This window comes from Protopterus annectens, chromosome 3.part1 (assembly GCF_019279795.1).
Source record: "Protopterus annectens isolate FY-2018-M chromosome 3.part1, PAN1.0, whole genome shotgun sequence".
Classification (NCBI taxonomy): Eukaryota; Metazoa; Chordata; order Ceratodontiformes; family Protopteridae; genus Protopterus; species Protopterus annectens.
Window position 1 is genome coordinate 1,762,986,874 of NC_056732.1, and position 72,089 is coordinate 1,763,058,962.

Below are 72,089 nucleotides of genomic sequence, written 5' to 3' on the forward strand. Positions count from 1 at the left end.
AAATGTGTTACAGAGTAAGTAATAAGATAGAAGAGAGTTCCTAATATGTATGTTACATAATAATGCATGGAAATGTGTTACAGAGTAAGTAATAAGATAGAAGAGAGTTCCTAATATGTATGTTACATAATAATGCATGGAAAATGTGTTACAGAGTAAGTAATAAGATAGAAGAGAGTTCCTAATATGTATGTTACATAATAATGCATGGAAAATGTGTTACAGAGTAAGTAATAAGATAGAAGAGAGTTCCTAATATGTATGTTACATAATAATGCATGGAAAATGTGTTACACAGTAAGTAATAAGATAGAAGAGAGTTCCTAATATGTATGTTACATAATAATACATGGAAATGTGTTACACAGTAAGTAATAAGATAGAAGAGAGTTCCTAATATGTCAGTTACATAATAATGCATGGAAATGTGTAACTAGTTAGTAATAAGATAGAAGAGAGTTCCTAATATGTATGTTACATAATAATGCATGGAAAATGTGTTACAGAGTAAGTAATAAGATAGAAGAGAGTTCCTAATATGTATGTTACATAATAATGCATGGAAAATGTGTTACAGAGTAAGTAATAAGATAGAAGAGAGTTCCTAATATGTATGTTACATAATAATGCATGGAAAATGTGTTACAGAGTAAGTAATAAGATAGAAGAGAGTTCCTAATATGTATGTTACATAATAATGCATGGAAAATGTGTTACAGAGTAAGTAATAAGATAGAAGAGAGTTCCTAATATGTATGTTACATAATAATGCATGGAAAATGTGTTACAGAGTAAGTAATAAGATAGAAGAGAGTTCCTAATATGTATGTTACATAATAATGCATGGAAATGTGTTACAGAGTAAGTAATAAGATAGAAGAGAGTTCCTAATATGTATGTTACATAATAATGCATGGAAAATGTGTTACAGAGTAAGTAATAAGATAGAAGAGAGTTCCTAATATGTATGTTACATAATAATGCATGGAAATGTGTTACAGAGTAAGTAATAAGATAGAAGAGAGTTCCTAATATGTATGTTACATAATAATGCATGGAAAATGTGTTACAGAGTAAGTAATAAGATAGAAGAGAGTTCCTAATATGTATGTTACATAATAATGCATGGAAATGTGTTACAGAGTAAGTAATAAGATAGAAGAGAGTTCCTAATATGTATGTTACATAATAATGCATGGAAATGTGTTACAGAGTAAGTAATAAGATAGAAGAGAGTTCCTAATATGTATGTTACATAATAATGCATGGAAAATGTGTTACAGAGTAAGTAATAAGATAGAAGAGAGTTCCTAATATGTATGTTACATAATAATGCATGGAAAATGTGTTACAGAGTAAGTAATAAGATAGAAGAGAGTTCCTAATATGTATGTTACATAATAATGCATGGAAAATGTGTTACAGAGTAAGTAATAAGATAGAAGAGAGTTCCTAATATGTATGTTACATAATAATGCATGGAAAATGTGTTACAGAGTAAGTAATAAGATAGAAGAGAGTTCCTAATATGTATGTTACATAATAATGCATGGAAATGTGTTACAGAGTAAGTAATAAGATAGAAGAGAGTTCCTAATATGTATGTTACATAATAATGCATGGAAATGTGTTACAGAGTAAGTAATAAGATAGAAGAGAGTTCCTAATATGTATGTTACATAATAATGCATGGAAAATGTGTTACAGAGTAAGTAATAAGATAGAAGAGAGTTCCTAATATGTATGTTACATAATAATGCATGGAAATGTGTTACAGAGTAAGTAATAAGATAGAAGAGAGTTCCTAATATGTATGTTACATAATAATGCATGGAAAATGTGTTACAGAGTAAGTAATAAGATAGAAGAGAGTTCCTAATATGTATGTTACATAATAATGCATGGAAAATGTGTTACAGAGTAAGTAATAAGATAGAAGAGAGTTCCTAATATGTATGTTACATAATAATGCATGGAAATGTGTTACAGAGTAAGTAATAAGATAGAAGAGAGTTCCTAATATGTATGTTACATAATAATGCATGGAAAATGTGTTACAGAGTAAGTAATAAGATAGAAGAGAGTTCCTAATATGTATGTTACATAATAATGCATGGAAATGTGTTACAGAGTAAGTAATAAGATAGAAGAGAGTTCCTAATATGTATGTTACATAATAATGCATGGAAATGTGTTACAGAGTAAGTAATAAGATAGAAGAGAGTTCCTAATATGTATGTTACATAATAATGCATGGAAACATGTTACAGAGTAAGTAATAAGATAGAAGAGAGTTCCTAATATGTATGTTACATAATAATGCATGGAAAATGTGTTACAGAGTAAGTAATAAGATAGAAGAGAGTTCCTAATATGTATGTTACATAATAATGCATGGAAAATGTGTTACAGAGTAAGTAATAAGATAGAAGAGAGTTCCTAATATGTATGTTACATAATAATGCATGGAAAATGTGTTACAGAGTAAGTAATAAGATAGAAGAGAGTTCCTAATATGTATGTTACATAATAATGCATGGAAATGTGTTACAGAGTAAGTAATAAGATAGAAGAGAGTTCCTAATATGTATGTTACATAATAATGCATGGAAACATGTTACAGAGTAAGTAATAAGATAGAAGAGAGTTCCTAATATGTATGTTACATAATAATGCATGGAAAATGTGTTACAGAGTAAGTAATAAGATAGAAGAGAGTTCCTAATATGTATGTTACATAATAATGCATGGAAAATGTGTTACAGAGTAAGTAATAAGATAGAAGAGAGTTCCTAATATGTATGTTACATAATAATGCATGGAAAATGTGTTACAGAGTAAGTAATAAGATAGAAGAGAGTTCCTAATATGTATGTTACATAATAATGCATGGAAAATGTGTTACAGAGTAAGTAATAAGATAGAAGAGAGTTCCTAATATGTATGTTACATAATAATGCATGGAAATGTGTTACAGAGTAAGTAATAAGATAGAAGAGAGTTCCTAATATGTATGTTACATAATAATGCATGGAAAATGTGTTACAGAGTAAGTAATAAGATAGAAGAGAGTTCCTAATATGTATGTTACATAATAATGCATGGAAAATGTGTTACAGAGTAAGTAATAAGATAGAAGAGAGTTCCTAATATGTATGTTACATAATAATGCATGGAAATGTGTTACAGAGTAAGTAATAAGATAGAAGAGAGTTCCTAATATGTATGTTACATAATAATGCATGGAAAATGTGTTACAGAGTAAGTAATAAGATAGAAGAGAGTTCCTAATATGTATGTTACATAATAATGCATGGAAAATGTGTTACAGAGTAAGTAATAAGATAGAAGAGAGTTCCTAATATGTATGTTACATAATAATGCATGGAAAATGTGTTACAGAGTAAGTAATAAGATAGAAGAGAGTTCCTAATATGTATGTTACATAATAATGCATGGAAAATGTGTTACAGAGTAAGTAATAAGATAGAAGAGAGTTCCTAATATGTATGTTACATAATAATGCATGGAAAATGTGTTACAGAGTAAGTAATAAGATAGAAGAGAGTTCCTAATATGTATGTTACATAATAATGCATGGAAAATGTGTTACAGAGTAAGTAATAAGATAGAAGAGAGTTCCTAATATGTATGTTACATAATAATGCATGGAAAATGTGTTACAGAGTAAGTAATAAGATAGAAGAGAGTTCCTAATATGTATGTTACATAATAATGCATGGAAAATGTGTTACAGAGTAAGTAATAAGATAGAAGAGAGTTCCTAATATGTATGTTACATAATAATGCATGGAAATGTGTTACAGAGTAAGTAATAAGATAGAAGAGAGTTCCTAATATGTATGTTACATAATAATGCATGGGAAATGTGTTACAGAGTAAGTAATAAGATAGAAGAGAGTTCCTAATATGTATGTTACATAATAATGCATGGAAATGTGTTACAGAGTAAGTAATAAGATAGAAGAGAGTTCCTAATATGTATGTTACATAATAATGCATGGAAAATGTGTTACAGAGTAAGTAATAAGATAGAAGAGAGTTCCTAATATGTATGTTACATAATAATGCATGGAAATGTGTTACAGAGTAAGTAATAAGATAGAAGAGAGTTCCTAATATGTATGTTACATAATAATGCATGGAAATGTGTTACAGAGTAAGTAATAAGATAGAAGAGAGTTCCTAATATGTATGTTACATAATAATGCATGGAAAATGTGTTACAGAGTAAGTAATAAGATAGAAGAGAGTTCCTAATATGTATGTTACATAATAATGCATGGAAAATGTGTTACACAGTAAGTAATAAGATAGAAGAGAGTTCCTAATATGTATGTTACATAATAATGCATGGAAATGTGTTACAGAGTAAGTAATAAGATAGAAGAGAGTTCCTAATATGTATGTTACATAATAATGCATGGAAATGTGTTACAGAGTAAGTAATAAGATAGAAGAGAGTTCCTAATATGTATGTTACATAATAATGCATGGAAATGTGTTACAGAGTAAGTAATAAGATAGAAGAGAGTTCCTAATATGTATGTTACATAATAATGCATGGAAATGTGTTACAGAGTAAGTAATAAGATAGAAGAGAGTTCCTAATATGTATGTTACATAATAATGCATGGAAAATGTGTTACAGAGTAAGTAATAAGATAGAAGAGAGTTCCTAATATGTATGTTACATAATAATGCATGGAAAATGTGTTACAGAGTAAGTAATAAGATAGAAGAGAGTTCCTAATATGTATGTTACATAATAATGCATGGAAAATGTGTTACAGAGTAAGTAATAAGATAGAAGAGAGTTCCTAATATGTATGTTACATAATAATGCATGGAAATGTGTTACAGAGTAAGTAATAAGATAGAAGAGAGTTCCTAATATGTATGTTACATAATAATGCATGGAAATGTGTTACAGAGTAAGTAATAAGATAGAAGAGAGTTCCTAATATGTATGTTACATAATAATGCATGGAAAATGTGTTACAGAGTAAGTAATAAGATAGAAGAGAGTTCCTAATATGTATGTTACATAATAATGCATGGAAATGTGTTACAGAGTAAGTAATAAGATAGAAGAGAGTTCCTAATATGTATGTTACATAATAATGCATGGAAATGTGTTACAGAGTAAGTAATAAGATAGAAGAGAGTTCCTAATATGTATGTTACATAATAATGCATGGAAAATGTGTTACAGAGTAAGTAATAAGATAGAAGAGAGTTCCTAATATGTATGTTACATAATAATGCATGGAAATGTGTTACAGAGTAAGTAATAAGATAGAAGAGAGTTCCTAATATGTATGTTACATAATAATGCATGGAAATGTGTTACAGAGTAAGTAATAAGATAGAAGAGAGTTCCTAATATGTATGTTACATAATAATGCATGGAAATGTGTTACAGAGTAAGTAATAAGATAGAAGAGAGTTCCTAATATGTATGTTACATAATAATGCATGGAAAATGTGTTACAGAGTAAGTAATAAGATAGAAGAGAGTTCCTAATATGTATGTTACATAATAATGCATGGAAATGTGTTACAGAGTAAGTAATAAGATAGAAGAGAGTTCCTAATATGTATGTTACATAATAATGCATGGAAATGTGTTACAGAGTAAGTAATAAGATAGAAGAGAGTTCCTAATATGTATGTTACATAATAATGCATGGAAAATGTGTTACAGAGTAAGTAATAAGATAGAAGAGAGTTCCTAATATGTATGTTACATAATAATGCATGGAAATGTGTTACAGAGTAAGTAATAAGATAGAAGAGAGTTCCTAATATGTATGTTACATAATAATGCATGGAAATGTGTTACAGAGTAAGTAATAAGATAGAAGAGAGTTCCTAATATGTATGTTACATAATAATGCATGGAAAATGTGTTACAGAGTAAGTAATAAGATAGAAGAGAGTTCCTAATATGTATGTTACATAATAATGCATGGAAATGTGTTACAGAGTAAGTAATAAGATAGAAGAGAGTTCCTAATATGTATGTTACATAATAATGCATGGAAAATGTGTTACAGAGTAAGTAATAAGATAGAAGAGAGTTCCTAATATGTATGTTACATAATAATGCATGGAAAATGTGTTACAGAGTAAGTAATAAGATAGAAGAGAGTTCCTAATATGTATGTTACATAATAATGCATGGAAATGTGTTACAGAGTAAGTAATAAGAGAGTTCCTAATATGTATGTTACATAATAATGCATGGAAATGTGTTACACAGTAAGTAATAAGATAGAAGAGAGTTCCTAATATGTATGTTACATAATAATGCATGGAAATGTGTTACAGAGTAAGTAATAAGATAGAAGAGAGTTCCTAATATGTATGTTACATAATAATGCATGGAAATGTGTTACAGAGTAAGTAATAAGATAGAAGAGAGTTCCTAATATGTATGTTACATAATAATGCATGGAAAATGTGTTACAGAGTAAGTAATAAGATAGAAGAGAGTTCCTAATATGTATGTTACATAATAATGCATGGAAAATGTGTTACAGAGTAAGTAATAAGATAGAAGAGAGTTCCTAATATGTATGTTACATAATAATGCATGGAAAATGTGTTACAGAGTAAGTAATAAGATAGAAGAGAGTTCCTAATATGTATGTTACATAATAATGCATGGAAATGTGTTACAGAGTAAGTAATAAGATAGAAGAGAGTTCCTAATATGTATGTTACATAATAATGCATGGAAATGTGTTACAGAGTAAGTAATAAGATAGAAGAGAGTTCCTAATATGTATGTTACATAATAATGCATGGAAAATGTGTTACAGAGTAAGTAATAAGATAGAAGAGAGTTCCTAATATGTATGTTACATAATAATGCATGGAAATGTGTTACAGAGTAAGTAATAAGATAGAAGAGAGTTCCTAATATGTATGTTACATAATAATGCATGGAAAATGTGTTACAGAGTAAGTAATAAGATAGAAGAGAGTTCCTAATATGTATGTTACATAATAATGCATGGAAATGTGTTACAGAGTAAGTAATAAGATAGAAGAGAGTTCCTAATATGTATGTTACATAATAATGCATGGAAATGTGTTACAGAGTAAGTAATAAGATAGAAGAGAGTTCCTAATATGTATGTTACATAATAATGCATGGAAACATGTTACAGAGTAAGTAATAAGATAGAAGAGAGTTCCTAATATGTATGTTACATAATAATGCATGGAAAATGTGTTACAGAGTAAGTAATAAGATAGAAGAGAGTTCCTAATATGTATGTTACATAATAATGCATGGAAATGTGTTACAGAGTAAGTAATAAGATAGAAGAGAGTTCCTAATATGTATGTTACATAATAATGCATGGAAAATGTGTTACAGAGTAAGTAATAAGATAGAAGAGAGTTCCTAATATGTATGTTACATAATAATGCATGGAAATGTGTTACAGAGTAAGTAATAAGATAGAAGAGAGTTCCTAATATGTATGTTACATAATAATGCATGGAAAATGTGTTACAGAGTAAGTAATAAGATAGAAGAGAGTTCCTAATATGTATGTTACATAATAATGCATGGAAATGTGTTACAGAGTAAGTAATAAGATAGAAGAGAGTTCCTAATATGTATGTTACATAATAATGCATGGAAATGTGTTACAGAGTAAGTAATAAGATAGAAGAGAGTTCCTAATATGTATGTTACATAATAATGCATGGAAATGTGTTACAGAGTAAGTAATAAGATAGAAGAGAGTTCCTAATATGTATGTTACATAATAATGCATGGAAAATGTGTTACAGAGTAAGTAATAAGATAGAAGAGAGTTCCTAATATGTATGTTACATAATAATGCATGGAAAATGTGTTACAGAGTAAGTAATAAGATAGAAGAGAGTTCCTAATATGTATGTTACATAATAATGCATGGAAAATGTGTTACAGAGTAAGTAATAAGATAGAAGAGAGTTCCTAATATGTATGTTACATAATAATGCATGGAAAATGTGTTACAGAGTAAGTAATAAGATAGAAGAGAGTTCCTAATATGTATGTTACATAATAATGCATGGAAAATGTGTTACAGAGTAAGTAATAAGATAGAAGAGAGTTCCTAATATGTATGTTACATAATAATGCATGGAAATGTGTTACAGAGTAAGTAATAAGATAGAAGAGAGTTCCTAATATGTATGTTACATAATAATGCATGGAAAATGTGTTACAGAGTAAGTAATAAGATAGAAGAGAGTTCCTAATATGTATGTTACATAATAATGCATGGAAATGTGTTACAGAGTAAGTAATAAGATAGAAGAGAGTTCCTAATATGTATGTTACATAATAATGCATGGAAATGTGTTACAGAGTAAGTAATAAGATAGAAGAGAGTTCCTAATATGTATGTTACATAATAATGCATGGAAAATGTGTTACAGAGTAAGTAATAAGATAGAAGAGAGTTCCTAATATGTATGTTACATAATAATGCATGGAAATGTGTTACAGAGTAAGTAATAAGATAGAAGAGAGTTCCTAATATGTATGTTACATAATAATGCATGGAAATGTTACAGAGTAAGTAATAAGATAGAAGAGAGTTCCTAATATGTATGTTACATAATAATGCATGGAAATGTGTTACAGAGTAAGTAATAAGATAGAAGAGAGTTCCTAATATGTATGTTACATAATAATGCATGGAAATGTGTTACAGAGTAAGTAATAAGATAGAAGAGAGTTCCTAATATGTATGTTACATAATAATGCATGGAAAATGTGTTACAGAGTAAGTAATAAGATAGAAGAGAGTTCCTAATATGTATGTTACATAATAATGCATGGAAAATGTGTTACAGAGTAAGTAATAAGATAGAAGAGAGTTCCTAATATGTATGTTACATAATAATGCATGGAAAATGTGTTACAGAGTAAGTAATAAGATAGAAGAGAGTTCCTAATATGTATGTTACATAATAATGCATGGAAATGTGTTACAGAGTAAGTAATAAGATAGAAGAGAGTTCCTAATATGTATGTTACATAATAATGCATGGAAATGTGTTACAGAGTAAGTAATAAGATAGAAGAGAGTTCCTAATATGTATGTTACATAATAATGCATGGAAATGTTACAGAGTAAGTAATAAGATAGAAGAGAGTTCCTAATATGTATGTTACATAATAATGCATGGAAAATGTGTTACAGAGTAAGTAATAAGATAGAAGAGAGTTCCTAATATGTATGTTACATAATAATGCATGGAAAATGTGTTACAGAGTAAGTAATAAGATAGAAGAGAGTTCCTAATATGTATGTTACATAATAATGCATGGAAAATGTGTTACAGAGTAAGTAATAAGATAGAAGAGAGTTCCTAATATGTATGTTACATAATAATGCATGGAAAATGTGTTACAGAGTAAGTAATAAGATAGAAGAGAGTTCCTAATATGTATGTTACATAATAATGCATGGAAAATGTGTTACAGAGTAAGTAATAAGATAGAAGAGAGTTCCTAATATGTATGTTACATAATAATGCATGGAAATGTGTTACAGAGTAAGTAATAAGATAGAAGAGAGTTCCTAATATGTATGTTACATAATAATGCATGGAAATGTGTTACAGAGTAAGTAATAAGATAGAAGAGAGTTCCTAATATGTATGTTACATAATAATGCATGGAAAATGTGTTACAGAGTAAGTAATAAGATAGAAGAGAGTTCCTAATATGTATGTTACATAATAATGCATGGAAATGTGTTACAGAGTAAGTAATAAGATAGAAGAGAGTTCCTAATATGTATGTTACATAATAATGCATGGAAATGTGTTACAGAGTAAGTAATAAGATAGAAGAGAGTTCCTAATATGTATGTTACATAATAATGCATGGAAAATTAATAAGATGGAAGAGAGTTCCTAATATGTATGTCACATAATAATGCATGGAAAATTAATAAGATGGAAGAGAGTTCCTAATATGTATGTTACATAATAATGCATGGAAATGTGTTACAGAGTAAGTAATAAGATAGAAGAGAGTTCCTAATATGTATGTTACATAATAATGCATGGAAATGTGTTACAGAGTAAGTAATAAGATAGAAGAGAGTTCCTAATATGTATGTTACATAATAATGCATGGAAAATGTGTTACAGAGTAAGTAATAAGATAGAAGAGAGTTCCTAATATGTATGTTACATAATAATGCATGGAAAATGTGTTACAGAGTAAGTAATAAGATAGAAGAGAGTTCCTAATATGTATGTTACATAATAATGCATGGAAATGTGTTACAGAGTAAGTAATAAGATAGAAGAGAGTTCCTAATATGTATGTTACATAATAATGCATGGAAAATGTGTTACAGAGTAAGTAATAAGATAGAAGAGAGTTCCTAATATGTATGTTACATAATAATGCATGGAAAATGTGTTACAGAGTAAGTAATAAGATAGAAGAGAGTTCCTAATATGTATGTTACATAATAATGCATGGAAAATGTGTTACAGAGTAAGTAATAAGATAGAAGAGAGTTCCTAATATGTATGTTACATAATAATGCATGGAAATGTGTTACAGAGTAAGTAATAAGATAGAAGAGAGTTCCTAATATGTATGTTACATAATAATGCATGGAAATGTGTTACAGAGTAAGTAATAAGATAGAAGAGAGTTCCTAATATGTATGTTACATAATAATGCATGGAAATGTGTTACAGAGTAAGTAATAAGATAGAAGAGAGTTCCTAATATGTATGTTACATAATAATGCATGGAAATGTGTTACAGAGTAAGTAATAAGATAGAAGAGAGTTCCTAATATGTATGTTACATAATAATGCATGGAAAATGTGTTACAGAGTAAGTAATAAGATAGAAGAGAGTTCCTAATATGTATGTTACATAATAATGCATGGAAATGTGTTACAGAGTAAGTAATAAGATAGAAGAGAGTTCCTAATATGTATGTTACATAATAATGCATGGAAATGTGTTACAGAGTAAGTAATAAGATAGAAGAGAGTTCCTAATATGTATGTTACATAATAATGCATGGAAAATGTGTTACAGAGTAAGTAATAAGATAGAAGAGAGTTCCTAATATGTATGTTACATAATAATGCATGGAAATGTGTTACAGAGTAAGTAATAAGATAGAAGAGAGTTCCTAATATGTATGTTACATAATAATGCATGGAAAATGTGTTACAGAGTAAGTAATAAGATAGAAGAGAGTTCCTAACATGTATGTTACATAATAATGTATGGAAATGTGTTACAGAGTTATTAATAAGTCATGAAAACTATAGAAATTTTCTGGCAAGAGAATTAGGTAGTAAGTTTCAGTCAATTTCTGGGATTGATAAAGGTTAGTGTTAGAACAGAGAGAAGGAACATTAGAAGGTTAAGGTATTATAGAAAGGTTATGCTAGAAATTAGGTAATGCAGGAAGGGACGTAGGATTGATCAAGAAAAAGTCTATTAAGACTGGGAAGAAGGGAATGGAAAAGAGTGCTAAGATGGTGTGGAGCATGGGCAGATCCAGTTATTGGTCAGATGTTCTTTCAGCCTAGATTTGGAGGAATAGTAGTGAGGTACAAGTCTGATTGATTCTGAAACGCTTGTCTGTGATTTGGCAACATGGTGAGAGTATAGACTAACACTGTTAGATCTTTGTAAATAAATAGTAGATACTTGTGAGAAAAGCATAGGTCATGAGATGGAATATATGGTTGAAATAGTGATAATGTAGTTTGTGAAAATGAGTAGATCTACAGTATGTTTTGTGTTAGTGTTAGTTGATTAAGGTTGAGAAGGTGGGGTAGTTCAAGCCAATTTAGGGACTTTAGAGCATAGCAATGGTGAGGGTTTTGGACAGCCTGTGTCAAATTCAGCTATTTTATTATATCATTAACTAAGTTTTGCTTTGAGAGAAGAGTGAAGATTAGTTAGAATAGGTGAAGCATATAGTGTAGAAGGGAGGGTAAGAGATAGGTGGTGTCAAGGGATACTCTTGTGGATTTGTAGATGAATTTATTAGCCCTATAAATCATGCCCAATTTTTAATTAGTTTTTCTTATGTTGTGGCTGATATGCACATCAGAGATAAGATTGTTGTCGATAGTTACACACAGTTTTGTGTGTGAAACCACACCAGATGTAGTATTGCTCAGAGAAGTAGGGGCAAAGTTAGAAGTATCTGGAGAAAATTGTTTTGGTAAAAATAGTAAAAGGTTAGTTTTTTGGTTTAAGTAATAGATGGTTGTTGGTGAGCCAAGACTCAATTCTTCTTGAGTTAAGCTCTGTAGATGAGAAAGATTCCTCGTGGAGCAGATTAATGTAGAGTTTTCATCATATTGAATTAGGGTAGCTTGTTTGGTGGTATTATTAAACTGGTTAATAAAAATGTTGAAGAAGTGTGGACCTAGTATTGAGCCTTTAGGTACCCAGTGCTGACTGGTAAGTAAGGAGAGAAGTTAGAGTTCCATTTGACAGATTGATATCTGTTAGAGAGATAGCTAGGGAACCATTGTAAGGATGTTTCAGTTAAGCCCAGAAAAGATAGTTGGGATAAGAGAAACACTATCAAAGACTTTGGAAAGATCTATGAACAGAGAAGAGTCAACGTTTCCTGAGTCACAAGTTTTGTTGACAGTGTCAGTAAAGGATAGCAGAGCAGTGATAGTACTATGTGCTGGTCTGAATCCATATTAGGTGGGAGAGAGAAAATTACTGCCAAGTAGGTACTGAAGACGTTGTTTATGGATACATTTTTCTAGAAGTTTTGATGGTGAAAGAATAGCAATTGGCCTAAAGATAGAAATTTCTGTGGAAGTGCCACCTTTGTGCAGGAAAAGAATGAAGGATTTTTCCACAGAGAGAGGATATAATCTTCCCTGATAGATCTATTATAGATTGTGGAGACTGGGTAGGCAATAGAGTCAGTAGACATTTTTAGGAATTCATTTGGGAAGATTGTCTGCACAGGGGTAAAATATCTTGAGCTTGCACAAGAGAGAGTTGATGAAGGAAGTGGGAACTGGTTGAAGGGAAAATATGGAGTGACAGGTAATAGGATGCTGAGAGAAAGTAGAGGGTGATGGAGGAGAATGTGTTAGTGATGGAAGCTATGCTATCGACGAAGTAAGAGTTATATTGAGTTTCTATGTCAGTAGAGGTACTATCACAGGAGGGTTGGAGGAAGACTGACTTCCTGGGTGTAAGATTTTTTTTGATAGTGTGCCAGAAGGTTTTTGGACTGGGTTTCTGCTGATCTTGTGTCTTTGCATAGAACTGCTTTTTTATCTAAATTAACCAATTTTTTATAAGGTTATGCAGTGCTTTGAATTGCTGCAAATTATTATGAGTCTTATGTTTTAGATAAGTTGTCCAAACCGTGTCTCATTTTTGCCTGAGTGATCTGGTATAGACAGAAAGCCAGAGAGTATAATTGGTTTGACTTTTTTCCTTCTGGTCAGAGTTAATTGCCTAAAGTGTTTCGGAATGTAGAATTAAATTGTTCAACTGCATCATCTAGTGGTAAGTATTTAAAGAAGCACCAATTAATAGAGTTTAATATATTTGTAGCGGCCTGCTGATCAAAGTTGGATAGGTTTTCGACTGTCTTGTATGTATGTAGTCTGCATGAATGGGAGATAAGTCTAGTTTTGCAGATGGGGTGGTGATCACTGACAGAGGCTGGAAGTGTTTTGAATATAGAGAAAGTGCTAGGATGGGAAACCAAAATCCAATCAATAATTGAGCCATTCTTCTTTTTCCAGAACTGGGTGAGTAATTAGTAATAAGTTGAGAAAATCTAAATAGGTTTATGCTATATATGGGGAATTGTAAGTTAAGTTTCTGCCAGTCAGTGTTGACATCCCCTATTGTTACTGTATCCAGAGAGATTGTTTGACACCCATGATAGGATACTTTCCAGAGTTGATACGTTATTGCCAGGGGGTATGTATAAAGCTATAATGCAGAGACCTTTATTGTTGTTTAATTTAAGGTAGGTGATCAATAATTTAACTTTAGGAAAAAATGCTGAGGTAAGGCTCCAGTGTCCAAATCAAAGTAAAAAAGCAGTCTTCAGTCTTCAATAAAGGTAAAAAAGCAGACTTGAATCGAAAAATAAAAGTATAAGAAGTCTTCTTTATTGTCACAGAAGTGCTTTCACATATTGCTTCCTCAGGTGTATACTGACAAAGGTAAACCACACCTATATATACTTAACTAAAATAATCATGTGACTCAATAACCCATTTACCATTAAAGCTGTATTCTCTCTTATAGATCAGAAAGCATTGCTTAAAGCTAAGTGTGTATGACACAACAAAAGTGTGACTATTTAATAAAATACAATAAATCTAAAATACATAATATATATCTAGAAAACATTCTATCTTCATATTCATAATGTAGAGCTTATAAAAAATATATAGAACTTCTAAAAAATACATAAATTTTAATGCATCATTTTAATAAAATTCTTAAAAACATATAAATATAGATATTTCATAGCAAACATTGCATAAAAATATAATAATATATTAATATATTAAAACATAAACCCATAGCCATCTATTTACCTACGTAGCCCCCTTTTTCTTAAGATAGGCTTAATGGGCATGCTGTCATTCAGCCCATGACCAAAGTTGGCTCTCAGCATAGCTATCCATCTTGCTTCAGCTTCTTCGGTTCTATCTCTAATGTCACTATTTCTCATATTCTCATAAGTTCTTGCAACAATCATAAACCTAAATGTATGTTTTTGGCCTACCTTCAAAATGTGCTTAGACAAAGCGTTGTTCTCTGAGCCCTTCCCTATGTGGTATACATGTTCTCTAACCCTTTCTCTGAGGCTGCGGTCTGTTTTGCCTACATAAAAACAGTTGCACTGGCCACAGATAGCAAGATAAACCACATGGGTGGTCAAACATGAACCACCAACCCTACGCTCATAAAGTGCATTTGTATCTGGATGTACAAAGTGAGTATCACTGCAAATATACTGGCATTGATTACACTTGCCACATGGTCTAGTGCCAATCATATTCTCAAGATTCACTTCGTCTCGACCTTTGCATAATCTCCTTTTGAGATTCTTTTTATTCTTAAAGGTGAAGTGTGGTTTACATCCTACCACTCCACTAATTACTGGGTCGGTCATCAGAATTTTCCAATGGTTATTAACTATCTCTGTATATTTCCTCACATCCCTAGAGTAGGAAATATTGACCTTAAGCTTATTCTCACTTGTCTTAGATTCCCTGTTAAATTTATCTGAGAAATAAGGTCTGACCCTTGTACCTCTCATTTGCTGTGCTTTTATAAAGCCTTCCTCTATCATACTTCTCTCATAACCCCTCTCATCCAATTCATAACAGGTCTTAACAAGCTGTTCCTGACAGTCATTATGTCTCGCACTCAATCTGGATGCCCTAAAAAATTGATTCTGGGTAACGTTCCTGAACACATATTTAGGCTGCATGCTTTCCCTTGATAATAAGCTATTTACATGGCATTCCTTCCTATATAATCTTGTGGTAATAGCCCCTTTTTCATCTCTTTCTATTAATACATCCAAAAAGCTCACGCTTTCTTCAGAGTAATTTAAGATGAATTTTAAAAAGCTTGTTGTGTTGTTAATATAATCAACAAACTCTAACAACTCTGTCATATTGCCCTTCCACAGTATAAAAAGATCCTCTACAAATCTCCTGTAGAAAGGTATCATGTCACTGAAGGGTCCATTCAATACGTGTACTCTCTCCCAGGCTAACATAACTGCATTGACATAGGTATTTGAGCACGAGCTACCCATCGCTACACCATTCATTTGATGATAGACCTGTTTCTTAAATAGAAATACATTATTATTAAGCACGATTCTCATTAATTCAATTAGTATCACTATTTCATCTGGTTTATATATATTAACATCATTCATTAATTTATGTAATAACCCCAAACCCACTGTATTGGGAATTACAGTAAATTGTGACACAACATCTAGCGTCACTAAGATAATGCCAGAACTAGTTATATCCTTCTTCATAAAAGCAAAAATGTCATGCAAAAACTGCTCTGTATCCTTAAGAATAACTTTAGAGCTATCCACTATTGTTCTAAGCTTCTTATCCAAATATATTGATATCGCTTCTATGCACCATCCACCACTCAAGACGCCATGGAGTGTATTATCATGGAACTTATAAACAAAGACATTGGCAACCTTCAAACACTGGACCCCACCCAGTTTGGGTTTGTGAAGGGCCGATCTTGTCTCCTGAACCTGATTGACTTCTTTGAATCAGTCTCCAGAGCCATGGACAAGGGTAAGGTGGTCCACACAGCCTATCTAGACCTTGCCAAGGCCTTTGACACCATCCCGCACTCTGGAATCATAGATAAACTTACTAAGTTGGGCATTAATCCCTATGCCACCCAATGGGTTGCTAAATGGCTTACTGATAGAACTCACACTGTAAAAGTAGCCGACTCCAAATCCAGCTCCAGACAAGTGACAAGTGGAGTACCTCAAGGTTCAGTCCTGGGGCCGCTCTTGTTTGGCATCTACTTCTCTGAAGTACAGGTCAACACTAAGGGACTCTGACTAACAAAGTTTGCAGATGACTGCAAACTGGGAGCCATTATTGAATCCCCAAATGATGTGGATACTCTACAAAAGGGCCTTACAGAAACAGATGCTTGGTGCCAGAGCCATGGGCTCAAGCTCAATGCCAAGAAATGTAATGTTATCCCCTTTGGGAAAAACATGTATCCATGAATTACCATATATGTGGCAGTACACTAAACACAGAAAGTGTGATAAGAGACTTAGGGACACAGGTGGCCAGTGGTCTCACCTTCGATAACCACATCGCCACAACAGTCAGGAAATCCTTCTATGTGGCACACCTCATCACGAAGGGCTTTTCATCCAGAAAAAAGGAGGTCATTGTCCCGCTGTACTCATCCCTCATTAGACCCATTATAGAATACAACGCCCCATTTGGTATGTACCTCTCAAGACATCTGCAACAACTGGAAAGGCCTCAGAAATACCTCACTAAAAGAATCACAGGCCTAAAGCTGATGCCCTACGCTGACCGCCTTAAAAAACTCCAGCTATACTCTGTCGCATATCGTCTACTCAGAGGCGATCTCTGCTTAACATACAAGGCCATGTCAAACCCAGAGCTGTTGGACATGCTACACTTAAAGAAATCCCAATCCCTCAGAGCTACATGCTCCAGGGATCTAAACCTTGTCATCACAATAAACAAAACATGCTGGAGGAATAGGTTCCTGACCCAGAGACTCCCCAGACTCTGGAATAGATTGCCCATACATGTCAAGCAGAGTGACTCTTTGGACCTCTTCAAGAGGAACCTTGACGATTGGATGGGAGAAAGGAAATTTACCCCAGGGATCACGTCAGTCACCCTGCTAGACAGGGGTCCAGGAAAGTAAATAATGTGGGAAGAAATAGCCAGGGAATTGTTATGGCTAGGCTTGTATAGGCCCTAGGGCTGATAGCCAAGTACCAACCTATGAACCTATGAACCTATAGGCCTCATGGGTGGTCTATTGGGGTTCTTATGCACTTTAGGCAAGCCTTTTATATATGAAATGGTATATTTAATATTAAAGAAATAGTCACATAGCTCCTTGGTAATCATCTGTGCATGATGTAAATGTTTAATATAATTATTAACTGATTCTACCATTCCTTTCACCTCACTGTAATGAATTTTCTTGTAAAAATCAGTGTTGCCTAGCATCTCATACATCAAGTTTTCATATAGCTCAGTGTCTAGGACAACTATACGCCCACCCTTATCTGCAGGTCTAATAACCAGGTCATCATCTTTTTCAAGATCATGTAGAGCTTCTGATTCACTCCTACTGAGATTATGCCACTTGTTCTTATTCACTTTGCTATTATGTAATCTATATATATCATCTATCACTATTTTTTCAAACGCATTAATCAGTGCTGTCTGTTTGGGGACATACGTACTGGGTCTATTAAAGACATAACTGACATCATTACTATTACTTACTTGATTCTGATGAAACATATATTTAAGCATCAGATTCCTTTTGAACATCTTAATGTCAAAAATCAAATCTGTTATATTCATATCACTAGTGGGTATGAAGGACAGACCCTTAGAAAGTACATTAATCTCAGAATTAGTTAAAGTACGTTTAGAAAGATTAGTTATTAATGTCTTACATTCTCGAATGCTTTCTTTATTGTGTACGTATTGTCCTTCACTTCTTCGAATTTTCTTTTGTGTGTTGCTCCTGCCCCTGGGTTGAAAACCTGACCCCTGAGGCGCTCTCCAGTTCAGCAAATTGTCCCTCATAGGAAGCGGAAAAACCAGGGCTTGTGTAGCTGCTGTAACCTCTTCCAAATGTGGCAATGGGTGTTGCCTCTGCAGTGTAGTTTGAACTTCTCCATTGGCTCCATGGTGTACTTCCGCTGTTGTAACCACAACTTTCCTCCTTGCACCCATGGATTCACTCGAATTTACTGCTGGCAAATGAACACTAGCTTCAAGATGTTCATTCGCTTCACTGGCTGTGCCCAACGTCGTTCCATTCCACACGCTGCTCGAACACCAACTCCAGCCTCAACAGAAGCTCCGGTGATGTCACTCCATCGTTCTTCATCCATCCCTGCGTGCCTATTGCCAGGCAGCATAGTATCATGTGGCCAAGTGAAAATATTACCAACAGCAAAGTCCTGTCGATCCCTCTTTAGTTTTCTTAGTTTAATTTGTAACAATTTGCATTTGTACATATTCACATTATCTATAGTCTCTGACAGCAGCCTGGTGAACACTTCGCAATTATACCTATTGCAAAGCTGCAAGTAGTTGGTCTTCACCTCTTCCACTATTAACAGTTCTTTCCTCTCAGCAGCATTTATTAAAAGTCTCATATAGCCCATACTTGTCGCTATATTTAACTTCTGCCATTCACTTACTAATACAGAATCTTGATCAGTCTGTGCAGGCATTTTTAAAATTCTGAGTCCTCGTGGTATTAAACCTTCAGATACACAGACTTGCAGATGAAACTTCTCATACTGCAGCCTGGCTAATTTAGACATACTCTTTTCTAGGATTAGCAAATCAGTTCGAAGTGTTAAAAAATCAATTTCGGGTTCACTGCCACTGTCAACTATTAGATTTCTGTTCAAAAGAGGGTTAACTCTATCAGTAACTTTAGAAATTAATAGTTCTGTATTTGAATCAATTTTTTGAACATTAGACATACCACTTGAGGGATTATTTGTAGTTGAATTGTTTGGTTTGGGTGAATAATCCAGCTCAATTTCTTCCATTACACCGGCCAAATCCTTGGTGCTGTCAGGCATGAAAAACAAAAACAGTACTATGCAGAAAATGCCCAATAGCAACCAGAATACCTCTGCAAACTCAGTAAAGGCAAACAAAACTCCAGAAAAAATGCTGAGGTAAGGCTCCAGTGTCCAAATCAAAGTAAAAAAGCAGTCTTCAGTCTTCAATAAAGGTAAAAAAGCAGACTTGAATCGAAAAATAAAAGTATAAGAAGTCTTCTTTATTGTCACACAAGCGCTTTCACATATTGCTTCCTCAGGTGTATACTGACAAAGGTAAACCACAGCTATATATACTTAACTAAAATAATCATGTGAATCAATAACCCATTTACCATTAAAGCTGTATTCTCTCTTATAGATCAGAAAGCAGTGCTTAAAGCTAAGTGTGTATGACACAACAAAAGTGTGACTATTTAATAAAATACAATAAATCTAAAATACATAATATATATATAGAAAACATTCTATCTTCATATTCATAATGTAGAGCTTCTAAAAAATATATAGAACTTCTAAAAAATACATCAATTTTAATGCATCATTTTAATAAAATTCTTAAAAACATATAAATATAGATATTTCATAGCAAACATTGCATAAAAATATATTAATATATTAAAAACATAAACCCATAGCCATCTATTTACCAAAGTAGCCCCCTTTTTCTTAAGATAGGCTTAATGGGCATGCTGTCATTCAGCCTGTGACCAAAGTTGGCTCTCAGCATAGCTATCCATCTTGCTTCAGCTTCTTCGGTTCTATCTCTAATGTCACTATTTCTCATATTCTCATAAGTTCTTGCAACAATCATAAACCTAAATGTATGTTTTTGGCCTACCTTCAAAACATGCTTAGACAAAGCATTGTTCTCTGAGCCCTTCCCTATGTGGTATACATGTTCTCTAACCCTTTCTCTGAGGCTGCGGTCTGTTTTGCCTACATAAAAACAGTTGCACTGGCCACAGATAGCAAGATAAACCACATGGGTGGTCAAACATGAACCACCAACCCTATGCTCATAAAGTGCATTTGTATCTGGATGTACAAAGTGAGTATCACTAAAAATATACTGGCATTGATTACACTTGCCACATGGTCTAGTGCCAATCATATTCTCAAGATTCACTTTGTCTCGACCGTTGCATAATCTCCTTTTGAGATTCTTTTTATTCTTAAAGGTGAAGTGTGGTTTACATCCTACCACTCCACTAATTACTGGGTTGGTCATCAGAATTTTCCAGTGGTTATTAACTATCTCTGTATATTTCCTCACATCCCTAGAATAGGAAATATTGACCTTAAGCTTATTCTCACTTGTCTTAGCTTCCCTGTTAAATTTATCTGAGAAATAAGGTCTGGCCCTTGTACCTCTCATTTGCTGTGCTTTTATAAAGCCTTCCTCTATCATACTTCTCTCATAACCTCTCTCATCCAATTCATAACAGGTCTTAACAAGCTGTTCCTGACAGCCATTATGTCTCGCACTCAATCTGGATGCCCTAAAAAATTGATTCTGGGTAACATTCCTGAACACATATTTAGGATGCATGCTCTCCCTTGATAATAAGCTATTTACATGGCATTCCTTCCTATATAATCTTGTGGTAATAGCCCCTTTTTCATCTCTTTCTATTAATACATCCAAAAAGCTCACGCTTTCTTCAGAGTAATTTAAGGTGAATTTTAAAAAGCTTGTTGTGTTGTTAATATAATCAACAAACTCTAACAACTCTGTCATATTACCCTTCCACAGAATAAAAAGATCATCTACAAATCTCCCGTAGAAAGGTATCATGTCACTAAAGGGTCCATTCAATACGTGTACTCTCTCCCAGGCTAACATAACTGCATTGGCATAGGTATTTGAGCACGAGCTACCCCATCACTACACCATTCATTTGATGATAGACCTGTTTCTTAAATAGAAATACATTATTATTAAGCACAATTCTCATTAATTCAATTAGTATCACTATTTCATCTGGTTTATATATATTAACATCATTCATTAATTCATGTAATAACCTCAAACCCACTGTATTGGGAATTACAGTAAATAGTGACACAACGGGCAGGATTCAGGAAGGCTTACACAGAGTTCAAGAGTAGTGTAAGCCTCCGTGTAAGCCTCCTGATCCAGGAACAGCCCAAACCTCCGTGTAAGAGACAGCTAACACGTCTCTTACACGGACTGGGCGTGGAAATGCTCAATACCTCATTTGCAGTTCAAAGATATGCAAATGAGGTATTTGAGCGATCCAAGAAGCCCAAACCAGTCCGTGTAACGGACGTGTTAGCTGCAGAAATGTACTCAGCTGACAACTGAGTACATTTCTGCAAAATTGAAAACGGAGCTATGTCAGCTCCAAATAAAGGGTGCATATGTTTCATTTAGTATGCCAATGGCCAAATATGTGGCCATTGGCATGACAAAATGTTGCAAAAATAATTTAAATAACTTTTTTTTCGTGGGATTATGATGTTTAACTGCAGCGCACACAGCAAACGGGGTGCGCTTCCTAAAACTGAAAACCGAAGCTTATAAGCCCACAATTGTGGGATTTATGTATTACATGGAATGTCAATGGAGGGACTAGCAGACCAAAAACAATATGGCCTCCGTGTAGTGGTTGTCAAGGGGGGGAAGCTCCGTGTAAGACATGTAACTAAGCATTACTAGGCAATCCTATGTAAATGAGGGTTACAATACTGAATCACACTGCCACATAGATAATGAGCACTTTCTGAGTAGTGTAAGAGTTACAGAAAGGGGAAGAACAGAGTAAGAGGTAGGTGGCATCACTGGGGGAATGATAGAAATAAATGTATCAGATTGGAGGGCAATGTAAGGTGACAGATGACAGACAGACATCAGGGAGAGAGGTGTGTCCCAACAGAACACTAGAAAAGTCAAGAAACAGAGGGTGCACACTATCCCTACACTCAAACTTTCTTGATATACGTGCATGCGCACGTGTGCGCACATGTAAGGCAGGTTCAATATGTGGGAGCGTGTTGCAAACCATTTACAACGGTTTGCGCGGGCGTGAACGTCTGTAAGGCAGTGTGCGCGCGTTTTAACATGAATCAGCCAAGTTCACACAGTGTAAGGATGTGTGCGCGCATTTAACACCGTGTAAGGATGTGTGCGCACGTTTAACACCATGTAAGGATGTGTGCGCACGTTTAAGTAACTGTAAGCGAGCTTAAGCTGGTGTGCACATTGCTCCCCCTCAGGAAACAGAGGGGAAAAAGGAAACAACCAGAATACAGGGAAACTGCCAGAGGATACTGCTGGAGTTAATTGGTGGAAACAATTGGAAGCAGGCAATTACACAGGCAGACTAGAAGCCCAACCCAGCACTTAAAACACTGCAAAGAGCAGTGCAGGGTGTTTCTCACAAGAGATACTGCAAGAAAGTAAGCTATCAGAATTGAAAACTGAAAAAAGCTGAACTCAGATCAGAAATGCTAGGGGCTGCCATAGCTATTATAATCAGACATAGGCGAATTGCTGAGGGTGGTGACAATGCAGATGCTGACAGACAACCCAGAGTGAGGAGAAGGAGAAGAGTATACAGGCCCAGGGTCACCTACCATGGGTTACATGAGCTGGAGATAGTAGAGTGCTACAGAGTGGACAGAGACCTTCTGCAGCAAATTGTTGAGCTGTGCAGGCCACATCTCACACACAGAACCAACAGAGGGAAACCCATCCCAGTGGAAACCAAGGTATGTGTTGGCCTAAGAATACTAGCAACAGGTACCTTCCAGAGACCAACTGGTGATATGATGGGGATATCACAGGCATCAGCCTCCAGGGTACTGCACCAGTTCCTGGATGCCATGTCAGCACATGTCGGTGATCATGTATATTTCCCCAATGCCCGTGAGGTTGTGGCCAGCAATATGCGTCTCTTCCAGCAAATAGCGGGATACCCTGAGGTATTGGGTGCAATAGACTGCACGCACATACGCATCAAAGCACCAGCCGGTGAGCGGGGTAGAGCCTACATGAACCGCAAGGGCTTCCCCTCCATCAACTGCCAGGTCATGTGTGATGCCCAGGACATAATAATGAATGTGTGTGCTGGCTGCCCTGGGAGCTACCACGATTCCCACATCTGACATCTGACGCAGCTGTACCAATCATTTGCCAGTGGGGACTTCCCACACGGACACCTAGTGGGGGATGCAGGTTACGCACTTGAGCCGTGGCTGATGACACCCATCAGAAATGCACACACACCTGAACAGGAACGCCATAATGAGGCACACGCACAAACACGTAATGTCATAGGCGTGTGTTTGGCTGCTCAAGTCACGGTTCCGGTGTCTGGACACATCTGGTGGAGCCTTGCAGTACACACCAACTACATGTACCCAAATGATCATGATATGTGCTATGCTACATAATATGATCCTGCAGAAACAGCTGCAGCAGGACCAGCATAGGGCTGGGCCAAACATACCCCCACCATTGCCAAGGCCACCACAGGCAGAGGGTGACTCAGAGGAGGAACAACCTGACCTTGCCCCAGTAGGCAGAAGGAGGCATGCCCAGTATGCCCTGGCCTTGGCAAAGAGGCAACGCATAGCACATACACTTGGTCAGTAGGAACACTGGGACTGATACCTGCTATGACTCACTCATATAGTAACAGGAATGCCTAACATGACACAACATGCTTCCAAACATGTACAGGGAGTGTAGTATGTGCATCTGACAGAGGCAGCCCTGCAGCACCACCTGAGGCATGAATGCCATGTGTCACGTAATGTAACACCATGTACCATATGCACACCTGAGGACCCTGACTAACATCCACTCTCACCAATCACAAACCACAAAAACACAAACCCACATTCATAGGTACCACAAGGGATAGGAACCTAGATGTAATGCTACCCAATGCCAGAAGTATAAACAGCAAGATGTGTGCAGTGCAAACGCACACAGTATAGAGGATGTAGATATCAGTGCTGTAATAGACAACTGGGTCAAAGCCCACACCAGCACCCTAACACTACCAGGTCACACCTCATACAGGGATGTACATGTGCAAAAACATGGAACAAGCTACAAAATGAGGGTGACTAGCAATAAATGTCATGGATAACCACACCCCCATGTTGGTACCACAACAAGAAGCAACATGGATTAGCCATGGTCAAATACCAATTGCTAAAACTGTCTACTACTAAATAGCTTGCTGCAGACCACTGTCCTAATAGCAGGAACTGCACCAGGCCTATGTTCATAGGTTCATAGGTTCATACTAGGCTATCTGCCCTAGGGCATATATAAGCCTAGCCCAGAGTTTTGTGGCTTTCACCACCCCTTCAGTTCTAAGGATAATATGCCCATTATTTTGCTGTGCCTCTGTCAAGCAGTGACACTGATGTTATCCCTGGGGTATACCTGCAATCTCCCATCCATTGGTCATGATTTCTCTCGAACAAAGCCAGCGAGGTGCCCAGCCTGACATGTACCAGGATGATGTTCCACAGCATAGGGAGTCTCTGGGTGATGAATCTGTCCCTCCAGCATGCCCTAGTAATAGCCGTGTTGAGGTTTAAGTCTCCTTCCCTTGTAGATCTGATGGATTTAGAGGTTTAGAGGTGAAGCATGTTCATTAATTCCGGGTTGGACATGGCCTAGTATGTCAGGCACAGGCCACCTCTGAGCAGACGGTAGGTGACTGAATAGAGCTGGGGTTCCTTCAGTCGGGCAGCATAAGACATACATTTGAGACCTTTTATCCTTCTGGTGAGGAATGTTTGGGGCCTGTCCAATTGCTGCAGGTGTCGGGTCAGATACATCCCGAATGGGGCACTGTACTCAATCATTATTCTGATGAGTGATGAGTACAGGGGAACAATGACCTCCCTTGATCTAGATGTGAATCCCTGCATGATCAGGTGGGCAATGTAGAAGGTCTTCCTAACTACTTTGGCAACGTGAGTGTCAAACGAAAGGTTACTGTCAACCTGGGTGCCCAGATCCCTGATAACCTCTCCTGTGTTTAGAGGAGTAACACCTATATGGGAACTAGGGGTAACCTTGTTCTTCCCGAAGGGTATGACTATGCATTGTTTAGCATTTAACTTTAGGCCACGGCTCTGGCACCAGTTATCCGTTTCTATGAGACCCGTCTGAAGGATGTCTGTGTCAGATGGGTTTTCAACTATGGTTCCCAGTTAGCAGTCATCTGCAAACTTTGTCAGCCATAATCCTCCTGTGTTTGCTTGTACTTCTGAAAATGTGCTGAACAAAAGTGGGCCCAGGACTGAGCCCTGTGGGACACCACTTGTGACAGGCTTGGAGTGTGACATGGCGCCAGCAACCTTGACCCTGTGGGTTCTGTCACTTACCAGTTTGTAACCCATCTTGTGACGTATGGGTCTACATTTAAGCTGGTGAGTTTGTCAATGATACCCGAGTGGGGTATTGTATCGAAAGCCTTTGCCAGGTCAAGGTAGGCTGTGTGGACTGCCTTGCCCTCGTCAATGGCCTTGGTGACCATTCTGAAAAAGTCAACCAAGTTTAAAAGGCATGACCTCCCTTGACAAAGCCAAACTGGGTTGGATCCAAAGTCTGCAAGTCCCCTATGTCTTCATTTATGAGTTCCATTATGATCCTCTCCATAGCTTTGCAGACCAGGCTTGTCAAGATGAGGCACCTCCTTTGTGAAGTGGGACCACCGTTGCCGTACGCCACTCTTTGGGTACATATCCTGAGGTGAGGCTAAGATTAAACAGCTGCCTTAACTGCGGGTTTAATTCCTCATTGAGTTCGTGGAGCACACAACCGGGGACACCATCTGGTCCCATGGATGCTGTGTTTCTCGCCTTGGATAGAGCAGTTCTCACCTGAGCATTTGAGATGTTTGGGGGGCTACAATCCCCTGGTATAGATATCCCTCCCTTTGGGGGGGAGGGGGGGAGAAATCTGCACTGAACCTGTCAGCCAGTATGTTGCCAATGTCTGTAGGTTCAGTGATTTTACATCATTATGAACTAATTCTGAGCATATCTGGGAGTCACCTCCCAGGTCTCCAACATAGCTAAAAAAGGCCTCATGAATGTCTTTTGAGTCCTTAGCGAGTTTTCTCTCAAAATGTGCCCTGGATGATTTTATGGGAGATCTCAGTTCTTTACTCATAATGAGCAGGGGTGTCTTCCCTTCTACGGATTTTGCTCTATCTTGTAGTAGCTCCTTCCTTCTGATGTAGAGCATGTTTATGGCTGGGGTCCACCAGACTGCATGCATGCCTTTGGTACAAAGAGTCTTTGTTTTGTGCGGGATTGCCTGATCCAGTTCTGGAGGTGCTGGTAGAAGGCATTTGTAAGTGATTCAGCGGCTTGGGTAATGGTTTCCGCTGGCTTGGGGGCCTTGAAAGGGACCACACCAGTCTTTAGAAGTGTGAAGTCAGCTTCTAAGAAGTTCTTCACTGTGGTCTTCTTTATCTGGGGTGGGGGCGGGATGTGGACTTCCAGTGAGATTAGTTTATGATCTGATCTCACCAATGATGGGTATACTTCTGGTGTTGAACATTGTGACCCCATGTTCGTGATGATGTGATCTAGTATGTTGTCTCTTCTTGTGGGGATGGTGACTAGTTGTTCCATGGCATATGAGTTTATGAACTCTAGGAACCTTTGGGCTAGAGTGTTGGGGCTTGAGTAGTGATCCCAGTCTATATTTGGATAGTTGAAATCACCCAGTATGATGGTGTTTGGAGACACATTTATCCCCTCCAGTGTTTTCAGGAAAGCTGTGTGAGGTTCCTGAGTTTGAGAGGGTGGCCTGTAACCTGCTACAAACTGCCAAGCAGTCTTGCCTATGGTTAATTGCACCTGGATGGTCTCTGATGCATCGTGTGTTGCCACCAACCTTGAGGTGAGGGTGTCCTTGATGAATATGGACACCCACCGTCCTTCCTTGGTGTCGTCTGGATTTCGGGGCCGGAACGCATGATATGAGGTAACACCTGATACTGCTGGGGTGCTGTCAGGAGCCCTGAACCAGGTTACAGTCACAGCACAGACATCGATGTTCTCCATACTGAGAAGGGCTTCGAGTGCGTGCATCATGAGGTTGAGACATCTGGCATTGAGCAGCATTACCCTTAGATTATTTCCTTTTTTGTGTTCTAGGGTGGTAGGTTTAGAATCTGAGCCTTGCCTAAAAAAGGCACAATGGGGGTGGCAAGAGCCCTAGCCAAATTCCGGAATCCCAGGGGTGACAGGTGCAAGCCGTCCCCTGAGAATCAGCATGGCTTGTCCAGCATGTCATCCCAGGCAGATGGACATTGGATCCCCTTTGAATGACACCATAGATTAAGCCAATTATTACAGCTGGTCATCTTGTCTCTGTATTGTGGCATCATTCTTGGTGAAGGTAGGATACCGCTCAAGGTCAGGGTCATACCTGCCTGGGCTACATAATCAGAGAGCTCCTCTATGTCTCTTTTCATGTAGTCCAGGGAGGTACATCACAGGTCGTTCATACCAGCATGGACAATGACTGAGTCATACTTGTACTTGCAGTTGAGTGACCTGAGTGCTTGCATTATGTGGTGGATTCCAGCGCCCAATAGGCAGCTTACTGTGACCTTCTCCTTACTCAATCTGGTGAGCGGGACGTCAGTGTGTCTGACGATGGAGTCACCTATGACGGGTGTGCCTGGCATTGTGTTTGGCCTTAAGGGCTGTGAATGTTTGGCACACTGACTCTGTGGTCTATGTGTTGCATGTGCTGTGCCCTGTGGAGGCAGTTGTTTGGGTGTCTGCTTTGGTGGCCTCTGCTGTTATGGTAGATCTGTGATCAGAGGCTCCGAGTATGTCTTTGTGTGTTTATGTGTATGATTTGAAGTTGTGATAGTGCTATGTGAGACTGGGTTTGCGGTGTGTGTGGTCACCTTCTCCTCCTCTCTCGTCCTGCCAGTCCTATGTTGAGAGAGCTCAGCCTCCAGTTTGGCTATATAGCTGCATCTCTTGCATGCATTTGTGTTTTGTGGGAGAAGGAGAGGGTTGTCTGTGTACATGAGTCAATTGTAACATTGCCTCAATATTCCCAGGTTCACCAGCTGAGCAGGAGAGGACACTAGCAACTGATCCCTTGACATGCTAGAAGGAATAGACAAAAAACTGTTGGAAGACAGGAAGATATTAAGCCCCCCAAACCACATTATATTGCTTGACTGACAATACCTACACATACACCATAGTTTCATAGTTTCATAGTTTACTACTAGGCTATCTGCCCTAGTGCATTTATAAGCCTAGCCACAGTGATGTGGCTATTGCCACCCCTTATAGTGGTAATAAGTGTACAGAATAGATTCCGAATATTGTGCCTCTCACTTAGTAGTGACACATTATGACCCCCGTACATAATTGAATACCTTGACTGTGCCTCTGTCTAGTAGTGACACAGGGAGGACCCCTGGGGTAAAACTACAATCTGACATCCAATTGTCCAGACTTCTCTTGAAGAGAGTCAGTGAGGGACTGTCTAACATGAACTGGGATACTCTGCTAGAGTGTGAGAAGCCTCTGAGTTATGACTCTGTCCCCCCAGCATGTCCTATACATGTATTTGCTGAGGTTCAAATCTTCAGCTCCCATGGTTCTGGTGGATTTGGATTGCTTGCAGTGGAGCATGTCCACCACATCCTGAGTGGACATGGTCTTGTATGTCAGGCATAGGTCACCTGTAAGTATGCAGTATGCCACTGAATAAAGCTGGATTTCCTTTAGTCTGGAAGCATATGACATGTGTTGTAGACCCCTGCTCTCCTTGGTAAGGTACTTTTGGGGTCTCTCCAGCTGTTGCAAGTGCTGGGTGAGGTACATACCAAATGGGGCTTTGTATTCAATCATGGGCCTGATAAGGGAGAAGTATAGTGGTACAATGATCTCCTGTGATCTGGATGGAAAACCCTTCATGATAAGATGGGCAAGATAGAAAGTCTTTCTAACCACTTTGGCAACATGGGTGTCAAACGAGATGTCACTATCTACATGTGTCCCCAGGTGTCTGATTTGTATTCTGTGCTCAGTGGGTTGCTGTCTATGTATTGATTTGTGGGTACTTTGTTCCTCCCAAAGGTGATGACTACACATCAGTTGCAGTCAGTTTCAGGCCATGATTCCGGCACCAGCTATCTGTCTATGTGACGGCATTCTGTAGGATGTGTGTGCCGGCTGATGTATTCACTTATGGTGCCTAGGTTGCAGTGATCTGCAAACTTTGTCAGCCACAATCCTCCTATGTTTGCTTTCACATCTGAAAAGTAAATGCCAAATAAGAGGGGTCCCAAGACAGATCTTTGTGGGACACCACTTGTGACTGGCTTTCAATCTGACAAGGCACCTGCAATGTCGACTATATGGGTTCTGTTTCTTAGCCAGTTTGCAAACTATCCTGTGACATATGATTTTATATTTCCGCTGTTGAGCTTGTCTATGATGCCTGAGTGGGGTATTGTGTCAAAGGCCCTAGCCAAGTGCAGGTAGGCTGTGTGGACCGCGTAGCCCTCATCAATGGCCCTACTGACAGTATCAAAATAGTCAACTAGGTGCAAAATGCAGGATCTGCCCTGTACAAAGCTGAACTGGGTGGGATCATGGGTCTGTAGGTCACAAATGTCTCTGTTTAAGAGCTCCATAATGACTCTTTCCATAGCTTTGCAGACAAGGCTGGTTAAGCTTGTGTGGTGGTAGTCCCCAGCATCTGTGGAGGCATCTCCTTTGTGGAGTGGGACCACTGTTGCTGTACGCCAGTGTTCAGGTACATATCCTGTAGCAAGGCTAACGTTAAATAGCATTTGTATATACGGGTTTAGCTCCTTCTGGAGTTCACATAGCACGCAACTGGGGATACCATCAAGTCCCATTGATGCTGTGTTCTTGTCTTTGCTGAGTGCGGCTCTCACATGGACATCTGAGATGACAGTGAGGTTACATTCATCTGTGATAACTATCTTCTGTTGGGGGTGAGGGAGGGGGAAAATTGCACTGAACCTGTCTGCCAGAATGTTGCCAATATCTGTCAGGTCACTGAAAAATATGTTGTTGTGTACCAACTCAGAGCATATCTGAGGGTTCCCACCCAGGTGTCTGACATAACTGAAGAAGGCAGTGTGGTTATCTTTATCGTATTTGGTGTTTATGTCTCAAAGTTGACCTTGGATGTCTTTATGAGAGAATGTAGCTTTTTACTAGTCCTGCTCACAGCTGCCTTCCCTTCAGGAGATGTAGCTCTGTCTTGCATTAGTATCCTTCATCTGTTATACAGTTTGTTTATGGCTGGGGTCCACCAGACAGGCCACTTTCCCTTGGTGGAGAGGGTCATGTTTTTATTTGTGATTGCATGGTCCATGCTATCTCGGAGATGTCCGTAGAAAGTGTCTGTGAAGGAGTCACCATTGTGTGTTGTGGTTTCCACTGGCCCAGTGGGCTTAACGGATACCACCTTAGTCCAAAGAAGTGTGAAGTCAGCTTTTGAGGTGTTTGTCACTATACTCTTTGTATTATACTAGCAATGACACAAGTGTAGAGAATTTCCCAGAATCCATCAAACAAAACGGACATGCAAAATGTAACACTTCCACAAGAGGGGTAAGCATACTGGATGTGATAATCAGAAATATGTGTACTGGATGTCAAGATGAGAAGTGTATCCCTCACTGGTAAGACCAGACCATAGAGTAATCACACTGTAGTTACACATCACGACCCCAGTCCCTGGCGAGACTACCACAGTGAAACACATGTATAAAGCATAGCTTGCACCCCTACAAACCAATGTGGAATCCATGAAAAGCCCTGTGCAGGTCCAGAATATGGGACACACAGCAGAACATGTTATACAGGCATACCATGAACACAGCCAAGAGTGCTTGGAGTCTGCAATCACAAACAACAAGACACAATGCCATACACCCATGCATCTGGCATGCTGGACACCATAAATTACTAAACCATTGAAGAGAATGAGGAAGCTACCACATGATAGATCAAACATGAAAAGTGAAGTAATCAGTGATCACTAGTATGGCAATAAAATGTGTCCACACATACAATCCACTAAGGCCAGGCAAAACAAGTAGAATCTGTGAATCCAGTGGCAATGTGACACCTGTCCCAAGTACACACACAACAACAACTCACCCCAATAAATACAAATGTATGTAATAGACGCAACCAGGTAGCCAAACCGAGGCCTGAGCACCCCAAATCAGTACTGTCAAAACTAATCAGGAGGACAAGGTAACCACATACACCACAAACCCAGTCCCACATAGACCTACAATGACTGTAAACCAAACACATAAACACAAAAACATTCCCAGAGGCCCTAATTACAAACACACAACACCAACACAAGCCTCCAAAGCAGACACCCAATAAAACAAACTCCAGACATAGCACATGTAACACATAGTACACAAAGCTGGTGTGCCAAACAGTCACAGGACAGAAGGAGAAACAACATGCCTGATACAGTTGTAATAGGTGACTCCATAGTGAGACATGCTGCTGTCCCAGGGATGGCTTGCACCTGTTACCCATGAGCGTCTGGATATTGCCTAAGGCTTTGCAAACTACAGAGATCCTCCCGTAGGCAAGGCCGAAAAGAGCAACCCACCACCATAGAAAACAAAACTGGAAAGAAACAGAAGGGTAATGCTGATCAATGCCAGATGTGTAAACCTCAATATGCATGCTCCTGAGGCCCTCCCCAGTATGGAGAACATTGATGTCTGTCCAGTGATACACACCTGCTGCAAGCCTCATGACAGCACACCAGCACTACCTGGTAATACCACATATCATGTGTTATGGCCACAAAACCTGTAACAAAACATAAAAGGAGGGTGAGTATCCATATTCAGCACAGACAGCCATACGTCCAGTTAACTGACAATGCTTATGTCATTGCAGTCCACCCATGTGCAATTTACTGTAGGCAAGACTGCTGTACAGTCTGTAGCATGCTACAGACCACAAACTCACACACAGGAACCCCATCCCACTGTCCTGAAGACAGTGGACAGTATGAATGTACCACCAAATACAAAACAAGGTACACACAAATTACCACATAGGTGGTAAACCATTATGTGTGGAAGGAGTAATCAGGGACCTAGTGACAAAAGTGGACAGTCACCTGTTATGTGACAGCCACATCGCCAATTTGTCTAGGAAGACTGTCTATATTGGACACTGTATCATGAAAGGATTCACATCTACATCAACAAAGGTCATTGTGCCCCTATACTGTTCCCCTATCAGACCATATTGTAATACAATGCCTCATTTGGGATGTACATTACCTGGCACCTGCAGCAGTTAGAAAGACCTCAAAGGTACCTCAGCAAGAGTCAGAAAGGGTCTCAACTATATGTCATATGCTGCCTGGCTGTAGACACCACAGCCGAATGCAGTCACATACTGCCAACACAGAGGCATTGTATGTCTGTTGTACAAGTCCATGTCCAACACAGAAGTAATGGACATGCTCCACCCCAGAAAACTCAAAGCCATCGGAGCTGTGTGAGTCAGAGATGTCAACCTTAACACATAATCAAATAAGATGTGCTGGAGGGACAGATACCTAACCCTGAGTCTCTCCACACTCTGGAACAGAATACCACTACATGTTAGGCAGAGCCCCTCACTGACACTCTTCAACAGGAAGTTAGCAAAATGGATAGATAATTGTAGATGTACACTGGGGGTCTTTACTGTGTCATGTCCAGACAGAGGCACAGCTAAGTAAATCATAAGTGGCCATAATATTCACATAGCAAAGGGTGGCAAAAGCCACACGCACTGTGGCTAGGCTTACAAATGCCCTAGGGTGGATAGCCTAGTATGAACCTATGAACCTATTATGATACAAATTGTACAGGACACTAAGGATAAACCCAAGGCTGCTGCAACTGATGGTAGTAAGCGTGTTGTGAATTCCTGGATATGCTCTGGATCACACAAATATTACAAACAACATACCAAACACACACACGTATTGCCAACATACATCCTGACAGGTGCAGTGCAAACCCCTCATAATGCCAAATATCTTTCCCAGCAGACTGCTGCCTCCCTGACATTAATTCAGCCTTACCACAGGATATGTACCCAAAGAGCAGTGTACAACAACAGTGGGTGTTCTCAAGAAAGGTGTTGCCTGAATGGATACTAAAAACAACCACCACCGAATCCTGAGAAGCTTGGTCTGCACAGCTATGGAAAGGATCAGCATGTACCGCAGACATAACGATATTGGGGATCTGTTGACACCCGACCCTACCCAGTGTGGGTTTATGAAGTGCAGACCCCACCCCTAAACATGTGTGACTCAGTTGAAACAGTGATTGAGGGCATTGATGAGGGCAATGTGGTCCACACAGTGTAGCTTGACCTTGCAAAGCCTTCCATACAATACCCTACGTGTTCAATATAGATATGCTCACCAGCTTATATATACACCCCAATGTCACTAGAGGGGTTGCAAACCAGACCAACGACAGAACTGACATGGCCAGACATGCAGCAGCCATGTCAGACTACAAACCACATATAACAGGTATCCCACAAAGCTTGGTCCTGGGACCTTTCCCGTCTGGTATATATGCCCCATAGGTACAGGCCAACATGTAAGGACTGTGCCTGAACATGTTTGCAGAGGACTACAAACCGCCTAACATATCTGACACTCCAGCTGACACAAGCATCCCATAAAAGGGCCACATAGAAACAGACAACCGGTGCCATAGCCATGTCAGCATGTGAAATGGAGAAAACTGTATAGTCAACCTCTGTGGATATACAGTAAGTGACCAACAATTACTACATAGGTGTTAACCCATTACATACTTCACATGTAATGACGGACCTGGGTACACAAGGTGATAGATATCCTGCATAGGACAAACATGTGGCTGTAGTGTTAACAGAAACAATCCATATACCAACCTAATCATGAAGGTTATGACATCTAGATAAGGGGAGGTCATTGTGGTTCTGCAGTTATCCTTCATCAGCATTACAAATGACCACAACAGCCCCTGTGGGGTGTACCTCAGCAGACACCTCCATCAACTGTAAAGTCCACAACAGTACCTCACCAGGAGTATCAAAGAGCTTGAACACATGTACTGTGTTGCCTAATTAAACAGAGTGCAACTCCACACACTGCCATGCTGGCCATCCAGTCGCAAGCTGTGCCTGATGTAGAAAGCCATGTCCAAGATGGAAAAAATTAACATGCTGCACCTTGTACAATCTGAATGGCAGTGAGCTATGCACATGACGGACCTGAACCCCAGCACTGACATACATAGGACAAGCTGTACTGCATTATCCATTACACAGAAGCCACCCCCACGCATGAGTAAACTACCAGTACAGGTTATCCATAGAGTCACTCATTGATTCTCTTCAACAGGAATCTTAATGAGTGGATGGGAGATGGTAGGTTTACCCTGGGTATCAATGTTATGTCACAGGTAGACAGAGGCACAGTATACTAAACAAGACATATGTCATGGCAAACTACACTTACAATGTGTTGAAGGACAAACACACTCTCTGACTAGCATTAGAAATGGCCTAGGGCACATCGGTAGTGTTTGCCAATGTACACCTATGTTGTGGAATACACTACTGATGCTGGATGAGGCTGTTGTAAGTAGTTCATATCCGAACATAATGCAACATGGTCAGATAGGTTCATAGGTTTATACTAGGCTATCTGCCCTAAGGCAGTTATAAGCCCAGCCCAGAGTTTTGTGGCTTACGCCACCCCTTATATGGAAACAATACTGTGCCCATTAGTTTTTCTTGCCTCTGTCCAGCAGTGACACAGACACGGTCCCCGGGGTACACCTATGATCTCCCATCCACAGGTAAAGATTCCCCTTGAACAGAGCTAGTGAGGTGCTCTGCCTCACATGGACCAGGATTGTATTCCACAGCATAGGGAGTCTCTGAGTGATAAATCTATCCCTCCAATATGTCCTACTTATATCCCTGCTAAGGTTTAAGTCACTTGCCCTAGTGGTTCTGCTGGATTTGGCGATTTTGAAGTGGAGCATGTCCATTACTTCCTGGTTGGACATGGCCTTGCATGTCAGGCACATGTCACCTCTGAGCAGATACTTTGCACACAAGTGTATGTGACTGAATAGAGCTGGAGTGTCTTCAATCTGGCAGCATATGACAGATGTTGGAGACCCTTTATCCGTTTGGTGGGGGACTTTTGGGGTCTCTCCAATTGCTGCAGATGTCGGGTGAGATACATCCAGAATGGGGCATTGTACTCGATCATTGGTCTGATAAGTGAAGAGTACAGGGGAACAATGACCCCACTAGATATGGATGTGAATCCCTTCCTGATCAGGTGGGCAATGTAGAAGGTCTTTCTAGCCACGTTAGCAACATGAGTGTCAGGAGAAAGGCCACTGTCAACCTGGGTCCCCAGGTCCATGATAACCTCCTCTGTGCTTACAGGATTGCCACTTATATGGTAGCTTGGGGTTACCTTGCTTTTCTAAAAAGGGTATGACTATACATGTTTTGGCATTTAACGTCAGGCCATGGCTCTGGCACCAGCTGTCAGTGTCCGTGAGTCCCTTCTGAAGGATATCCGTGTCTGATGCACTGTCCACTATGGCGCCCAGTTTGCAGTCATCTGCAAACATAGTCAGCCAAAGTCCTCCCATATTGGCCTGTACCTCTGAGAAGTAGATGACGAACAATAGGGGGCCAAGGACTGAGCCCTGTGGGACACCACTTGTGACCGGCTTGGAGTCTGACATAGCGCCAACAACTCTAACCCTGTGGGTCCTGTCCTTAAGCCAGTTTGCAACCCATCTTGTGACATATGGGTTTACATTTAGGTTGGTAGGTTTTTCTACAATACCCGAGTGGGGTATTGTGTCGAAAGCCTTTGCAAGGTCAAGGTAGGCTGTATGGACTGCCCTTCCCTCAGCAATGGCCTTAGTGACTGTTTTGAAGAAGTCGACCAAGTTCAAAAGGCATGATCTGCCCTTGACCAAGCCAAACTGGGACGGGTCCAATGTCTGCATGTCCCCTATATCTTTGTTTATGAGCTCCATTATGATCCTCTCCATAGCTTTGCAGACTAGATTTGTTAAGCTTATGGGGCGGTAATTACCAGGGTCCGTAGAGGCACCACCTTTGTGCAGATGTGCACAACTGGACCCTAACCAGGCTGTTGTGCACACTATGGGAATGTAAAGCAGTGATAGGACTAAAGCCCAGGATACTGTCCACCACAGTGAAAGTACTGAACCACTACACTATACAGTACTACAGTGTTAGGTCAGTATGAACAGATGTTGACACTTGTGTGCAAAGTATCCCATGCAAAACCTGCAGGCACAGTATAATCCCTGTTGTGTTCACACAAAAAGCATTTGGACAGTAACTACACAACATGGCACAGAACACACAACCATAAACTGGAGATATTTGTTGAAGGTCACACTCATCCACAAATGTGATGGGCTGCAGAGTTCAACATATGGAAAGCTCACACTGGGCATGCTCACACACTTAGATAAATGAGACATCTTTCACACAACATGCCATGGAAAAGTTGAACTGGGCATGGTCACACACTTAGTCCAAATGTTCCTCTTAGCAACTGTGAAAACACACCAGAGGATGCTCATTCCCCTTTCTAAATTCTGATGATGTCAGCACCCTATAAGTATATCAGGAGAAAACAAAACTCCCAGTAATCCGAATAGTGCGCTCTGCTAATGCATCCGTCTGTAGTGTCACAACATAGTTAGGTAGGGGTTTGAATCCAGCAAGTGTGCATGAAGGGGGGTAAGTGTGCATGAAAGGAACATCCTTTTTGGCAACTGTGAAACACACCACAGGATGCCCATTCCCCTTTCTAAACACCGATGACATCAGCACCCTATAAGTATATCAGGGGAAAAAAAACATTCCCAGTAATGCGAATAGCGCGCTCCGCTAATGCGTCCATTTCTAGTGCCATGACATAGTTTGATAGGGGTTTGAATCCAGCAAGTGTGAAGGGGTGTAAGTGTGTATGAAAGGAACTCCCCTTTTGGCAACTGTGAAAACACACCACAGGATACTCATTCCCCTTTCTAAACTCTGATGATGTCAGCACCCTATAAGTATATCAGGAGAAAAGAAATTTCATAATAATCCAAATAGCGCGCTCTGCTAATGCGTCCGTCTGTAGTGTCATAGCAGTTAGATAGGGGTTTGAATCCAACAAATTGCAAGTGTGTATGAAGGGGGGTAAGTGTGTATGAAAGGAACATCCTTTTTGGCAACTGTGAAACACACCACAGGATGCCCTTTCCCCTTTCTAAACACCGATGATGTCAGCACCCTATAAGTATATCAGGGGAAAAGAAATCCCTTAGTAATGCGAATAGCATTCTCTGCTAATGTGTCCGTCTCTAGTGTCATAACATAGTTAGGTAGGGGTTTGAATCTAGCGAGTGTGTGTGAAAGGAACAACCTTTTTGGCAAATGTGAAAACACACCACAGGATGCTCATTCCCCTATCTAAACACTGATGATGTCAGCACCCTATAAGTATATCAGGGGAAAAGAAATTCTCCAGTAATATGAATAGCACACTCCACTAATGCGTCCATTTCTAGTGTCAGAACATAGTTAGATAGGGGTTTGAATCCAGCAAGTGTGTGTGACGGCAGGTAAGTGTGTTTGAAAGGGACATCCTTTTTGGCAAATGTGAAAACACACCACAGGATGCTCATTCCCCTTTCTAAACACTGATGATGTCAGCACCCTATAAGTATATCAGGGGAAAAAAAGCCCTACAGTAATGCGAACAGTGCGCTCTGCTAATGCATCCGTCTCTAATGTCATAACATAGTTAAGTAGGGGTTTGAATCCAGCAAGTGTGTGTGTAAGGGGGATAAGTGTGTATGAAAAAAATATCCCTTTTGGCAACTGGGAAAACACACTACAGGATGCACATACCCCTTTCTAAACGATATCACAATTATTTATGGCTTTTGATTACAGACATGTCACGTGTGTTTTGCCCACACAGAATGCCCATGTGTGCGGGTTGTCTCTCACAATACTGCATGACATTGATTAAACCAGTTATGGCAATGCACACATGATGTATGTGTGTGCCAAATACACATATGTACCTGTGACCTTCAATAGTTACCATGTGTGATGCCTGCCACATGTGAATACATGGTATTTGCACAGGGTAACATTATGACTGTGGTCTTCTGTGCAGGTGCTGCATGTGGGATGTGTATATACAGTGTGGGATATAGATGCTATCAGCCTAGTAGTGAGGGATACACACCTGGTCTGGGGCATATAGTCTACATGTTGTTGATGAACAGGTGCTGCATGTTTTCACCTGTTGTGGGAGTGGTAAGACGTTGTTCCATAGCAATGCAGTGACCGCATGCTAAGAACCGTTCAGCTAGGGTGTTGTAGCTACAGTAATTCATTAGCATTCAGTAATATGTCAGCATCTCTGGTGAGGGTCTGATGCCAAACAAGGTCAGGGTTCTACCAGCCTGTGTCACTTGCTCAGTGATCCCTTCCATGTTCCCTATCATATATCCCAGTGAGGGACATCACACATCAGCTGTAGTGGCATGGACAATGACTGAGTCATATGTGTCCATGCATCTGACTGACCTGTATGCTTGTGTTATGTGGTGGACCATAGTGCCCCATGAGCATATCACTGTGACCTTCACCTTGTCCAGCCTGGTGAGCATGTCCTCACTGTACCTAACAATAAAAGTACCTAACACAACCGCAGCAGTAGTGTTGTATTGCTGTACAGACTGTGCTTGTTTGGCACACAGGATTTGTGTGCTATGTGTTATGCGTGCTGTGTGCAGGCCTAACGTATGCCTGTATGCCAGCTGCAGAGGTGTCTGCCAGTCATGCAGGATGCTATCCTTAGGCTCCACGAATGGCCCGGTGTGTTTCCGTGCTTGTATTGCTGTCAGTGTAGGTCCACATCAGACTGGTATTGCAGTCACGGTAGTATTTCATGCCACCTGACAGGTTATGCCAGTACTGGCTTCAGAGTGCTTAGTCCACAGTTTGGCCATGTGTTTCCATCTCATACATGTGTTGTGCATCCATGGGTAGGGGATAGGGTTGACTGTGTACATGTGGCAGCTGTGACATTACTACATGACTCACATAGAGGTGACTGACAACTGACCTTTGCACATGCTACCATAGTATTGAGATTGCATTGGTGATTAACAGGACATAGGGCCAATGGTGAACAAGATACATAGGTCCATAGGTTCATACCAGGATATCTGCCCTAGGATATTTATACACCTAGCCAGAATGTGTGTGGCTTTCACCATGCATTGTAAATCTATCTTGCTATGCCCTTTTCCAAGGTTAGTATACTGTGCCTCTGTCTAACAGTGACACATAAGTGATACCCAGGGTAAACCTACAATGTCACATCCAGTCATTGATATCACTCTTGAAGATAGTCACTGAGTGACTCTGCCTAACCTCTATTGGGATAATATTCCAGAATGAAGGGAGCCTCTGAGTTATGAATGTGTCCCTCCAGCATGTCCTATGTATATCACTCCTGAGGTTCAAGTCTTTCCAGCGTGTATCGTGATGGGATCTGGATATTCTGAGGTGCAGCATGGCCATTAAGTCAGGGTTTGACATGGCTTTATATGTCAGGCACAGATTGCAGAGAAAACTGCAAGGAACCACCACGATAGGTATGAATAATTTATTTTAACAAGAGAAACAAGCGCTTTCACGCACCACCATGGCACACTTCATCAGGTTACATTAATTAATTAATTAAAATTCAGCCTTTATATACAAAATACATTCCCAATCAACCAATTTAAACCATCAATTAAAACAACCAATTAAACCATTTAAAAAGATATTACCAGTGTAGCAACAGGTTTGAGTAAGCAAAGCTGTTTTGGCATATAAAATGTTTTTTATACAACTGTTTAAGAAGCAACAAGATATTCCATCAGCATGGGCAAGCATTATATTCAGATGATATATCTCAAACTAAAACTAAACATTGATTTAATTTCATATCTCAAAATCAATTCATAAATCTACCTTTTGTAATGTTATAAATATACTAATATAAAAATAAAATAAATAAGACATCAATTAATCATGACAATACTTATATAACAACTAATATAGAACAGATACTCATCAACCATAAATATTAATTCATTTAAATTATTATTGCTATCATATTATATACAATGTTTAATATGTATACTACTATTATTTAAGCAATATTTCTATTATAATATAAACACTATGATGCCAAATGTGAATAGAAATAGGGAGCCATCAAACGTGCCATGGCAAATATTTATGTAAAACTTGATATAGTATCTACTCCCATCAACTGTTTATATAAATGCAAATGAACTAACAATTAATAATCTAGAAGATCTAAACATCCAAAAATAAAAATAAGGCAAAACAAAACAAAACAAAACAATACACAAAGGGAGGAGATAGATGATTCATCTATCTCCTAATAAAGCTGGTCGAATACTAACCGCTGAGTTGAGACCAGGTTCAATATGAGATCTGAGGTTCAGAATCCATCTTAACTCATGGAGTTCAAGAGACCCCATGACATCCCCTTCTCTTTTGTTCTTGTGCACAATCTGAATAACCCTAAACCTAAATAGATGTTTAGGAAACTGCTGACAATGCTTAGCCAATGCATTACTGGTATTCCCCTTCCTTATGTCATAGACATGATTATACATGCGATCCCTAAGCCTCCTCGATGTCATGCCTACATAGTAGGCATCACATGATTCACAGGTGGCTAGGTAAATGATGTTATTCGAATTGCATGTTGCATAGAATGTGGGTGTGAAAGTTACATTTAAACCTGGTACTTTAAATGTCTGACTCTTCGATATATAACTACACATGCTACATTTAGTGCACGAATAAGTACCCTTCTTGTAACATGACCTAATATCTATCTGCTGGATGTCCATTTTATCATTACAGAGTAACCTTTTTAGGTTCATGCTGTTATTAAATCTAAAAATAGGTCTCTCACCCACTATCTGTGACAGGGTTGAATCAAGGAGAAGAATCTTCCAGTTGTTCTTCACTATGCCCATAATATGATGTATATCATTCGTGTATTTAATACTAAAAGGCAAGCTCACTTCATTCCTCTTAAAATTACGGCTACAACCCGCTTTTTTAACATATATAGAAGTCTCAAGTGTGGACGAGATTAAATCGTCCACTAAATCAGCAGGATAGCCTCTATTAATAAAACAATTATTTTGATGGTCAACCAGGACATGTACATCCTCCTGCTTACTACAAAGTCTGGAAATTCTTGCTACCTGCCCTTTTATTACATTTCGAAAAATATAGCGAGGGTGCATGCTATCGAAATGAAGAATACCATTCCTCCAGCATGGCTTTCTATATAGTGTTGTGGTAATATTACTATTTTCATCTTTAATAAGAGTAATATCCAAAAAAAATTATATATTTTAATGAATATTCAAAAGTAAATTTTAGAAATGAGGTGGTAGATTCCATATATGCGACAAACTCATGCAGTGAATCTATGTCATTATTCCAAAACAAAAGAATGTCGTCCACAAAATGCCTATACAGAATTATATTCTTAAACCTCTCATTATCAAAGATGAATCTCCTTTTCCATTGGTAAATAACTAAATTTGCATATGCATTCACACAGGGAGTGCCCATGGCCACTCCCCATGTTTGCGCATAAATCCGGTCACGAAAAAGGAAAATGTTGTTGTTTAACACCATATCTAACAAACTGCAGATTAGCATCTGGTCAGTATTATCCAGCGTTCCATGTACATGTAAGCATTCCCTAATGGCTTCCAAGCCAAAATCATTCGGGATGCTTGTAAACAAGTTTCTAATGTCCAAGGTAACTAATAAAGTATTCTTCTGTATGTTCTTACATAAAGAATCTTGTTTTAAGTCATGCAATAGTCCATAGGAATCCTTTAAAATCGTAGGTATTAACTTAACCAAAGGACCTAACTTGGTCTGTATAAAGATCGAAGCATTCTCTGTCACCCAATGCCTACCTGAAACTATAGGGTGTAAAGGAGGGGGGTGCATTCCTTTGTGTATTTTCGGGAGACCCTTAATAATGGGTATTAAGGGAGAGTCTATCAATAAAAAATCATATAAGCTCTTAGCTATACAACGACACCTCAAAAGATCATAAACTGTGTCATGCACATCCCTTACTAAGGAGTCCACCGTTGATTTATCTATCAACTTATAAGCTGAATCATTATTCAACATGTCCTGCATTAGCTCAATATAGAGGGAGGTGTCCATAGCAACCACCCCTCTCCTCCTTTATCAGCAGGTTTAAATGTAATATCAACATTACTACAGAAATTGTCAAGACAACATTTCTGGTTGGCATTCAAATTCACATATATTCCTTTATGCTTTTTCTCTTTGTAATATATATAAAAATCATGTTCACAGGAACGTACAAAGCACTCAACCATATTATGCAAAGGTGGTATAAATAAACTTTTCCTTTTGCATATATGGGATGTATACGCAAAATCATCAAGTGAAGAGTCACAAAACAGTACCCTGAGTGAAAGTCTCCTTGCAAAAAGACGAAGCGCTATCAGCGTTTCTGAAAGTTCACTTCCTCTGGAAGGAATAAAGGACAAGCCTTTATTAAGAAGAGATTGCTCATCCGCTGTAAACTCACAAGAAGTGAGGTTAAAAAACAGAATATTCAGTTCTTGGTTTTCCGCCGTGTCTCCGGTGTCTCGCCCGAAAATTATCTCTTTCCTCTGCCTCTGCTTATTGAGCGCGTGGGTGCCCTGGCTTTGTATGGAAGTGGGAGGTTTAAAGGAAGAGCACCAGTGATTGCAGCAGGTGTTACATTGTTATTCGATTTAGGTCTCGCTCCTAATGCATCATTAGCTTTCAATCCCTGCTGATTGCAGGGTAGTTAAACATTGGAGGGAAATATTTCATTATTCAAAGTATCACCCAGTAATTCCTTTCTAACACAGGACTCATTGGATGCCTCAGCATGTTCAACATGTTCAGCAGAATTCATTGAAAAAACATTATCACCAACAGTCGGTTCAGTCCCATTCCTATTGAACCTCGGCTATACAAAAATCTGGCCCAGCTGGAAGTCCTGATAGTCCCGTTTCAGCTTTTTTAATTTTATTTGCTCAAGCTTGCTGCTATATAGCGCAACCTGCCTAAGCATATTGTTGATCTTTGAATTACATAAATCACTTTTGTATTTCTGTATCTATAAAAGTCTTGTAGATTATCCATAGTATTGGAGACTATGGATTGGGTGTTATGATGGAAATCCATGTTAAGCAGGGGATTCTCCTGCTGATGAAAAAGATTATTCCAGTCCTCAGTACCGCCCGTACTTGCTGGATTGTAGTCAAGCTCAATGTTTAAGGAATCCATCGTGTGCTGGCCAAAAGTGCAAACGAAAAGCAAAAATAGTAGCAGCAAGCAAAAGATGACCATCCAAAGGTTCCTTCCAATGCCAAGAGGATAAAAGTAGAGAAAACTGCAAGGAACCACCACGATAGGTATGAATAATTTATTTTAACAGGAGAAACAAGCGCTTTCACGCACCACCATGGCACGCTTCATCAGGTTACATTAATTAATTAAAATTCAGCCTTTTTTATACAAAATACATTCCCAATCAACTAATTTAAACCATCAATTAAAACAACCAATTAAACCATTTAAAAAGATATTACCAGTGTAGCAACAGGTTTGAGTAAGTAAAGCTGTATTGGCATATAAAATGTTTTTTATACAACTGTTTAAGAAGCAACAAGATATTCCATCAGCATGGGCAAGCATTATATTCAGATGATATATCTCAAACTAAAACTAAACATTGATTTAATTTCACGTCTCAAAATCAATTCATAAATCTACCTTTTGTAATGTTATAAATATACTAATATAAAAATAAAATAAATAAGACATCAATTAATCATGACAATACTTATATAACAACTAATATAGAGCAGATTCTCATCAACCATAAATATTAATTCATTTAAATTATTATTGCTATCATATTATATATAATGTTTAATATTTATACTACTATTATTTAAGCAATATTTCTATTATAATATAAACACTATGATGCCAAATTTGAATAGAAATAGGGAGCCATCAAACGTGCCATGGCAAATATTTATGTAAAACTTGATATAGTATCTACTCCCATCAACTGTTTATATAAATGCAAATGAACTAACAATGAATAATCTAGAAGATCTAAACATCCAAAAATAAAATAAGGCAAAACAAAACAAAACAAAACAATACACAAAGGGACGAGATAGATGATTCATCTATCTCCTAATAAAGCTGGTCGAATACTAACCGCTGAGTTGAGACCAGGTTCAATATGAGATCTGAGGTTCAGAATCCATCTTAACTCATGGAGTTCAAGAGACCCCATGACATCCCCTTCTCTTTTGTTCTTGTGCACAATCTGAATAACCCTAAACCTAAATAGATGTTTAGGAAACTGCTGACAATGCTTAGCCAATGCATTACTGGTATTCCCCTTCCTTATGTCATAGACATGATTATGAAGAGGCAGTATGCCACTGAGTAGAGCTGCTGTTTCTTTAACCAGTCAGTATGTGGCATCTGTTTGAGCCCTTTGATCCTTTTGTTGAGGTACGTATGTGGTCTTTCCAGTTGCTGCAGGTGTCTGGTAAGGTGCATGCCGACAGGGTCATTGTAGTCAATTATGGGCATGATGAGGGATGAGTAAAGAGGCACAATGTCCTCCCCTGATCTACATGTGAATCCCATCATGATGATGTGGCCCATATAAAATGTTTTCCTAACCACTTTGTCCATGTTGTTGTCAAATGGTAGAATGCTATCAACCTGTGTACCCCAAGGTCCATAATTCCTTCATCTGCACTTAATGGATTAACACATATGTGGTACTTTGTGGTCACTTTGTGTTTGACAAAGGGGATGACTATACGCTTTTTGGCATCCAGCCTGAGGCCATGGCTGTGGCACAAGTCGTGTGTTTGCAAGAGGCCCTTTTGGAGGATGCGTGTGTTAGCTGGAGAGTTGATTATGGCGTCCAGTTTGCAGTCATCTGCGACTTGCTCAGCCACAGTACTTCCATGTTGGCCTGTACCTCTGCTAAATATATAATGAACATGACAGATCCCAGGGCTGAGCCTTATGGGACACCACTTGTAACTGGTTTTGAGGCTGACATGGCTCCAGCAATTCTAACCATGTGTGTTCTGCCCTTGAGCCACTGTGCAATATCCGTAGTGACATAGGGGTTAATATGTACACTGGTGAGCTTCCCTAGAATGCACAAGTGGGGTATTGCATCAAAGGCTTATGCAAGGTCCAGGTAGGCTGTGTAGACCACCTTCCCCTTGACAGTGGCCTTGGTGACTGTTTCAAAGAAATCAAACAGGTCTGAGAGGCAGGATCTGCCATTAACAAAGCCAAACTCTGTATGGTGACATGTCTGTAGGTCCCCAATATCTATATATATGAGGTTCATGATGATCCTTGCCATAGCTTTGCAGACCAAGCTATTCAGACGTATGGGGCGAATAGTGTCCAGGATCCGTTAAGGCACCACCTGAATGTAGAGGGACTACTGTTGCTGTACGCCACTCTTTGGCCACATATCGTGTAGTAAGGCTGGGATTGAACAGTAGTGTTATGTCTGGGCGTAGCTCTTCTTGGGGTTCATGTAGGACACAGCCTGGAACACTGTCTGGTCCCATTGATGCAGTGTTTATTGCTTTGGAGAGGCAGCTCTTGCCTGAGCATCTGGGATGTCAGGGGGGGGCAGCACTCTGCTGGGAGACATAGTTGCCCTTTTGGTGTGGTGGGAGGGAGAAGGTAGCAGTGAACCTGTCCACTAGGATGATGGCAATGTCTGTGTGTTTGGTATTTCGTGTGACATCTTGGACAACCTCTGAGCATATCTGGGTATTACCACCCAGGTTCCTAACATAACTACAGAAAGCCTTGTGATTATCCTCAGTGTCTTGTGGAATCTTCTCTCAAAGATGGCCTTAGACAATCTTATGAGTGCCTGTAGTTGTCTTCTAATACTCATCAGTGATGCTTTCACATTTTGGGAGTTTGTTGTATCATATAGTGGCTTCATCCTTCTATTGTATAGTTTGTTTATGGCTGGTGTCCAGCACACAGGACGTTTGCCTTTGGAGGATTGGGTCTTGCTTTCATATGTGATTGCATGATCCATGCATTCCTGAATGTGTCCATAGAATGCCTTTATACAGGTATCTGCAGTCTGGTCCATATTTTCAACAGGCCTGGGGGCTTTGAAGGTTTACACATCATTTATGAGGGGTGTGAACATGCTTGACATGAGCTGTTGAGTGACGTCCCGCCCTCCAGACTGAGCAAGGTGAGGGTCACATTTAGCTACCTGTCGGGTGATAGAATGTGCCACATAACACAAGCACACAGGTCACTCCACAGCAAGTACAAGTATGAGGCAGTCATTGTCCATGCTGGTGTGAACAACCTGAGACGTACCTCCCTGGACCACATGGAAAGAGACACAGAGGAGCTCTTACAGCACCCTCTCAAACTCAGGACTCCCACACAGCCTTCATGCTGACACAGGAGAGTATAGATTTCTCTGCAAACACCATCATACTGGGTGACGTCAGCTACCCAAACATAGACTGTGAACATTACTCAAGCCACAATACCCAAGCTCTAGGGTTCCCATAGTTCAGACACTCTTTAGCTATGGAACAGGTAGTCAACTTTCTCACAAGAGGGGCAAATATACTAGACCTGATCATCGCAAACATGAATACAAAATGCTCACCACTTGAAGTATATCCCTCATTGTTGCAATCGAACCATATACTAATCACACTGGAGTACTGGATCCCCCACATATGCAGACCTCAAACACATCGATGTGTGTGTGGGAAATGCCCCTATTAGCAACTGTGACAGTACACTACAGGATGCAGATTCCCCTTTTGAAACACTGATGATGTCAGCACTCTATAACTATATTACCTGAATTAAAGTTCTCCAGTAATTCGTATAGCGTGCTCTGCTAATGTGTCTTTCTCCGGTGTCATAACATAGTTGGGTAGGAGTTTGATTCCTGCAAAGGGAATGTATGTGTGTTAGTATGAGTGGGGTCTGTGTGTGTGCATAATGCTGTGAGGGCAAAGTGCCTTTTGCCAACTGGGAGAACACACTACAGGGTGCACATCCCTCTTCCTAAACACAGATGATGTCAGCACCCTCTAAGTACAGCATTAGAAAGGGTTTTTCCCATTAATGCAAATAGCACACTCTGCTAATGTGTCTGCCTATAGTGTCATAACACAGTTAGGTAGGGGTTTGAATCTTGCAAATGGAAAGTATGTGTTTTACTGTGGGTGGGGTTAGTGTGTGTGCACAATGTTGGGGGTGGGATGTGGCTTTTGCCAAATGGGGCTATGCACTGCAGGGTGCACATTTCCCTTAACAAACAGTGATGTTGACAGCACCCTATACAAACAAAACAACAAAAGAGAAGGTGTTGGTACCAATAACGCATGTAAGGTAACACTTCTTCAAGTAATGTCCACAAACAGTAGGATAAATGAACAATCCTTTACTCTATACAAACAACATGACAACAGACAACTGCCAGTACTCAGTATAGTGCTACATGCTACTGTAACACGCACATGTACCAGAATATACCTAGATAGTGTTTTGAAGCCTGAATGTGGCAAGTGTGTGGATGTGGGATGTTTCTGTGTGTGCATTTCCGTATGGGAAACATGTTTGATGTGGCAATCAGGGTACCACAGTACCTGATGCACATTACACTTTTAAACTAATGAGATTGCCTGCACCCTGTGAGTACAGGTAGAGAGGAGGAAATCGGTAGTAATCCACATAGTGCACTTTTCAAATGTGTACCTGTCATGTATCGACAGCTACTCATGTAGTGTAATAAATAATGGGAATGGCAGGTGAGCGTGTGCATGTGTGGGGGTAGCAGGGTGTGTAAATGCATGTGTGACAGAACAGATACATATAGCTGAATCTACATAACAGCACATGATGCACATTCCCATAGTCAATGGTAGCATGTGATGGTGTGCAGCTGGTACACTTTGGTAAGTAGTATGGGTGCAGATAACAATTCAGGACATTCATACAGTTACTGCAGCAGGAATGCTGGGATATACACACAATCATAGTGGAACAGTGAACAGTTACCAACATGTTACTACTTATACACATCTATGTAGTCACCCTGTGCATCAGCAACGTGTTTACCTTTTCCTGCACCAATGTTGTAGTATGCAGGAGGTGGCACAGTGTCAGCATATGCACAGGGTGTGGGTTAGGTATGCCCAAGCCAGCCACTGGTAACACCAATTGACATGTGTGTGTATGTGTGTTTGTGAGGGGCAGCAGTACAGGGTGGACCAGTGTTGGTGCAGTGTGTGTGTGTATGTGTTTGCCCTAGGTGTTAAATTTCTGCATGTGTGTAAGCACGCACACAGTCCCACATAATGGCTGCCATGTACAGGGTTTTGTGGACAGCCACAGACTGCACCTGTCAGGTCATCCAAATCAGTGTCTGTGGGCACGGGCACGGACACGGTACCTGTGCCTGGCAGGGGTGCTACGGACCGTATCCGGTACTAACCCAGACTGGGTACTGTCATCGGAAGCAGGGGTGTGTTGACTGGACACAGTTCCCTGTTGGGACTGTCCAGAGCCATGTGCACGTGGTCTCCTGGGGCGTCCTGATGACAGCACAGACCCAGCATTGCTGGGGCTGGTGCTGGCACTTGAGGTGCGTGAGTGGGCCTGTTGTCGTCCACGGCCACTGCCAGCTGGTGCAGTTGCCGGCATACGGCCACGTCGACGTCGCAAACGCACACCATCGCCCTGGCCCATGGACATCTGGTTGTGGAGCAGCTGTTGTATGTCCCCACAACGTCTGTCAACGACATCTGTGAAGTTACGAATAGCATTCGCAACGTCACGCATGCCGTCTGTCATGGCAGTGCGACATGCTCTCAGCTCCCTCAGACCCCGTCTGGTGTACCTTTCCATACGTGCCTGTGCCTGCATAACAGTCCAAAACATAGTGGAGGTTGACATACCTCCTTGGGCACGTCGGCCAGAGGCAGTACGGCCACGGATGCCCCCACGAGAACCCATGGGTGACTGTCTGCGTGGTACCATTGGAGGACCCTGCTCATGGCTGCTTTGTGGCGATGCATGTACCACAGGTACCATATTACCCAAAATTAAATTAAATTAAATTAAAGCCCAACAGTACCTCATCAAGAGGATCAAAGGGCTCAAACAGATGCCATATGCTGCCCAGTTAAAGAAAATCCAGCTGGACTCAGTGGCATACTGCCTGTTCAGAGGCAATCTGTGCCTGCCATATACACCCATGTCCAACCCAGAAGTAATGAACATGCTGCACCTCAGGAAATCAAAGTCCCATACAGCCACACACTCAGGAGACCTGAACCTTAGTACTGACATAAATAGGGCATGCTGGAGGGGCATATTCCTAACCCAGAGGCTCCCTTCACTCTGTAATGAACTCACAGTACAGGTTAGGCAGAGTCCCTCATTGACTCTCTTCCATGGGAATCTGGATGAGTGGATGGAGATCATAGTTGTACCCCGGGTATCACTTCTATGTCACTGTTAGACAGAGGCACAGTATACTAACCTCGGAAAAGGGCATAGCAGAATAAATGTTAATTGGGTGGCAAAAGACAAACACATTCTACTAGGCTTATCAATGCCCTAGGGCAAATAGCCTAGTATGAACCTATGAACCTATGTGTACTGCTATAGTACTTCTGCCAAATGTTGCATGTGTGTGTGTTGTGGGGTATGCACAGGTAATGGCCAGATATTTCTGCACAGGCAACACATCTGAAACACTCTGGGTGTTCATCCCTACATACTGTATGTGTGTTGCCATCCAACCCTGTGATGTGGACACACATTACTCAGCCTGGATATACAAATCCCAACAACACCACAAGCACAGTACACTACCTTGCTATGTATGCATGTAATTACACAGTTATTCACTAGTTAGGACTGTGATGCTTTCCATGCAGCCCACTGGGCCAGTGGAAGCCACAACACACACTGCTGGCCCCTTTGCAAAAGCTTACCACAGACATCCCACATAGTGCATGTACTGTGCACACACATATCTAACCCAGACCGTATGCACACCACTTATTTATCCTGTCCAGTGGACTACAGATACAGGCACATTGTATAACAGTAGCAGGAGGCTACTGCAGCACAGGGCAGATTCACATGAAGGCAAGGCATCTGTGGTCAGCAGTGTTAAGATGCTTCACATTCACCAAATGCACAGAAATTGGCAACATTGTTGCAGACAGTTTAGGTGCAGGTACCCCCCCCATTCCCCTACACAAGTGGAATTAGTTATCACAGATGACTGTAACCTCCCTATCATCTCACATGTCCAGGTGAGGGCCACCCTCAGCATTGCAGAACACATAGCATCACTGTTACAAAATGGTATCCCTGGATGTGTGATACGTTCGCCCCTAGAGGACATAGCACCACATTACAGACTGATATTAATCCCTGGCCATACTACAGGATATGTACCTGAACAGTGCCATACATACACAGTGGTCCCACACCAATGAGGAGGAACCTCTACTGACCCTGGGAACTACTGCATCATATGCATAACTGGCCTTGTGTTCTAAGCTATGGAAGTTTTAAGTATGGACAACATGTACAGCAATATTACATATGTATATATTTCAGGACTATGTACACACAACCTATCTCATGGACATACCTATAGATAGTGAACTATGATACATTTCGAGGTGTCACAGTAAACACAGTATTAACCTGCTACTTTGCATTACCTGTGTTTGTGGCAGCTGTTGCTGTGTCAGTGGTGCTGCTTGCTGCTTGCTGTTTGCTGCTGCTGCTGCTGTTTTTGCTGCTGGCTGTCTTTATATATTTTTTTCTTTCTCTCTCTGTCTCTCTCTCTCTCTTTCTCTGTTGGTTTTATGCAATGAATGTATTGCATGTGTGGAGTGTGGGTACTGGATGCTTTTGTAGGTATCTGCATAGGTCCATGTGATGGCCTCTGCACCAATTGTAAGGCAGCATTTGCTAATTGCATGCAGCCAGTTGTGTACTGATTGCATGTCTCACTGTGATTTCAGGACAGTGCTATAAAAGGGTATGTGAGATAGGCGTTGCCCTTTCAGATTGTAAGGGCGTGGACCATGCTGGTATGCTGTTGACAGTGTTCTGTGAGTGTGAAGGTTAGTACGTCTCTCATGCTTCATGCTGTGTTGTAAATTCAGGTTGCTGCATTTCTCTCACCTGTTCCCTGTAGTGAGTGTGTTTGCATACTGACACCTACAACTATATTTCATATGTATTGCTATATATATATATATATATATATATATATATATATATATATGTACATATACATACTTTCATATATGTACATTAGCTGACATTATTGGGTACAAGCTAACAATTAGCAGGGCTGTTTCTGTTAACACTGCACTAGTATGGGAATCCAGTAATTGGGACAGTAAAAGTCTGCCTGACATGCTTTGGGTAGTACACATACTATATTGCCTTTATCTTCATTCCTACTATTACATGTTCCACTTATTTAGCACTATATTCCTGTATGAGAGTCATGGCTTACTGGTAGGTCATACAGACTAGTGTTACAATGGTCTTGTGGTAGGGCCTACTAGTATGCTTATATTTTGCTTTCAAATTGAGTACAGGGCCTATCAATCAAAGTGCTGGAGGCACCTTTAAGCAGTTAAAGGGGGTAGTAGGTCTCACAGGAGTCAGGCTGTGTTGCAGATTCTGGTTGCTGCATTTATCTTCACTGTTTCCTGTAGTGAGTGTGTATGGATACTGACACCTACCACTATATTTTATATGTATTAATATGTATATATATATATCTATATATATATATATATATATATATATATATATATGTATGTATGTGTACATATACATGCTTTCATATATGTACATTACCTTACATTATTATGTACAAGCTAACAATTGGCAGGGCTGTTTCCGTGAACACTAAAATAGTATGGGAATCCAGTAATTCAGGCATTAGAAATCGACCTGACATGCTTTGGGTAGTACACATCCTATGTTGCCTTTATATTGATTCCTACTATTACATGTTATATTTATTTTAGCAGTATGCACTTGCATGAGAGTCGTGGCTTAGTGGTAGATCATACAGACTAGTGTTACAAAAGTCCTGGGTTTGAGACTGACCGTGGGAATTCATTTTTCTTTTGAAATTAGTACAGGACCTGTCAATCAAAAGTGCCAAAGGCACTTTTAAGCACTTAAAACCAGGTCTGCGCTCGCTTATGCTGAGCTCACGATGCACTGGTGGTGAGCTCACAAGACAAGCGCACACCCGCTATTTTCTTTGAAAGAAAAGAAAAAGGGGTGACAGGAAAGTGGTGAAAAAGGGGTCACAAAGAGGGTAAAACAGTAGGGAAACAAGCTTGGAATTTGCAGGAAGGATGTAGGTGAGGCCCATAGCTGCCCATGTCTTAACCAGCAACAGCTGTGCATTTGTATGCAATTTGGTGTGACATTTGGAACCTTCCACCCCTGAGAGAGGTGTCAGGACAACATTAATACCTGTTGTACAGCCAATTGTAATTAACAGTTTTGATGTCCAGCGGACATGTGTGCAACATGGACAGCTATGTATGGGGCGTAATTTTTTTGTGGGTACAGAGTGCCCTTTTTTTTTTTTTTTTTTTTTTTATCAGGTGAGAGTGGTATGTCAGGTGAGGTAGTCGGTATAGCTGGGGAGGTAGGTTGGGTAGGTTAACAGACAAGACAGACAAGATGCATACAGGGGCGGTGTATGACACATGTGGGGGGGTTACACAATTGACGGGGACGGAGGTTGGGATATCCAGGGCAGATGAGCCCACAGATGGCAACAGTGGAACTGATATCCCCACCCATAGGCAGTTGCCACTGTTCCTTCACAGCCCAGGACGGGGCTGTGCTGGGGGCTGTGCAGGCGGGACAACAGGCATGCGCGTAACCTGTGCCACCCGGGCCTCAAGCTGGCGTAGGGGCCCAAGAACAGAGTCTTGGATCTCCCTTTGCACCACAGACTGGACACCTTGGAGGGTGAGTGGACGAGCTCCGCCGGCCACGCTTGCAGAGGGGGGACGGGCCCCATCCCCTGCAACGCTTCCACCCGAAGGTGGCACAGGGCCACCGGAGGAGGGTCCAGCCTGGGCACTAGTGCCAGGTGCAGTCGCCAGCTGAGGTGGGAGAGGTGGGTCCGCTGGGACCTGCCTTCCCAAGCGTTCTAGGTTTGTGAGTATGTTATGTTAGTTTGGGTTAGTGGCATATTATTCCATTCCAATTAGTTGTAACAGCATGCATTGGTATTCCCATTAAACAAACACCCAGATATTAACACCATTGAACAACGGGCATATCAATATCACATGCATTATTTGAACGGAAATACACAATCGAACAACATGCAGGGTTGATTAATGGCAACAGGCCATCAGGTTTGCAGGTTTGCAGGTATGAACAGGGCACATGCAACAACAGACATGCATATATTTTTGAAACAGGACAAATGTCCATGGTTAATGAAATGTTCACATACCAATATTTAGTGAGTTTTTTAATTTGCAATTATAGGGTGGGGTGGAGAGAGAAAATGATGACACATTCATAAATTATACTTGATATACATTTGTAATAGAAACACAATTAACTTGTGAGTGATAGTTTCCGAATGATTTTTAATTGACTGTCATGCTAGACCTGTTACAGATACATCACTATCCTAGTTATTTTGAATTTGATCAGATACATCATCCTGCTACACTTTGATGACAGGGCAGGGGACAGCTATGGATGTTTAGTATGTCAGACATTCATTCATTCTATCTGCAAATTGCTGACTGTGATCACCATATACAGATTTTGGCCTGAACATTCAAGAGTCAGACACACTGAAATCAGTTTGGGATGTTAAGTTTTAATTCCCACATGCATTTAGTTCTGTAGAACCACACTGAAGCTTATATATTCAGGAGTTATTACTACTTTATTCATTGATACATGACCCTTTCTGTCACTCTCACACATCCTGCAATTTCACAGTTCAGGTTGGTACTTCTAGGCTTTGTTCACATATTAGACCTGTGGTGATTCCAACACTTTCCAGCAGCCTCACTTCTGTCATGATTCAGCATTTCAACAGGGGATATATCTCACATGTGATTACCTCAGATTCTGAAGCTGTACTCTTGAGACTACTGCAGGTTATACTACATTTAATTAATGGTGGGACATCTGTATTACAGCACTATTTATTTCTGTCACTTATATTTCCAGTATCAATTGCATACTGATGAACTTGTTGCAGCCATACCCGCAGACTTTCACTTGTTGCTTGCACATTCTGTTACTTTTAATCAATACACTGCAGTGTTCTGCTACATGCTACACTATGATATTTATTTACAAGTACTAGGTGGGGTTACTAACCTGCATGGTGGCACAGCCGCACCAGCCTGCGGTCAAATGCCCATCGATTCATAGAGCGGACACCTGCAGCTGTAATACAAAACAAGTAATATTGGGATACACATCTCCATGGTATCAGCTAGTTGTATTCCTTACATACTTAAGTAAAATGTAACTTACTCAGTAGTGGGGCGTTGGGCATATCCTGGGCCTCCTGGATCCATTGGGTCAACTGGTCTTGCTTACATCACTTCAGGTCCGCATGGTGGTGACGGACCTGCTCACCAGTGCGTGGAACCCCAGTAGCACTAGTGAGATCATGAGCCAACTGGTCCCATGCCTCCGCCCTGTACGCTCCCCATGAGACCTGGCCCTTCATGAGTTGGGCCTCATGATGGTGAACTAGGAGCCAGACCATGTATCTGGACTCCTCAACACCCCACCGCTGTGCTCGAAAGCAACGTCCCTCCCCTACTCCACTCATTCTGCCTGCAGGTCTATTCTACAAGCGTTTCTGCTGTGTATTCCCACCTATGGGGCTTATAAATGCCGATTTTCCCGCACATTTCTATGATTGGCTGGTTTAAAATTGCATCTACTTCACAGAAACTGCTTTATCATGCTCCATTCTGGATTATATCCTATATATATGCTATTTCTGCATTTCTAAGTGCTGCTGTCATGGCTTAGTGGTTTAGTGCCTTGACTCTAGTGCATGGTATCCTGGGGTCGAATCTGACTACTGATTTTTAATTTTATAACTGTCTAGGAATGTGTTGAGGACCTGTCAATCAAACATGCCAAAAGCACTTTTAAGCACTTTAAACCAGGTCTGCGCTCGTTTGCGTGGAGCTAACGCATGCGCATTGGCGGTTAGCTTGTGGGCCCGTCGCGCAAACGGTGTGCGCTGGGTTACACCTTAATTGGCTAGTAACACACATGTTAAACTAAGCACAGCTAGTTGCACACAGTTTGAGCCTGTTAAACCGGTGCTTAGCTACAGGCAAGCAATTTGCAGTTTGTGAAACACTACTTAGCTACGGGCACTCTGTCTCACTGCAGTTTAGCTATCAGTACATTTCTAAAGATTTTTATTATTGTATTACTTGGAAATTTATGCTCCATTTCATTCCATTTTACAAAAGGAAATACTTTTACATTTGTAGAATACTGTCAGATGCCTTTTTAGTGCTTATTTACAAAAAAAAAAGGTTGTTGTGTGGGCTCAAACCTTGCCTGCTTTCAAGCCGACAACTCTATCGCTATACTATTATTTCTTGGCTTACTTATTTAGTTCTTATATTCTTTTCCACTGATTGCTAACTGCAGTTGCACTAGTAGCACACCCGCGCACATCAGCGTACACAGTAGCAAACATTTACGGGGTTTAAAAAAAATAAAACAGTTTTTATTTTCATTTTATAACATCTGCTCACTCTTTACATTGCTTGTCTGTGGGGGCATGTGTTGTGTAGTGTGTTTATTCACATTTCCATGTCCTTTCTCGTGGCTGTTTACTTTCAGCCATTATAGACTTCCGGGGGCGTGTCCGCTTGCAGGGCTTAGCCAACGGACATGCCCCCTTCTGTCTTACACGGACCGTGTAAGAGTTACTGTGTGATTCTGCATGCCTCATGCACCTCATGCATATGCATGACATGCTGACATCACACCGTTTAACTGCAGCCTCCGTGTAAGAGTTATAACTCTTACACGGAGGCTTCCTGAATCTGGCCCAACATCTAGCGTCACTAAGATAATGCCAGAACTAGTTATATCCTTCTTCATAAAAGCAAAAACTGCTCTGTATCCTTAAGAATAACTTCATAGCTATCCACTATTGTTCTAAGCTTCTTATCCAAATATATTGATATCGCTTCTGTGCACCATCCACCACTCGAGACGATAGGCCTCATGGGTGGTCTATTGGGGTTCTTATGCCCTTTAGGCAAGCCTTTTATATACGGAATGGTATATTTAATATTAAAGAAATAGTCACATAGCTCCTTGGTAATCATCTGTGCATGATGTAAATGTTTAATATAATTATTAACTGATTCTACCATTCCTTTCACCTCACTGTAATTAATTTTCTTGTAAAAATCAGTGTTGCCTAACATCTCATACATCAAGTTTTCATATAGCTCAGTGTCTAGGACAACTATACGCCCACCCTTATCTGCAGGTCTAATTACCAGCTCATCATCTTTTTCAAGATCATGTAGAGCTTCTGATTCACTCCTACTGAGATTATGCCACTTGTTCTTATTCACTTTGCTATTATGTACTCTATATATCATCTATCACTATTTGTTCAAACGCATTAATCAGTGCTGTCTGTTTGGGGACATACGTACTGGGTCTATTAAAGACATGACTGACATCATTACTATTACTTTCTTGATTCTGATGAAACATATATTTAAGCATCAGATTCCTTGTGAACATCTTAATGTCAAAAATCAAATCTGTTATATTCATATCACTAGTGGGTATAAAGGACAAACCCTTAGAAAGTACATTAATCTCAGAATTAGTTAAAGTACGTTTAGAAAAATTAGTTATTAATGTCTTACATTCTGGAATGCTTTCTTTATTGTGTACGTATTCTCCTTCACTTCTTCGAATTTTCTTTTGTGGCATGTGTTGCTCCTGCCCCTGGGTTGAAAACCTGACCCCTGAGGCGCTCTCCGGTTCAGCGAATTGTCCCTCATAGGAAGCGGAAAAAACAGGGCTTGTGTAGCTGCTGTAACCGCTTCCAAATGTGGCAATGGGTGTTGCCTCTGCAGTGTAGTTTGAACTTCTCCATTGGCTCCATGGTGTACTTCCACTGTTGTAACCACAACTTTCCTCCTTGCACCCATGGATTCACTCGAATTTACTGCTGGCAAATGAACACTAGCTTCAAGATGGTCACTCACCTCACTGGCTGTGCCCAACATCATTCCATTCTCACACGCTGCTTGAACACCAACTCCAGCCTCAACAGAAGCTCCGGTGATGTCACTCCATCGTTCTTCATCCATCCCTGCGTGCCTATTGCCAGACAGATGTGGCCAAGTGAAAATATTATCAACAGCAAAGTCCTGTCGATCCCTCTTTAGTTTTCTTAGTTTCATTTGTAACAATTTGCGTTTGTACGTGTACATATTATCTATAGTCTCTGACAGCAGCCTGGTGAACACTTCGTAATTATACTTGTTGCAAAGCTGCAAGTAGTTGGTCTTCACCTCTTCCACTATTAACAGTTCTTTCCTCTCAGCAGCATTTATTAAAAGTCTCATATAGCCCATACTTGTCGCTATATTTAACTTCTGCCATTCACTTACTAATACAGAATCTTGATCAGTCTGTGCAGGCATTTTTAAAAATCTGAGTCCTTGTGGTATTAAACCTTCAGATACACAGACTTGCAGATGAAACTTCTCATACTGCAGCCTGGCTAATTTAGACATACACTTTTCTAGGATTAGCAAATCAGTTTGAAGTGTTAAAAAATCAATTTCGGGTTCACTGCCACTGTCAACTATTAGATTTCTGTTCAAAAGAGGGTTAACTCTATCAGTAACTTTAGAAATGAATAGTTCTGCATTTGAATCAATTTTTTGAACATTAGACATACCACTTGAGGGATTATTTGTAGTTGAATTGTTTGGTTTGGGTGAATAATCCAGCTCAATTTCTTCCATTACACTGGCCAAATCCTTCGTGCTGTCAGGCATGAAAAAAGAAAACAGTACTATGCAGAAAATGCCCAATAGCAACCAGAATACCTCTGCAAACTCAGTAAAGGCAAAAAAAATCCAGAAAAAAATGCTGAGGTAAGGCTCCAGTGTCCAAATCAAAGTAAAAAAGCAGTCTTCAGTCTTCAATAAAGGTAAAAAAGCAGACTTGAATCGAAAAATAAAAGTATAAGAAGTCTTCTTTATTGTCACACAAGTGCTTTCACATATTGCTTCCTCAGGTGTATTCTGACAAAGGTAAACCACACCTATTTATCCTTAACTAAAATAATCATGTGACTCAATAACCCATTTACCATTTAAGCTGTATTCTCTCTTATAGATCAGAAAGCATTGCTTAAAGCTTAGTGTGTATGACACAACAAAAGTGTGACTATTTAATAAAATAAAATAAATCTAAAATACATAATATATATCTAGAAAACATTTTATCTTCATATTCATAATGTAGAGCTTCTAAAAAATATATCGAACTTCTAAAAAATACATCAATTTTAATGCATCATTTTAATAAAATTCTTAAAAACATATAAATATAGATATTTCATAGCAAACATTGCATTAAAATATATTAATATATTAATATATTAAAAACATAAACCCATAGCCATCTATTTACCTATGTAGCCCCCTTTTTCTTAATATAGGCTTAATGGGCGTGCTGTCATTCAGCCCGTGACCAAAGTTGGCTCTCAGCATAGCTATCCCTCTTGTTCAGCTTCTTTGGTTCTATCTCTAATGTCACTATTTCTCATATTCTCATAAGTTCTTGCAACAATCATAAACCTAAATGTATGTTTTTGGCCTACCTTCAAAACGTGCTTAGACAAAGCGTTGTTCTCTGAGCCCTTCCCTATGTGGTATACATGTTCTCTAACCCTTTTTCTGAGTTTTGCCTACATAAAAACAGTTGCACTGGCCACAGATAGCAAGATAAACCACATGGGTGGTCAAACATGAACCACCAACCCTAAGCTCAGAAAGTGCATTTGTATCTGGATGTACAAAGTGAGTATCACTGCAAATATACTGGCATTGATTACACTTGCCACATGGTCTAGTGCCAATCATATTCTCAAGATTCACTTCATCTCGACCGTTGCATAATCTCCTTTTGAGATTCTTTTTATTCTTAAAGGTGAAGTGTGGTTTACATCCTACCACTCCACTAATTACTGGGTCGGTCATCAGAATTTTCCAATGGTTATTAACTGTCTCTGTATATTTCCTCACATCCCTAGAGTAGGAAATATTGACCTTAAGCTTATTCTCACTTGTCTTAGCTTCTCTGTTAAATTTATCTGAGAAATAAGGTCTGGCCCTTGTACCTCTCATTTGCTGTGCTTTTATAAAGCCTTCCTCTATCATACTTCTCTCATAACCCCTCTCATCCAATTCATAACAGGTCTTAAGCTGTTCCTGACAGTCATTATGTCTCGCACTCAATCTGGATGCCCTAAAAAATTGATTCTGGGTAACATTCCTGAACACATATTTAGGATGCATGCTCTCCCTTGATAATAAGCTATTTACATGGCATTCCTTCCTATATAATCTTGTGGTAATAGCCCCTTTTTCATCTCTATTAATACATCCAAAAAGCTCACACTTTCTTCAGAGTAATTTAAGGTGAATTTTAAAAAGCTTGTTGTGTTGTTAATATAATCAACAAACTCTAACAACTCTGTCATATTACCCTTCCACAGAATAAAAAGATCATCTACAAATCTCCTGTAGAAAGGTATCATGTCACTGAAGGGTCCATTCAATATGTGTACTCTCTTCCAGGCTAACATAACTGCATTGGCATAGGTATTTGAGCACGAGCTACCCATCGCTACACCATTCATTTGATGTTAGACCTGTTTCTTAAATAGAAATACATTATTATTAAGCACGATTCTCATTAATTCAATTAGTATCACTATTTCATCTGGTTTATATATATTAACATCATTCATTAATTCATGTAATAACCCCAAACCCACTGTATTGGGAATTACAGTAAATAGTGACACAACATCTAGCGTCACTAAAATAATGCCAGAACTAGTTATATCCTTCTTCATAAAAGCAAAAAGGTCATGCAAAAACTGCTCTGTATCCGTAAGAATAACTTCAGAGCTATCCACTATTGTTCTAAGCTTCTTATCCAAATATATTGATATCGCTTCTGTGCACCATCCACCACTCGAGACGATAGGCCTCATGGGTGGTCTATCGGGGTTCTTATGCACTTTAGGCAAGCCTTTTATATACGGAATGGTATATTTAATATTAAAGAAATAGTCACATAGCTCCTTGGTAATCATCTGTGCATGATGTAAATGTTTAATATAATTATTAACTGATTCTACCATTCCTTTCACCTCACTGTAATTAATTTTCTTGTAAAAATCAGTGTTGCCTAACATCTCATACATCAAGTTTTCATATATCTCAGTGTCTAGGACAACTATACACCCACCCTTATCTGCAGGTCTAATAACCAGGTCATCATCTTTTTCAAGATCATGTAGAGCTTCTTTCTAAGGGTCTGTCCTTCATACCCACTAGTGATATGAATATAACAGATTTGATTTTTGACATTAAGATATTCACAAGGAATCTGATGCTTAAATATATGTTTCATCAGAATCAAGTAAGTAATAGTAATGATGTCAGTCATGTCTTTAATAGACCCAGTACGTATGTCCCCAAACAGACAGCACTGATTAATGCGTTTGAACAAATAGTGATAGATGATATATATAGAGTACATAATAGCAAAGTGAATAAGAACAAGTGGCATAATCTCAGTAGGAGTGAATCAGAAGCTCTACATGATCTTGAAAAAGATGATGACCTGGTTATTAGACCTGCAGATAAGGGTGGGCGTATATTTGTCCTAGACACTAAGCTATATGAAAACTTGATGTATAAGATGTGAGGCAACACTGAATTTTACAAGAAAATTAATTACAGTGAGGTGAAAGGAATGATAGAATCAGTTAATAATTATATTAAACATTTACACCATGCACAGATGATTACCAAGGAGCTATGTGACTATTTCTTTAATATTAAATATACCATTCCATATATAAAAGGCTTGCCTAAAGTGCATAAGAACCCCAATAGACCACCCATGAGGCCTATCGTCTCGAGTGGTGGATGGTGCACAGAAGCGATATCAATATATTTGGATAAGAATCTTAGAACAATAGTGGATAGCTCTGAAGTTATTCTTAAGGATACAGAGCAGTTTTTGCATGACCTTTTTGCTTTTATGAAGAAGGATATAACTAGTTCTGGCATTATCTTAGTGACGCTAGATGTTGGGTCACTGTTTACTGTAATTCCCAATACAGTGGGTTTGGGGTTATTACGTGAATTAATGAATGATGTTAATATATATAAACCAGATGAAATAGTGATACTAATTGAATTAATGAGAATCGTGCTTAATAATAATGTATTTCTATTTAAGAAACAGGTCTATCATCAAATGAATGGTGTAGCGATGGGTAGCTCTTGCTCAAATACCTATGCCAATGCAGTTATGTTAGCCTGGGAGAGAGTACACGTATTGAATGGACCCTTTAGTGACATGATACCTTTCTACAGGAGATTTGTAGATGATCTTTTTATTCTGTGGAAGGGTAATATGACAGAGTTGTTAGAGTTTGTTGATTATATTAACAACACAACAAGCTTTTTAAAATTCACCTTAAATGACTCTGAAGAAAGCATGAGCTTTTTGGATGTACTAATAGAAAGAGATGAAAAAGGGGCTATTACCACAAGATTATATAGGAAGGAATGCCATGTAAATAGCTTATTATCAAGGGACAGCATGCATCCTAAATATGTGTTCAGGAACGTTAGCCAGAATCAATTTTTTAGGGCATCCAGATTGAGTGTGAGACATAATGTCTGTCAGGAACAGCTTGTTAAGACCTGTTATGAATTGGATGAGAGGGGCTATGAGAGAAGTATGATAGAGGAAGGCTTTATAAAAGCACAGCAAATGAGAGGTACAAGGGCCAGACCTTATTTCTCAGATAAATTTAACAGGGAAGCTAAGACAAGTGAGAATAAGCTTAAGGTCAATATTTCCTACTCTAGGGATGTGAGGAAATATACAGAGATAGTTAATAACCATTGGAAAATTCTGATGACCGACCCAGTAATTAGTGGAATGGTAGGATGTAAACCACAATTCACCTTTAAGAATAAAAAGAATCTCAAAAGGAGATTATGCAACGGTCGAGACAAAGTGAATCTTGAGCATATGATTGGCACTAGACCATGTGGCAAGTGTAATCAATGCCAGTATATTTGCAGTGATACTCATTTTGTACATCCAGATACAAATGCACTTTATGAACTTAGGGTTGGTGGTTCATGTTTGACCACCCATGTGGTTTATCTTGCTATCTGTGGCCAGTGCAACTGTTTTTATGTAGGCAAAACAGACCGCAGCCTCAGAGAAAGGGTTAGAGAACATGTATACCACATAGGAAAGGGCTCATTGAACAATGCTTTGTCTAAGCACGTTTTGAAGGTAGGCCAAAAACATACATTTAGGTTTATGATTGTTGCAAGAACTTATGAGAATATGAGAAATAGTGACATTAGAGATAGAACCGAAGAAGCTGAAGCAAGATGGATAGCTATGCTGAGAGCCAACTTTGGTCACGGGCTGAATGACAGCATGCCCATTAAGCCTATCTTAAGAAAAAGGGGGCTATGTTGGTAAATAGATGGCTATGGGTTTATGTTTTTAATATATTAATATATTAATATATTTTTATGCAATGTTTGCTATGAAATATCTATATTTATATGTTTTTAAGAATTTTATTAAAATGATGCATTAAAATTGATGTATTTTTTAGAAGTTCTATATATTTTTAGAAGCTCTACATTATGAATATGAAGATAGAATGTTTTCTAGATATATATTATGTATTTTAGATTTATTGTATTTTATTAAATAGTCACACTTTTGTTGTGTCATACACACTTAGCTTTAAGCAATGCTTTCTGATCTATAAGACAGAATACAGCTTTAATGGTAAATGGGTTATTGAGTCACATGATTATTTTAGTTAAGTATATATAGGTGTGGTTTACCTTTGTCAGTATACACCTGAGGAAGCAATATGTGAAAGTGCTTGTGTGACAATAAAGAAGACTTCTTATACGTTTATTTTTCGATTCAAGTCTGCTTTTTTACCTTTATTGAAGACTGAAGACTGCTTTTTTACTTTGATTTGGACACTGGAGCCTTACCTCAGCATTTTTTCTGGATTTTTGTTTGCCTTTACTGTGTTTGCAGAGGTATTCTGGTTGCTATTGGACATTTTCTGCATAATAATTTAACTTTGTCAAAGGCAGGTATGGATTGGTTGTGAGAGGTTAAGGAGATAGAATCAGGATATATTATTGCAACACCACCTCCTTTTCTTTTAAGTCACACAGCTTTAATTATGTTAAAGCCACTATCTTTTATGTGTGGTTTAAGCAGATTCAGTGATAACTAGTATGTCAAGAGATTGTGCAGTCATCCAAGCATACAACTTAGAGATTTGTTGCACATGCTATGTGTGTTTACTGAGATCAATTGAAGTATATTTCATGAACCTGGAGTATGGGTTGAGGATTGGAATTAAGTGATCTTGGGACCAGGGTTATTGTACATAGTTTTCATAGTAATGATCTAGATTTTGTTAATCAGTCAAAATTGGTTGTCATACTGTGTTGTTGATTAAAAGATGGTTTAATATTTATAGTTATGTGTTACAAATGTAAATAACATTATGGTAAAAAAAAAGCTTTTGGCTCTGTCTTCTACTCTTTCCTACTATGAGATTCCAAAATAGACCTGTAAAATAAAGCTGTCCTCTGGTCCAAATCCTGTCTTCACCATCGAACACAAACTGTAAAATGTCAACAGGCTTCATTTACCTTCCTGCTCATCCTTGTTGGTGTCACACATTGATCTGTTCTTGTTCCAGTTCTCTTTAATATATTCAGCAATGATTTGCCTAACATACTAACCAATACCACCATTATGCAATATGCAGATGACTTGACCATTATATGGTCTGTCTGGTCTACCTACAAACTACAAAAAAGCACAAAACAGTCCTTGTAGTTTGTTGAACTGTGGCTACAAGAATTTAATTGTGTCCTAAACCCTCAAATAATAAAGTTTATGCTGCTTTTTCCAAGTCTGTGTCAGTCTCACACCACCCCATGTCTTTTCATTCATCTGAAGGCACACAGTTTGAACTGGTTCACCACATTGAATTACTTGGGAGTTATCATAGGATCATAGGATCATAGGAGGTTACTAGGCTATTGGTCCTGAGGCCATTATAAGCCTAGCCAAGATTTAGCCCATGTTCAGACAAATCAGCACCTGATGCCCATGTCCAGCAGGAACATGTGTGGAATCCCAGGGGTATATTTCCTGTTTCCCATCCAGTTATCCAGGTTGTGCTTACAAATGGGTAAAGAGGTACTTGGCTTGATGTGGAGAGGGAGTCTATTTCATAGATGGGGGTGTCTCTGGGACACAAATCTGTCCCGCCAACAAGTCTTGTTGATGTCATAGACCAGGTTGAGGCCGAGCATGTGGGTTACTCAAGTGGAGCTTGACTTGTGGATATGCAGCAGTTCCATCAAGGTGGGGTCCATGAATGCCTTGTATGCCAGACAGAAGTCACCTCTGAGGAGTCTGTATGAAACTGAGTAGATGGATAGGGCTTTTAGCCTATCTGTGTATGGTAGGTGTTTGAAGCCCTGGATTCTCTTGGTGTGGAACCTCTGTGGTCTCTCCAGCTGCTGCATATGCTTTGCAAGGTACATGCCAAAAGGGGCATTGTACTCAAAAATGGGCCTTAAAAGGGAAGAATACAGGGATGTTATGACCACCTTGTCCCTGGATGAGATACCCTTACTTATGAGGTGGGCCATGTAGAAGTCTTTCTGTACAATGGAAGCAACATGGTGGTCAAAAGTCAGGTTGCTATCAACCTGGGTGCCCAAATCCCTCATGACTGATTGAGTGCTTAGGACATTGTTATTAATGTGATAATTTGTGGGGATGTCACTTTCCCTAAAGGGGATGATGATGCATTTTTTGGTATTCAACTTGAGGCCACGTTTCTGGCACCAGTCATTTGTCTGAGTGAAACCCTCTTGGAGGATGTCCACATCACTAGGGGAATTGATGACAGTACCCAGCTTGCACTCATCTGCAAACCTGGTCAACCAGAGCCCACTGGGTTTGGCCTGCACTTCAGAAAAGTATATCGCAAATAACAGAGGCCCCAAGACCAATCCCTGGGGTACGTCACTTGTTACAGGTCTACTGCTTGAGGTGGCTTTCCCTATTTTGACTACGTGAATTCTATCAGTGAGCCAGTCTGCTACCCACCTGGTAACATATGGATTGATGCCTAGTTGAGAGAGTTTATCTATTAGGCCTAAGTGGGGAATAGTGTCAAAGGCTTTGGCCAAGTTAAGGTACATGGTGTGCACCATCTTCCCCTCATCCATGACTTTGGTGACTGCTTCAAAGAAGTTGACCAAATTTAGCAGACATGACCTCAGCTTGATGAAGCCAAACTGTGTGGGATCAAGTGTTTGGAGGTTGCCAATGTCCTTGTTAATGAGGTCCATGATAATCCGCTCCATGGCCTTGCAGATCAGGCTAGTTAGGCTGATGGGGTCTATAATTTCTTGATCGGTAGACACTTCACCTTTGTGTAAAGGGATGACAATAGCTGTCCTCTAGTCAACTGGGACAAAACCAGTACTCAGGCTTTGGTTGAATAAGGTGCCTAGTGGTGCTGCAAGTTCCTGCCTAAGTTCACATAGGATGCAGGCTGGGATGTTATCCGATCTCATGGAAGCTGTATTTTTTGCCTTTGAGAGAGCAGTAATGACCTGTTCCCTAAATATAAGGGGACGGGGGCAGGTACTGGGGATGTCCTGATTTACTGATGGGGGAACAGAGGGGTAAAGTTTTCATTAAATCTTTCAGCCAGCAAGTTTGCTATATCTATGGCTTTTGTATATGTGGTGTCCTTGACCACCAGTTCTGAACCGATCTGGGTGCTTCCTTTGAGGTTGTGGACATGTGTGAAATAGGCCTTATGATTGTCTCTAGTAAATGTGGGCAATTTGGACTCAAAGTTTGCTTTGGAGAATTTCACTAGTGCTCCGATTTGCTTGTTCAGGCTAAGGAGACATTGCTTCCAATTGGGCACCTGCTCCTTCTTGGTCTTGGACAGCAATTTTTTTTCTTTTGTTATATTTACTGCAGATATCCACCAGACAGGTTTACTCTTCCTTACAGAATTGATTTAGTCCTGTCAGGTATTACTGATTCCATGCATCTATATAAATGCTCGTATAGTGCTTTGGTGTAGTTTTGGATATTGGTGCCAGTTCTAAACTAGGAAACCACAAAGCAAGCTGACACCGCAGGAACAAGAATAAAATTTTATGTTGAGAGCTTTCGTCACAAATTACAGCTGACTTCTTCAGAAAAAACAGCGTATCACCCCTCAGCTCCTTAAATACTCATTACAAAGACATCATTAACAGATGTGTGTTGAACACCATTTATATTTAAAGATACAGACTGTCTTTTTCTTACATACAGAACCACAAGTCATATTGCACTGCTTAAGAAATCTAATAATGTTAAAAACATCAAGCCTAAGATGTTAACTTAAATTGTATGAAATAGTAAAATATTCTAATAATAATGTAATAATATGATAATAAAAATTAACAAATTACAGAAAAAAAGTTTGCTTTTAGTTTAAAAAAACTAGTCAATGACACCATGTCATTCAGCCCGGGATTGCTGTTGGCATTAATGCTCAATTGCCATAACAGTTCTTTATATTCAAGTAAATATTAAAAATTAACAGATTACAGAAAAAAGTTTGCTTTTAGTTTAAAAAAACTAGTCAATGACACCATGTCATTCAGCCCGGGATTGCTGTTGGCATTAACCCTCAATTGCCATAACAGTTCTTTATATTCAAGTAAATATTCTATAGAGCCTCCTCTCTCATCCACCATAAGTTGTTCAAGAACTGTAAATTTGAAATTGTGACCTGGGTGTGTATTGACTTGTTTAGCCAGTGAATTTTTTAAATTCACTTTCCTAATGTCATATAAATGCTGGTAAATACGTGTTTGAAAGGCATTCCTGGTTTTGCCTATATAAAAAAAGGCACACATCTGACAAATATTAGCATTTATGACATTCTTACTACTACAATTGTACTTTTGTAGTAGTTTCACCCATCCATAACCTTTAAGGAATACACTATCACCTTCCAAGATATATTTGCAGTGGGTACACTGTTTACATTTGGACATTCTCCCTAGTTCTCCTATGGTATTACCACCTTTTTTCCTCTCTAAGATGTTTTTAACACAGATGTCCTTTCTATACACAACCACTGGGGCATCCCCAATTCTCTCTCAAATCTGGGTCCCCTGACAAGATAAACCAATTCTTGAAAACAATGCCCGAATCAGTGGGAACTGTGGTATATAAGTTAATATAAGGCCATGGTGTAAACTACCAGAAGATGAATTACTGTTCTCCAATGGAGCACACAATCTGGAGATGTCAATCCCTAACAACGGAAAGAAGTGGCCCTCAAGTCTCTTCTTGGTCACTTCATCAAGTAAGGATGTCACAAAATGCTCTGGGTAACCTCTTTGTACAAACATCCTCAATAAAACATCCCTTTCTTTGTAGAAATCTTCATCTTACTAATCATGCGGGCCAGTCTCACTCCCTGACCTTTAACTAGGGAGCATTTTTGGTGGACTGGGTGCTCGCTCTCAAAGTGAAGGAGGGAGTTCAAGTAGGTTGGTTTATGATAAATAGTAGAGAAAAATTGTGCAGTAGCATAATCTTTGCTTATCGTAATGTCCAAATAGTTAATGGAATCTAATTGCGTTTCCATAATAAATTCCAAAAACGTGGTGCTGGAATTGAGGAACAGTAAAAAGTCATACAATTGGTCTTGGTTGCCATTCCATAAAATCAGAATGTCATCAAGATAAAGTCCATAAAACTTATAAAATGGCATCCATTCAGATGGAAAAAACTTAGAAAGTTCCCACTGGGTCAGGACTATGTTTGCAAAAACTGGTGCACAGGCTCCACCCATAGCAACCCCTGTACTCTTTTTAAACAATTGCCCCTCATAAATTACAAAACTATTCTCTAATACAAGTTCCATCAATGTCCTTAAAGTCAAAATTTTGGTATGCGAAAGCTTGGTGTTCTGGCATAGAAAGTCATAAAACATATCTACACCTTCATCATGTGGAATTACATTGAATAAGTCCTTCACATCTATTGTTGTAAAAAATAATATCACTACCAAAGTATTCCTGTTTTATTTTTTTGAGACAATCCCAGGAATCCTTGATAATATGTGAAAAAGGACTTAGGCAATTCTTTAACTGTAAGTCTAGAAATTTTGCATCCACTATTGGTCTTAAAGGTGGATGCCGGATGTCTTTATGGATCTTGGGGAACCCAAAGATAGTGGGGATCATTGGGTGTTTTTGGGTGCAATAATTGAATTCTGATTCTGAAATTTGATTATTCAAAAGCAAATCCATTAATACCATATCCACATGTCTATATGCAATGTTTAACTCATTCCGGGAGACCTGCTGATACCCGTCCCCCAATAAATAACATAACATACTATCAGTGTATCTTTCTTGGTCCATAACCACTAGTCCTCCTCCCTTATCCGGTTTCATAACCCAGATTGTTTTGTTGTTTGAAATACTGTTAAGTAGGGAGATTTCTTCATGGGTTAAATTAAGTGGCATGGTGCAAGATTTCTTATTGGAAAGGTTTCTGATATCATTCAAGCATATTCTTTGAAAACGTTGAATGGATGGGTGTAAAGGAGGGTTTACTGTACTGGCCTTCCTACATACCTCACCTAAGTTACTTACTTGGTTGCCTTCCCCCATAGTCACACTGAAATTCAACTTCCTAGTATATAACATTATATCTAGCAATGTATTTTCTAAGTTGAATTTCCTCAAGGGTACAAAATTAAGCCCCCTTTGGAAGAGGTTTGCCCATTCCTTAGTTACTATTGTACTACTCAAATTATATATTTTAAAATCATGGTGGTCATTTTCTATTATTTCCAGTGGTCCATTCAAAATGTCAGGTCCTGGGCTGAGACTCAGTGCCAATTTTCCTGTCTCCTCCTCCCTCTTCCTCCCCCTTGTTGATTCCATGGGGATAGGCATGTTGTTCCCCCTGGTATGTCAAGTTTAAAGGTCTCCTGAACTGGCGGTTCTGCTGCCGAATTCTCTGACCTTTTCAGGGATGGTTCTAAAGGGATGGGACTGGGGTTGTTGTTAACCATGACAGTCTGTTTCAGCCATCCTCTCATCCATAAATACATCATTGTTACTAGTAGATATAGTAGTACAAATGTTGGTTTGAACATTAGCATTTAAAGGGTACGCTAAACCACTATCATATTCTTTGGTGTCCCTTGCTAGCTTCTTGTTCTTTTTGTCTTTAATTTTGTCAATAATTTTATCAATTTTCACAAAAACAGTGTTATATTCATTACGTTTATCTGGAAAATTCACATCATTTTTAATACAAACATCTAATTTATTCACAGCTTCCTGCATAATAAGAAACTTTTTTTCATTGTCTTTAACAAGCAGGTGTAACAGTTCACATCCCTGGCAGTTAAATAATGCAACCAAATCTTTATGTAGGTTGCTGTTAAAAGTTAAGCCATTAGGAAAACGCCAATATCTTAAACCTTTAGGCACTTGTTCATGCCTAAGACATTCTCTCGAGTACTGGGTTTCTACTTGTAACTTTTTCAGCTTGAGACATTCTTTTTCTAAATTTTTTAACATAATGTCAACAGTACCTTCTAAGGTTTTTCCATCTGAAGGGATGCCATTTTATAAGTTTTACGGACATTATCTTGATGACATCCTGATTTTATGGAATGGCAGCCAAGACCAGTTGTATGACTTTTTACTGTTCCTCAATTCCAGCACATTTTTGGAATTTACTATGGAAATGCATTTAGATTCCATTAACTATTTGGACATTACGATAAGCAAAGATTACGATACTGCACAATTTTGCTCTACCGTTTATCATAAACCAACCTACTCAAACTACCTCCTTCACTTTGAGAGCGGGCACCCAGAGTGAAGATTTCTATGAAGAAAGGGATGTTTTATTGAGGATGTTAGTATGAAGAGGTTACCCAGAGCATTATGTGACATCCTTACTTGATGAAATGACCAAGAAGAGACTTGAGGGCTACTTCTATCCATTGTTAGGGATTGACATCTCCAGATTGTGTGCTCCATTGGAGAACAGTAATTCATCTTCTGGTAGTTTTCACCATGGCCTTATATTAACTTATGCACCACAGTTCCCACTGATTTCGGGACATTGTTTTCAAGAATTGGTTTATCATGTCAGGGGACCCAGATTTGAGATTGAGAATTGGAGATGCCCCAGTGGTTGTGTATAGAAAGGACATCTGTGTTAAAAACATCTTAGAGAGGAAAAAAGGGGGTAATACCATAGGTGAACTAGGGAGAATGTCCAAATGTAAACAGTGTACCCACTGCAAATATATCTTACCTTAAAGGTTATGGATGGGTGAAACTACTACAAAAGTACAATTGTAGTGGTAAGAATGTCATATATGTTGGTATTTGTCAGACGTGTGTCTGTTTTTATATAGGCAAAACCAGGAATGCCTTTCAAACAGATATTTACCAGCATTTATATGACATTAGGAAAGTGAATTTAAAAAATTCACTGGCTAAACAAGTCAATACCTACCCAGGTCACAATTTCAAATTTACAGTTCTTAAACAACTTATGGTGGATGAGAGAGGAGGCCCTATAGAATATTTACTTGAATATAAAGAACTGTTATGGCAATTGAGGGTTAATGCCAACAGCAATCCCGGGCAGAATGACATGGTGTCATTGACTAGTTTTTTAAACTAAAAGCAAACTTTTTGATGTAATTTGTTAATTTTTATTATTATATTATTACAACATTATTATTAGAATATTTTACTGTTTCATACAATCTAAGTTAACATCTTAGGC